Raw genomic sequence first — 72,089 nt, 5'->3', positions numbered from 1 at the left:
TGAAATAAAACTAAAAGCTAATTACGATATACAAAACTAGAACAACTCTGGTGCAGTGCCACACCTAGCTGGTAACAAGTCTAGGAGACATGTTAATAAAATACCAGAATTTTGCTAAAAAATGAAACACAAACGTCTTGGACACACTGCCAGAACATTTGACACAAATATAAATCCTCAAAAAATGCATCAACACCACAGAAGCAGTTGAGAAATTCAGTTCAGTGACTGAAATTACCAAAGGACAGCCCTATTGGACAGTTAACTAAAAGACAGGTGTGCTAACACAGGGAGCTGTAAAGCCTTAACTAAAGCCAAGCAGGTTAGTTAAACCCCTGTAGAGCTTTTTATGAAGGAGAACTATTTGTTTTAGTCTTGCAAAATTAAGCATTTAAATATAGGAGTCTATGAGGACTGAGCCTCGAATGGCCATTAGAGGAACTGCATTTCTTTTCACTTCATTTTTTTTCCTCCTCAAGAGATTGCTGCCTGAATAAGAAAGGACTCTTTTTAATTCTGCACAGTTGCAACACCTCACCAAATTGAAAGAGGAAAGACATTTGATCCACAGGTTATTTAACAGCTGAATTGCTTAATTATCAGTGTGAAGTTACACACATTAGGCATCGCAAGAGAGTCCCGCTGCCTTTGGAGTACAGCCGCCCTCCTCCCCTTTCCCTCACACACACACACACACACACACACACACACACACACACACACACACACACGCACAGAGATTACATTCCCTTACTTCACTAATGTCAGCAACATTGAACTTGCTTGCACCCAAACTGCTTCATAGCTAGAACTATAAAGAAAGAATCCACAAAGCTCATCTGTCTGCATTTCTGACATGCTGTCATCACTGTAACAAGGTCCCTTCAGAATACTGAGAATCGTTTTTTAAGGCTTTTTCAATTCATTTTAGCATCCCGGTAGTGACTTCTTGAATGGAGTGCGTTTAACATGCCAAATAAGCTGACTCCCCCTATGACTGTTGCCCTCACTTATCAAGAAATGTTTTTTGGAATGTTGCTCGATTTTATGTGACAGGTTTTCCCATTTTTGTCATTTTTGGTTAAGGGAGTTTAGCCTTTATCCTCTTATTTTTTCCAAACTCAGGAGTCATTCAGTCCCCATATTGCCCCATTTGTTTCAATCTTTAACTACAGGATAGCAGACAGGTACATGTGCCTGTAAAAGCTGTTTGTATATGTCAAGCCAAATTTGCAACTGCTGTTGTAGAGCTGAGAGACAGCTCTCACCTCTCACCCTGGAGGGTTGAGGCAGGATTGAAAGCTGATAATTAAAGCTGGCAGCTGTCTAACTTGTTTTTCAGAGGTCATTCAAAGGCCTGAGTTTGTGAAAAAAAGAAAAATCAGAATCTATCTTTTTTTTTTTTCTTTTTGAGAAAATTATTTTCATTATATAAGAAAATGTGAGGTTCAGCTTTTTAGTTGAAGCTAGAACACAGGCCAAGGTAATGCCATGACCATGTTTTCATGTTTTCTCACATTGCACGCGACCTTCACAGACATAGCCAAATTTAAGCTTTTTTGTTCCCTGTCATTCAGTGTGTAGTACAGGGGTTTGCTAGTACAGATAAAAAACAATAAAAGGTTAACTGTTAACAGTTCCATGTCGGGTGGCGGCCAGGAGCGGAGGCCCTGGCGGACTGACCCCCGGCTGCCAAGACTGGCAATAGGGACATGGAATGTCACCTCTCTGGTGGGGAAGGAGCCTGAGTTAGTGTGTGAGGTTGAGAGGTACCGGCTAGATATAGTCGGGCTCACCTCTACGCATGGCTTGGGCTCTGGAACCAGTGTCCTGGAGAGGGGCTGGACTCTGTCTCAGTCTGGAGTTGCCCCTGGTGAGAGGCGGCGGGCTGGGGTGGGTATTCTAATATCCCCTCGGCTTGCTGCCGGTACGTTGGGGTTTTTCCCGGTGGATGAGAGGGTTTGTTCCCTGCACCTTAGGGTCAGGGAATGGGTCCTGACTGTCATCTGCGCTTATGCGCCGAGTGGCAGTTCGGAGTACCCAGCCTTGTTAGAGTCCCTGGGGGGGGGTGCTGGAAGGTGCTCCACCTGGAGACTCTGTTGTCCTGCTGGGAGACTTCAATGCTCACGTGGGTAACGACAGCGAGACCTGGAGGGGCGTGATTGGGAGGAACGGCCTCCCTGATCTGAACCCGAGCGGTGCTTTGTTATTGGACTTCTGTGCTAATCACAGTTTGGCCATAATGAACACCTTGTTCGAACATAAGAGTGTCCATAAGTGCACGTGGCACCAGGACGCTCTAGGCCATAGGTCGATGATCGATTTTGTAATCGTATCACCAGACCTGCGACCATATGTTCTGGACACTTTGGTAAAGAGAGGGGCTGAGCTGTCAACTGATCACCACCTGGTGGTGAGTTGGATCAGGTGGCGGGGGAGGACGCTGGACAGACCTGGTGCACCTAAACGCATAGTGAGGGTGTGCTGGGAACGTCTAGCAGAGACCCCAGTCCGCGAGATCTTCAACGCACACCTCCGGCAGAGCTTCAACAGCATTCCGAGGGAGACTGGGGACATTGAGTCCGAATGGAGCATGTTCAGGGTCTCCATTGCCGAAGCTGCTGCATTGAGCTGCTGCCGCAAGGTGGTTGGTGCCTGCCGTGGTGGTAATCCCCAAACCAAATGGTGGACACCAGAGGTGAAGGGAGCCACCAGGCTGAAGAAGGAGTCCTATCGGGCTTGGTTAGCCTGTGGGACTCCGGAGGCAGCCGACAGGTATCGACAGGCCAAGCGGAATGCGGCTCGGGCAGTGGCTGAAGCAAAAACCCGGGTGTGGGAGGAGTTCGGAGAGGCCATGGAAAAAGACTTTCGGACTGCCCCGAAGAGATTCTGGCAAACCGTCAGGCGTCTCAGGATTCAAAAGCGGTGCTCTACCTGCACTGTGTATAGTGCTGGCGGAGCGTTGCTGACGTCGACTGAGAAAATTGTCAGGCGGTGGAAGGAATACTTCGAGGACCTCCTTAATCCCACTGACACGTCTTCCGAGGAGGAAGCAGAGTCTGGGGATGAGGGGAATGACCCGCCAATTTCCGGGGGCGAGGTCACTGAGGCAGTTAAACAACTCCTTGGTGGCAGAGCCCCTGGTGTTGATGAGGTCCGCCCCGAGTTCCTGAAGGCTCTGGACGATGTAGGGCTGTCCTGGTTGACACGCCTCTGCAGTGCTGTGTGGAGATCAGGGGCAGTACCCGTGGACTGGCAGACCGGGGTGGTGGTCCCCATCTTTAAGAAGGGGGACCGGAGGGTGTTTTCCAACTACAGGGGGATCACACTCCTCAGCCTCCCTGGGAAAGTCTATGCCAGGGTGCTGGAAAGGAGAGTTCGATACAGGAGGAACAATGCGGTTTTCGTCCTGGTTGCGGAACACTGGACCAGCTCTTTATCCTCCCGAGGATACTTGAGGGTGCATGGGAGTTTGCCCAACCAGTCTACATGTGTTTTGTGAACTTGGAGAAGGCATTCGACCGTGTCCCTCGGGGTGTCCTGTGGGAGGTGTTGCGGGAGTATGGGGTGTCTGGCCCATTGCTACGGGCCATTCGATCCCTATACAATCGTTGCAAGAGCTTGGTTCGCATTGCCGGCAATAAGTCGGACTCGTTCCCGGTGGGTGATGGGCTCCGCCAGGGCTGCCCTTTGTCTCTGGTTCTGTTCATAATTTTTATGGACAGGATTTCTAGGCGCGGCCAAGTGGCGGATGGCTTTCGCTTTGGTGGCCTCAGAATCTCATCTCTGATTTTTGCAGATGATGTGGTTCTCTTGGCTTCATCGGGTGAGGGCCTCCAGCTCGCACTGGAACGGTTCGCAGCCAAGTGTGAAGCAGCGGGAATGAGGATCAGCACGTCCAAATTTGAGGCCATGGTTCTCAGCCGGAAAAGGGTGGAGTGCCCACTCCGGGTCGGGGATGAGTTCCTGCCCCAAGTGGAGGAGTTCAAGTATCTCGGGGTCTTGTTCGCGAGTGATGGGAGAAGGGAGCCGGAGATCGACAGACGGATTGGGGCTGCAGCTGCAGTAATGCAGACGCTGCACCGGTCTGTCGTGGTGAAGAGGGAGCTGAGTGTAAAAGCGAAGCTCTCAATTTACTGGTCGATCTACGTCCCTACCCTCACCTATGGCCACGAGCTGTGGGTAGTGACCGAACGAACGAGATCGCGGATACAAGCGGCAGAAATGAGCTTCCTCCGAAGGGTGGCTGGCCTCTCCCTTAGAGATAGGGTGAGAAGTTTGGCCATCTGGGAGGGGCTCAGAGTAGAGCCGCTGCTGCTCCACATCGAAAGGAGCCAGCTGAGGTGGTTCGGGCATCTGACAAGGATGCCCCCTGGGCGCCTCCTGGGTGAGGTGTTCCGGGCATGTCCCACTGGGAGGAGGCCCCGGGGCAGACCCAGGACACGCTGGAGAGATTATATCTCTCGGCTGGCCTGGGAACGCCTTGGTGTTCCCCCGGATAAGCTGGAGGAGGTGGCTGGGGAGAGGGAGGTCTGGGCCTCTTTGCTTAGGCTGCTGCCCCCGCAACCTGGCCTCGGATAAAGCGGATGAAGATGGATGGATGGATGGATGGATGGATGGATGGAGGTTCTCACAGGTGCAAGGTTTGGATTTGACCTCTACAATCTCACAGCGAGATCTCTCTTCTTGTTCTCTGCAGTTTGCAAAATCTTCTTCCAGATGTTTTACAGTTTTAAGGAGCTGCTCGCAGAGCCATTTGATCTCCTCATCCTCCTCAACAGGAGGAGAGGAGGCCAAGGTAGCCAAATTTAAGGAGGAGGAGGAGATCGAACTGAGTTGGATCTCCAACTCAGCTTCTCTTGTTGTTTTCCGTTCTGCAGAGTTTCTGTGTGGAGCCTCTGTGGTTTGTGTTGAAGCCTCCACACATGCACTCAGCTCTGCAGCAGTGGTAATTGTATTGCTGTCTTCAACAGGAGCCTCACTCAACTGAAGGGTGAAGTTCTCCTCTGTGTTAAACTCAGGTCTGTTCTTGTGAGCCTCTTCCAGATGTTCTTGGAGCTCTTGAATCTAGATCATTTATACCAAACGAACAAACCACAACCAAACACTAAGGCTGAGAGGGACCTTCTCAGTGTTTAATGCTTTACCCCTTGAAAGCCCACTAGGAGCAACATTTGAAGCTTATTTCTGAACTGAGTGGTTTCTGTTATATTTCAGGCCTACTTATAGAACAAAATGACTGGGTTTGCATCAGAAGTTAGTGAGCGTGGTCTGTGCCATGCATCTATCCTTGGAAAAGCCCTGAGAGTAACAGTTAGTCAAACCATACATATTGAGGTATCAAAACTCATTATCAAGGGTACTGGTGAGGTCAGCAGATGTTGTCTTTATGGGGGAATCAGTTAAAGCCCATCATGCTCATATGGGGTTGAAACTCTCATTCCCTTTGCACAGCTGGTGAGGTTAGTGGGAATGGCAGAAGATCTCCAGCACTTTGGATTTAAAAGCTTTTGGACCTATTGTCACAATTCCAGCAAAGAAAAATGGATGAAATGTAGCACTACATATGCAGGAAGTCCTCTTTGAATGTTATCAGATTTAGACTGGGCAAACTGCATTTATTAGTAGACCAGCAGGTGCAAGTCATCTATTCACTCGTCCATTCAAGTTAGATTAAACCTGCAACCTCTTGGTTTTTGTGAATAAGTGTATGCGAAATCTTAATTGGTGTCTACCCAATATCACAACAAATAATTTAGTAGACCCATTAGTTGACTAAAATACCATGTAAATGTTTCCTCACCTAGGCTTTGTCTGGCATATTTAACCAGCAAGATTTTTATTTTACCAACAATGACTAAAAAAAAAAATCCACAAAAGCAGTTGTTAAATAAAAAATAAATAATAACATACCCACACTGGACACAAATTCCTTACCGCTGGGAGAAACTCTAGCAAATGACTAAAAAACATTATTATCTGCAAATTTTTTTCACTTTTCCAGCAAACATTAGCTCCCCACCGCTGGTCTCTGACACAGCCACCTTTAATAGGGTGTTAATGACCTGGTAAGCTAACTGGGAGTTGAAGGAGACCCCTTTAGCTTTATCATGTGACTGATAACAACTGATAACAGCCGTTTAATGGGCTGATAACATTCAAAGCAGGAAGCAGGAACCTTCCTTGGGGAAAAGGAACTCGGTTCTCCTATCTGCATTTCAACTAGAAAAGTTATCAGGATGCCTTTGAAAGGTTCATGATATCTTGCGGCGGGCTGGCAGTGCTGAAGATCACCTAACGAGTCAACTTTCCAGATTGAAATTCTACTTTCTGACTAGCACAAGTGTCGCACATTAAGAGCAACACATATAATCACAGTGTCTTTTGTTGTGATTAAAATTTTATTTATATTTCAAACGACAACAGAGGCCATATTCTAGCAAAAATATATTAGAAACCATACATACACAAAATCAAATCAAATCAAATCAAATCAAATCACTTTTATTGTCACATCACATGTGCAGGCACACTGGCACAGCACATGCGAGTGAAATTCTTGTGTGCGAGCCCCACAAGCAACAGAGATGTGCAAACACAACAACACAAACGAGCAAAATACAAGAATGGCCGACCTGAAACTAATAAATATATGTACAATATATAATAGTGTATGCATTTCTGGATGTGTATACTAAATATTTTCCTACGTGTGTGTGTGTGTGTGTGTGTGTGTGTGTATACACATTTTTACAAATTAAATAGTAATAAATAAATAAATAAATAAAAAAATAAATAAATAATAATAATAATAATAATAAAATATATAAAATATACAGAGTTGAATATGTGCAAAACAAGTGGCATTTATATACAGTGTGGAGTGCATAATGTTGAAGTTCCAGTAGTGAAGCTGAGGTGTCTATGATGTGTTCAGCAGTCTGATGGCCTGATGGAAGAAGCTGTCTCTCAGTCTGCTGGTACGGGACCGGATGCTGCAGAACCTCCTTCCTGATGGAAGCAGTCTGAACAGTTTATGGCTGGGGTGACTGGAGTCCTTGATGATCCTCCCTGCTTTCCTCAGGCAGCGCTTCCTGTAGATGTCTTGGAGGGAGGGAAGCTCACCTCCAATTATCCGTTCAGAGCACCGCACTACTCGCTGGAGAGCTTTGCAGTTGTAGGCGGTGCTGTTGCCATACCAGGTGGTGATGCATCCAGTGAGGATGCTCTCAATGGCACAGTGATAGAAGGTCCTGAGGATGCGGGGGCTCATGCCGAATCTTTTCAGTCTCCTGAGAAAGAAGAGGCGCTGCTGCGCCTTCTTCACTGTTTTGTTTGTGTGTACTGACCACGTAAGATCCTCAGCCAGATGTACACCAAGGAACCGGAAGCTGCTCACTCTCTCCACAGCAGCGCCGTTGATGGTGATGGGGGTGTGTACTTCTCTGCACCTCCGGAAGTCCACTATCAACTCCTTTGTCTTTGCGACGTTGAGGGTGAGATGGTTGTCTTGACACCAGTGGGTCAGGGCGCTGACCTCCTCCCTGTAAGCCGTCTCATCACCGTTGGTGATAAGACCCACCACTGTAGTGTCGTCCGCAAACTTCACAATGATGTTGGAGCTGTTAGTGGCTGTGCAGTCGTAGGTGTAGAGTGAGTACAGGAGAGGGCTCAGTACACACCCCTGTGGAGCACCAGTGTTCAGTGTGATGGGGGATGAGGTGATGCTGCCCAGTCTGACCACCTGGCGTCTGTCAGACAGGAAGCTAAGGATCCAGCTGCAGAGGGAGCTGCTCAGTCCTAGATCCTGCAGTTTCCTGTCCAGCTTCGAGGGAACGATGGTATTGAATGCTGAGCTGTAATCTACAAACAGCATCCTCACATACGTGTCTCTCTTCTCCAGGTGTGACAGGGCAGTGTGTAGTGTCAGGGCTATGGCATCATCAGTGGACCTGTTGTGGCGGTATGCAAACTGTAGAGGGTCCAGTGAGTCGGGTAGTGCAGAGCAGATGAAGTCCCTGACCAGCTTCTCGAAGCATTTGCTTACGATGGGGGTCAGGGCTACAGGTCGCCAGTCGTTCAATGAGGAGATGGTGGAGGATTTGGGTACAGGGACGATGGTGGCCATTTTGAAGCAGGCTGGGACTACAGACAGAGAGAGGGAAAGGTTGAAGATGTGCGTGAACACTCCAGCCAGCTGAGCCGCGCATGACTTGAGGACGCGGCCGGGAATCCCGTCCGGACCAGTAGCTTTGCGTGCGTTCACCTTCCTGAAGCACTTCCGCACATCCTCCTCAGACACAGTGTGCGCACTGACGTCATCCGCGGTGCGCACACTGTCCGGTCTCATGGTGTTCGCTGCGTCGAATCTAGCGTAGAATACGTTTAGATCCTCACACAGAGAGGCCGTGGTCTGCGGTGTGCTGGTTTTCCCTCTAAAGTCTGTGATCGTGTTTAGTCCCTGCCACATACTCCGAGGGTTGTCAAACTGTTGCTCCACCCTGTCCCTGTACTCACGTTTGGCTGCTTTGATCGTCTTCCGGAGTTGGTAATGTGCGTGTTTGTAGTCCGATGTGTTCGCGGAGGCAAAGGCGGTGTTCCGTGCCGCGCGAACATCTCCGTTAATCCAGGGTTTTTGATTTGGGAAGGATTTAACTGTTCTGGATGGGATGACATCTTCCACGCATTTCCTGATAAATCCACAGACTGAGTCTGTGTATTCATCAATGTCTCTGGCGGCCACGTGAAACATTTCCCAGTCCGCGTGATCAAAACAGTCCCGCAGCGCAGACTCCGATTGGTCCGTCCAACAGTGCACCGCCCTCCGGGTTGGAGCTTCCTGTTTCAGCTTCTGCCTGTAGGCGGGCAGGAGCAGGATGGAGCGGTGATCTGATTGGCCGAATGGGGCGCGGGGGAGGGCTTTGTACGCATCCCGGAAAGAGGTGTAACAGTGGTCGAGTAGCCGGTTTCCACGTGTGTTAAAAAGGATGTGTTGATGGAGTTTTGGTGAGACTTTCTTCAGGTTTCCCTTATTAAAGTCTCCGGCTGTGATAAACGCTGCCTCTGGGTGTGCGGTTTCCTCGCTGCTGATCGCGCTGTACAGTTCCCTGAGTGCTCGGTCAGTGTCGGCTTGTGGGGGAATGTAAACAGCTGTAAACACCCATAGACTATCCATCAGCCCCTTATAGTGCTAATCATTACTCAAACCACTGATGTCTGTTTATACAAAACAAGATTTCTCCACAAAATCAGGAGATTTTCCAGTCTGCTAAAGGTCTCATATGATGAGAAAGCTACTGAAAGGTCCCATATAATAGACCCATATAACCAAATATACCTTGGTCAAGGAAAATTACTAGTCCAACAAAGTGGGTTAAAGCGGTACTGACTGAAATTAAGTGTAAGATTTAGATGGAGCACAAAGTCAACTCTAAGCTCATTGGTGGTGTTTAGCTCATCTGTCCTTCTGCTTCTTTAAGCCACTTTGCAACCCACCTCCAGTCAGCTCCTGCTTTGCTTTGCTTGCTCACAATGTGTTTGACTTCGTGTGATATAATGTTTGTTGTCATTGATGCCTGCTCTGGTTTGTACCCGAGAGGGAGGCCTAGCTTGCTGCTGCTCTCCTTGCCTGAGGCTTCCCATGTAACTTCATTGAAGAGTCAGGAGGTGTGCTCTTTTCGCCTTAGGCTTTTTTAAGTATGTACGGTGAAGGGCAGGGGAGGCCACAGAAGAGAGTTAATTAAATGCACATGGAAATATGAATTTTTCTGTGACTGAAATGCTCCTCATTGAAATACAGTATATCATTTCAGTTTTATGACAGTATTCCAAAACAAATCTTTCTCTTTATTTTTTAAACTGACATTATCTACTTTATTCATTTGACATGCATTTGACCTTATTCATTTTCTTTAACAATTTCCTGACACTACTTTTTACTGAAACAATAACATCTTGTACTGTCTTTCCCTCTTCACACTGCACAGAAGAGGAACCGGCAGCAAGGTTCAACACTTTTCTTCCATTAATACTCTGAAGACCATTACTCTTTGTCCACAGGTTTAATGATGTAGAAGGTGTGAAACTGAAACAAACATAACACAATTACAATTACAGTATATTCTTTAAATCTTACATATACACTGTACCTACAAGTCTACAATAATCTAAATCAACATAGCGTAGCACTTTAGCTGCAACAATAAGCATAGCCATGCTCTAAACATGTGGCTTCAACAACGTATCAAAGTTACACATTAAACTTCCCTCATGTCACAAAATACAACCACAGAACTACAGATAAGTATCAAATAAACAATATACATACAGACGATGAAGATGAAGAAAAGATGAAGTATTGAGGGCAGATGCATGTGGATTCATGGCAGTCTCCTTGGTCATGTGCAAACTTCACTAAACCTTACTACCTCCTGCTTCCTGTGATGTCACCACGTATCAGAACTATTAAAGGGACAGCTGCACTAACACTATCAGCACACATCTATTCCTACAGTCTGCAGTACAGTCTTTTACCAGGACCTCTCTTAACAAGGTCTTGCCCTCCTCACAAATCAAAGTTAACCCCTGAGACTCACAAGGTGAAAACAATAAGCTCTCATGGCTGGTAATCAATGGAAAAACAGATTAAATCCTAGTGCTGACTCATGGAAATGGTTGACACACACCGTAAAAAAAAAAAAAAAAAAATCCAAAAAAACAGTAATATTCAGGCAGCTGGGGCGTCAAAATAATACCATAAAATAACAGAATATAACTTTCTCATGAAAATACAGTTATTTTCAGTAATGACAATACAGTTTGTTGCCCTAATTTTACATGGGATTTTGCCTTTTTCAAGTGCTTTTAAACATTAAATTAGGAACATTTTAATGTGATTAAACAATGAAATTACCTATAAACAAGGTCAATGAATGCGGCAATATGAATATGAATGAATAATAATAGTTAAATGTACAGAAATATACAGTTAACAGTTGGTTTAAATAATAATGGATTGCATTCATATAGCGCTCTTAGGCTACGTTCACACTGCAGGCGAAAGCGCATCAAATCCGATTTTTTTGACCCTATGCGACCCATATCCGATCATGGTATGACAGTGTGAACGGCACAAATCCGATATTTTCAAATCCGATCTGGGTCACTTTCGTATGTGGTACTGAATCCGATACATATCCAATGTTTCAGAAAGCGACTGCTGTGTGAATGGTCAAGTTGCATTAAATCCGTCTTTTACGTCACTGACACAAGACAGACGCTAATTGTCAGCGCCGGAGAAGCACCCGAGAAGACATCGCGAACGCTTCCTGGCCATCCAGTGTAGATGTCAGTGAAACTGTTGGGAAGACAACGTTGGAGAAACGTGAACATTTTATTTGTACTGTATAATCTGCAGATTCTGACAGAAATCTGCAACTATTCTTTGAAGCACCGCTCCTCTCTTAAACAGCAATAAGGATAATTATTAGGTTATTTACATTATTATGTAAATAACAAAATAACTTAAAGCAAAAATTGGGAAACGTAAAGTCCGAAGTCTTTATATTAACGGCCATCTGTCAAACAATACTGTTTGCTCTGGGTTTAAACAGAGCGCGTTGTGTGTGAGGTCTTCTTTTGCGCACGCGGGCCGCTTTGAGCGTTCACACTAGAGCGCGTTTGCTGTCGCATTTTATTTGTAGTGTGAACGAGCAGACAAAAAAAATCGGATTTGATCAAAAAATCGGAATTGAGCATTAAGACCTGCAGTGTGAACGTAGCCTTTGAGACCCTCAAAGCTCTTTACAATTCCACTTTATAATTCCCTTCTGGCCATCACCAGTAGGTGAAAATGTCTTGCCCAAGGACACAACAACCGAGAGTGTCCGAGCCGGGGCTTGAACCGGCTACCTTCTGATTACAAGGCGAACTGCCAACTCTTGAGCCACGGTCGCCCTAAATAACGATAATAATAATTATTATTTGATGTAAAAAAAAGTTTATAAGAATCATTTTATATATTTGTCCATAACATTACATTTGAATTTAACAGTTCGATCTTTCAAATAACGGACAAATATTTGTGAAATTATGAGACATTTGTGAATGTATTTTAACAATATAAATATGCATATGTACAGACAAATACATTTAACAAACAAGAAAATTATGTTTTATTACATTTACAGTGATTTTACGTTAATTTACATTTGAAATGTAAAATCACAGCCTATTTAATGTTATTGTAGAAGAACAGTACAAAACTGTAAAATACACAGTAAAATACTTTTATATTACATTTTTTTTACAGTGCATTTATCTGTTTGTTTTCTGCCTCTATTTTTTCTGTCCTCTGTTTACAGGACTAAATTAAGAAAGTGGTTTGAATTCTTTGAAAAAAACAAACAAACCGCTATTCAACCATCCCAAGAATCAAATGCATTATTTTCTGTGACATGTCACTGATTTGCCCCCTAATGTTTCACTGCTGTCACAACAATTAATCGGAAATGGTTAATCAAGATTTATGAAGGGTAATCCCCAACAGGATGTAGGACCTCTCCTCTGACTGGCGGCTGGCAAGTGGCAAATAGCTTTTGAAAAATCAATACTTTCCAATTAAGTGACAGTTACTCCCATGGGATGGTGAAATCCTATGATAGGTTCAATCGTGTTTTGTTTAAATCTGAGGTTAAAATCAACACAAAAAAAAAAAGACTTTTTTCACCCATCAACATCTCTCAGTTTGCAGAACAAATTTCACTAAGGGTAAAATACATCAACATCCAAATAATAAAAAAAGGCACTGTGAGGCATTCAAATGGCTGTAGACAGCATGCTAAAAGCATTAGTTTCCAAGGTCATTATCAACTCTAAAAAAAGCCAACATGCAAAACTCAGAGGAGTGTGATGAATTTAAGGGGAAATGAAAACAACCTCTAAAAGACTGTACAACTGCATGCCAAAAATGCCATCAGCAACAATATGAGGTCTGCAAAAAAGCAATGCTGTGAGAACACAATCTGTTTCAAGGGCCTGGTTCAATTGAAGTTGACAGTGCTGGTATTTCACTCAGCCAGTTGCATACACACATAACCACAAGCCCCCAACCACCGTCAACAGCGTCTCTATCTAGGAAATTGCTAGTAGCTAGCTCCACTCCCAGAAGCTCAGCAGGCCAACGTAGAGTCAATTACGTTACTGGGTTAGCAGCCATAATGGCCTCAGAAGAGCAATAGAAATTAGGCACCGCGCTTACACCAAGGTGGGCTCGGATGATCGGTATATGATTGCAGCATTAGCTTATCTGCCACCTTCATCCACCTTTGGCGCCGACTCATAAAATACTTGGAAAAATGCATTCCGATGTGTCAGGCTCCATTCTTGATCAGTAAAAGTAGGAATGAGCTGTGCACAAGTCTATTAATGCCATCCCTTGATATATGTGTCTGTAGCTCGTCTGTATGACTTGCACTGCAGAAGGACTATATAGCCTTATGTAGATGGCACATTACTTATAAAAGATCCTTTCTCCAGTCACCAAAATTCAATGATTTATTTTTAATCTACTTAAAACACTCAAAGTTTCTGCTTTTTTTTTTTTTATCACAACAATGTGTTCCAAGCACATGCTGGGAAATCACCCTTTTATTATCAGAAGATGTCAATTGAAAATGATTCTGAGTTGAGACTGAGGGGGTCGCTTCCCGCAGAGTGCATGGTAATATTGGATACCTGAATGTCTTCAAAACACAGATATTGTGAAAACAATGATTGTCCTCATCTCTGCCTTCAAGACTTTAGTAATTCAGAAAGGGCGGGCTGTAGTCTGCGAGTATGCTGATTTATTCTTAGTTTGTATGTTTTTAGATATCCCTGATCCTGATGAACAAACAAACAAATAAATAAATAAAATCTGCCCATCCTGCATGCCTGGGGACGTTTGACAATTGTAAAAGCCACATCCATCTTCGAGACAAAGTATTGAACCTCAATGCTAGGGGAAATCAGCAAACACATTCATTTCTGTCAAGGAAAACCGTTGTGGACAGGAGAGGTACATTGTTTCTATTTGCCAATGATCAATTTTTGATGAGAGCAAAAAGATCGTTTCTTGGGAATGAAAGCAAAATGAATCTTTTCTCAACTCAGTATGAGTCAGGACTGTTTATGCAAGTACGGCATTAAGCTACGTAACCAACTTTCCTCTGCGCTGATTGCTGTATGTTGAAAAATTGAGTTATGGTTGCCAGATAACTGGCCCTATACGCTTTCATTTTAAATGATATATTAAACCATTTCTGCTTTGTCTGAAGGGCATGCAGCAGACAGTGATAGGGAAGCGAGAGAAATCAACTTTAGAATCCAAATTAAAAATGAATACAGGGCATATGCACAGGCCTCAGATGTCCCTTTAACTTCAAATGAGCTCCAGTGCGAGCATATTAATTCCATTTACAACTTGCTCATTTTAGGTGATTATAAATTTTTATTAATAAAGGTTGAGTTTCTTTGTATTAAGGTCAGTCAGGTAGTTTTCTGAAGCATAGAAAGCTCAGACTATTCCCTTATCTCCTCTCTCAAGGATTTTATGAGATCATGACCTTGTGCGCTTACTTGATTAGCACTTGGTTTTTAACATCATACACATTCTAATTGTCCTTTGACAACATTAGTCCTCCTGCGTAAGTGTCACCTTCCATGGGTGATGCCACAGTGCACAACCAGCCCAGCATCAACTAATGCACTTGTTACTATGAAAAGAATAAAGGCTGTTTTCGAGCTGCAGCAGATCAGGCATGGTGACCTCATGCTGGTGAAGAGGTAATTTCATTGAGCGCAAGTGGATTCCTTCCCACCTTTCCTGGTAATTTCACAGCATGTCGTGACATCACTCATGTCAAAATCAGTGTGAAGCACCCTAGAATGGAGTGACGGCACTAAATCTGGGTTGCAGTGCAATTTTTGTTCCAAAAGTAAGCTTGAGTAGTTCCCTTTTCAGAAAACTTCTTAGCACTGGTGCAAATGTTCAGTACATTTTTCCTCTTTTTCTTTTCCAAATGTCTTTATTTTTAATTGACTCCCATTTAAAGAAGCCCCCAGTCAATGGAGAACAGTGTACAGTGTTTAGACAATTTAGGTGTTATGAGTGACGGTATTAATAAACAATTCTGCTTTTAAAAACTGTTAAACCTTCTGAAACTAACGAATTAATGTAAATGAATGTAAAGAATCAAAAGCTATGACATTAGGACCAAAGTATCTATGAACTGTGTTGAACAGCGATCAGCTAAAGTTGAACTAGGCCCAGGCTGCTCTGTCATGCATTACCATTTTGTACCACAAGGTTGTATAGTGAGTTGATATAATCTTCATTTACATGTTAAGACATTAACAACACATTTTCATTTACTAATTTATTTGTTGCTTAGCAAAAGGTAAGCCCTGTTTAGAAATGTCAATAGTTAAAAGAACAGCAGCGCCCACTGAAAAAACATCTGGACAGTCATAAAAAAAGAACTGGTGAATATTTTACTCAATTTTGGAAAGGGATATTCGAAAACATACTTTTAACCAAAATTTCTAACCCAATCTCAGAATGCCGTTTTGCTCAGGGTTCATTACAAATATCTATATGGCATTGTGTCCTATTTACACAACATTTAAAAATATTAATCTTTCTGAAGTCTGAAGAAGCTGCCGAAGCACAGAGTTAATAATATATACATTGGGTTGATTTGACAGCACAAGGTAAATGTAAAAAAGGCCAGATCACAAAATCAAATTAAAGAAAGAACATTGCAATTTAAATGCTTCTAAGTGTTAAAAACAAATTAAATATAAGGGATCGCTATAACAGAGTTAAAAAAAAACAAAAAAAAACCATCAAGAATTGCACTCCTTCAAAAGTATGTCTTAAAGATGGGGTCACAGACTTTGCTAATCTCATTTCTTCAGGCAGTCCATTCCACAGCTTTGGGCTTTCAAAGAATAATCTCGGTCAGTTTTACTTTTTGGCTGCACCTCAGGAACAGATCTAAAACATCTGCCTCAGGAACTCGGGGTTCATGCAGGCTAAATTGGAACTAAGAGGTCAACTACACAGAGGCTACAAAAAACCCTTAAAAGTCAACAGCAAGCCCTAAAATCTGTTCTAATATTCAATGGGAGCCAGTACAAGAACAGCCAAAGTTGCAATAAAAAAATATCCCAACCAAAATGAACTAATGAAGTTACAACAACAACAACCTATAACTATAAAACATATATAGAAAATCACTCGTGACTTTGTAGCTGACCGTGAACATCTGGTTTCATAGGCAAATCCCTATTGTATTTATCACATTGAGGTGCGTGATTAAAGTGGCTACCCATCAGAGCAAAGACTACAGCTGATATAAACGTTGAAATAAAAATAACTCATAATGCAGCCATTGTGTCTCTTTAAAACAAGCATCCACACTGCCATGGATGGCATTGCCCGTGCACTGAAACAATCTTGTGCATGTCTCTCCTACACCAGCAGCATCAGACAGAAAAGAAGCATCCTGAATGAGAATGAGAATTTGATGCATATCCTGTACTTTCTCCAGTTGTCCATCAGAGGAGAAAGTACAGGATATGCATGAACAACTCTCTTTCAAAGAGTTGTTCATCTAAAATGCATATTCTATTTGTTTTATATCCTTGTAAAGCACAGTGAAACCAATGCAATGATTAAATTTATCATAAAACTCAGATTAATGACAAGATTGAAATCATTACATTCTAAAAATGTTACATGTTTTGCATCAATATACTTTACACACAGTTACTGATATCATTCACATAGGTTTACAGACTTCTTTAAAATATAATTTTGCTGTTGAATTGTATTTAAATTTATAAAATTCAAATTATGAAATTCTGGAATTTGTATTATTTTACTACACAAACTTGTAAACTCTTCAAAATATCCACCCTTTGCTTTAATTACTGCTTTGCACACTCTTGGCTTTCTCTCGATGAGCTTCATGAGGTAGTCACCTAACATGGTTTTCCAACGGTGTTGAAGGAGTTCCCAGAGATGTTGAGCACTTGTTGGCCCTTTTGCCTTCACTCTGGTCCATCTCACTTCCACTGTAATAAAGGAGTTAGAAAAGCAATTTATAAAATAACATCAATACATCACTCTATAAAGGCAGAACTGATCAATATCCACCTGACCCTTTTCCCCTGGACACATGACATCTAGAGTTGCAGAGGCACTCAACGTGAAAAGGATGACACACTATATTAACTAAATGATATCAGTGTTAATCTCTGCCAGAGAATTACTGACAATGAGACTATTATTTATGCTTAACAAGTAGACTGAAATTTTGTTGAAAAAAATAAAACAGAGGTGTTATCTTTCTCAAAATGTATGTACAAATATGAAAGAGAACATTTTAACAGGACTCTGTGCAGTCCTTTTAAAAACGAAGTATACCACTACTGCTTCCATAAAATTTAAGAGGGTAAGTAGCAGCCAGGTCATGCTAATCAAATGTACTTGATCAACTGATCATCAGCAAGTGTCACCACCTCTATCAAAGGAGAATTCTGGCAGTTTACTGGAGCATTCAGGTGTATATCAACACAATACCACAGGAAAGGACATCCCAGCAAACTGACCCCAAGGTCAGGCTATGCTTACAAAATTTACAAAGACCCCCCCCCCCAAAAAAAAAAAAAACAAAAAAAAAAAAAAAAAAAAAAAACCCCAAGAGCTACATTTCAGACTCTCTGGGCCTCAGTTAGCATGTTAAATATTACATTTCATGACAGTACAATTAGGAGTAAGATTTAACAAATGTGCCTTATTTGGAAGGGTTGCCAGGAGAAAGCCTCTCCTCTCTAAGAAGAACATGGAAAAACAACTTAGGTTTGCCAAGTTGCATCCAAACAAACCACAAGACTTATTAGAAAGTATTTGGAGAAAATTAACTTTAAAGAAATGCAGCATAATGGCCTAAAGGTTAACACCATCACCTCATAGCAAGAGGGCTTTGTATTAAGACTCGTTAGCTGTTCCCCCCAAACCACCACTCCAAATCTAACCACTCAAGCAATAACTTCAAATTAGGTGTCTTTCCCTCATGATGAAAAATCCATGTTTGATTCCCTGTTAGAAGCGCAGTGTTCCTGGGCCACTGATCACTCCTTGTATCAGAGGTGATACTTAGAAAGTCAGTGTGCTGAAATGCTTAGTTTGCCATTGTGGGATCTTTATAGTTTAAATTGCCTCACTTCAGCTCTAAGTTTGTGGGTTATGAACTCAATGCATGAAATAAAACATCAATCTGTGTTGGGGAAGTTTCATTAGAAGACGTGTGCCATCTGAAATGGAATGCCACCTCTGAGGAAATGATCGCTTTACAAGTCAATATTAAATATGACTGAAATTTAGCCTTGCTCACAAACGAGAGTACATTGCTTGGGAACTAATCAATCGTACTTTGTAAATAATAAGTATTTCACATTTTTTATTTGTGTAAGCCACTGCAGTACACACCAAGGTCCCTCTTTTCATAAGCTGGTACACACAGGCAGAGACAGAAGGGTGAAACTGCTCACTGGCCAGACCTTTAGGGTGATTTTGTGACTAGAGAGTCTGGCCCTGCTGGGAACAATGGTGTCACAGATATGACATGGTTTGGATTAGGTGGAAAACACTATAAATAGATTCTGTATGGCTTGGCATTAATCAAAACTGAGGAGATTAACCACTCTCATCCCAAAAAGCTGTGCACTTCATCCGGTGAAGCACAACCTTGCAACCAAATATTTGTAATGCAAATTCCAGTGAACTTAACAGCATGCAAATAGTTTAAACATGAGAGTTTGAGAAGAAGATCGAAGGCATAGCACAGACTTTTCAATTCTAGTAAGGTCAGTGAAGGTTTTTATCTGCATTTTCTTCATGTAAAAGCAATGTGGAGTATCCTTCTTGCTCTTCTTCTTCTATATTCCAAAAAAGAAGAAGAGTAGGATCAGGAAAGATATTCTAGAAGATAAAATAACAGTACTGTAGGACACATCCTGCCTGATTCTTGTCACAAAGAAGTCATTACCATCGGGCCTCAATGACTATCCCTCAGATGGAGTTGGCAGACACTCAATCAGCTTACTGTCATGGGCTGGTCGTGGGTTTCAGTCTCTGTTTTTTTTTTTTTTTTTTTGCTTCATTTGCTTCATCCAGAGCTACAGCCAAGTATTACCTCCCCCCCCCCCCCACCCCACCACGCAATTAAATGTAGAGGTTGATGCCTTTGACTCTAGGGTGGGAGCAGTGCTGTCACAAGTGCCCAGAAGGTAAGCAACACCCCTGTGCATTCTTTTCCTGATTTCATCCTACCATTGAGTGGAACTATGACCTTAGGAACCACCAGCCGCTAGCTTTGGAGGAATGGTGACATTGGTTGGAGGGCACTAAGCATAATCATGGCTAATCAAAGCAAACTAACTATTCCATCAATTTTTTAAAAGGTTAAATTAAAAACGAAACAATCTTTTTTTTTAATAAAATGCAAGATTTGAATTAAAATTGCCTTAGTTGTTAAATCAAAAGTCACTGTGAGCGCTACATAGTACAATAGATGTCCACATGACCTAGGCTACAAAAGAAAAGACTCATGCTTTGTGCCGTTTCTGTGGAAGGGCTGATTCTTTTACAGCCATGTAAGCAATGAGTCTCTAATTGTCTTACACACAAAAAACACACACAAATTACTTTGGACACCTGCTCATGATTGATTTTCCCAAAGAGACTGCCAAAGCAGCTGATCCAGAAACACACAGGGGTGGAGGGGTTAATGACGTGGCCCAACATGACCTCATCCTCTTGGGTGTTTAGGGCAGTTAAAACTAGCTGTGTCAGGCTCACATACTTATGTGTGTTTTTATCTGCTTGTTTTGTCTTCCCCCCCCCTTTGCCTGCATAATTATGCATTTCTAATACGTGAGTGAACTTACTCAATTCAACAAAGCAGAAACAATTAAGAAAGAGAATAAGTAAAATTACCTTGGATTATTCATTTAGAGACAAATGAAGTCACAGATTTTGCTCATTTTGACTTGTGCATGAATATGAACTAAAAAAAAAAAAAATTAAATCCTGAAGCGCAAACTTACATCAGCAAGTGTTGTGTATGTGCATGCGTATGTATCTTTGTTTACTGCTACATAGCTTTGGCAGAAAGGCCTGATGCGTCATTCTCACTCTTTCTTTTGGATGAGGAAGCGTGTAAAATTTGCATGAACTCTCGGTCACTAGAGGCGTAAGCACTGAGCATTGCACGCCATTGGTATTAAGAGCTGAATTGAAATGTCCATTTTCATTTCAGCTGTCAACGGTCACAGAAAATGTGTGGACAATAAACCACACTGGTGTCTTGAAATCAGCTTGCTGTTTGCAGTCTCAGCAAGTGTCACTTTTCATAATTTCGTACAACCATAATATTTTCTCAATTACAAGTACTTTTCTTTGCTGTCACCATGAATAAAATTGTGTATTCTCCGTTAAAAAATACATTTGAGGCTGATACCATTTACTTGGACTGACAAAAATGAATATAGGCAACAACAACAACAATGTATATGTTCTTTAGGATGTGAGCTTCTAAACTTTGATTGACTAAATCCTTACTTACAGTATACTTAGTTACTCAGCAACAGTAACAAGCTAAACAATCTGCTGTTTTTTTATTTTTATTTATATATGTTGACTTCACCATTACCCTGTACCCTGGTGTAATATTATTACCCAATTTCACACCAAAACAAAAGAAAAGATATAGTTTCGAGAGGTTATGTCACTATTCATGACAACTGTACAGAGTATTCTTTTTTTAAACTTGTCTCTTTCAGTTTTGATTACATCACGTTGCTGTTTCAGTTATGCACAATTGAGGCCACAAGCACTCTAAAAGATACTGACTGTTTGCCAGCATTCTTCTTAGCCGGAGGTGTCAAACACAAGGCCTGCGGGCGAAAACTGGCCCCCCAAAGAGTCTCAGCAGGCCCACTGGATGATATTGGGAAATGTGAAGGACTTTTAAACTTTTAACTCTATGTTTATAGGTTTTACAACCTTTCATACTGATGAAGGACTTCCATGGCTGTTCATAGTACATCAAAGTAATGAAGTGATAAACAATTAGATTACAGTAAATCTCCTGTTTATTTTCACTAGATACAAGATAAATTTGTGTAAACTTCCTTAGACTTCTTTGGTGCGGCCATACTTGAGATCAAAGTGGGTTGTATGTGGCCCAACCAGTTTATTAATTTTTTACTTTCAGAACTCATAACTATCGGTACTGGGGCAGAGAAGTGCACAGAGGTAAATTGGAAATTTACTTATCACATGTATAGTTTCACCTATAAAACAAAAATCAAAAAGAATGCAATGGTGAGTCAGCAACATTTCTAATAAAAATATAGAGATACATAGTGCACTGAATACAGACTCTACATACTTGGAATGAACTTCAAACTAATTTGCCAATATCTGTTTATGTCCATTGCACTCATACTGTCTAATCAAACTTGCTTTCATTAGCAGTCCTCCCTCTCATTCAATTATTGTGATATTAGTCTTCAGACTAACCAACATAGTAACTAAAATTTGGACTTTCAGGAGTTTAGAAAACAGTGGATGACACTGTATAAAACTGTACACTTGAAGATGAACATAACCACCAGGGCTGTGTTCATCCAAAATACAGTTTTATGTTAAAAACACAATATGTGGGATAACTGATTGGCCTGTCAGCTTAAACTGTATTGGGTTAAATCTTGATAAAAAGAAGGTGAATACTGTTTAGTGTATATGCTCTATCTAGACACATGAAGGTTCTAAAGACTGCTTGTTCAGCTGCATGCTATTTCATATTCAGTCACATACAGCTGAAAGCTACCTGATACAAACAGCAGTCCTCTACTGTTGCTCACTGAGTAGCTCCAGCGGAGTAATTGAGGATTGAGAGCTTTGCCCAAGGGCATCTCAACTGGAGTTGTTGATGGAAGGCAGTGTTAGTCACTTCCCCTGACATTCCCAACTACTGTGAGGATTCACTGAAATTGATCAAAGTCAGTATAAGCGTGTTCCTTTATGAGAAATATGTAATAACAAATGATACTTGGTTGGACTCTTGTTCAATAAAAAGATGTATAAAAATGAACACACTATAAAGGACATTAGCTTAACAACTTACTTTTACCACTTACTCATGAACTGAAATGATCAGCCCCATAGAGATGTATTGAGGCGTGGGTCCATTCACTCTTAAATTAGATCATGCATTATTCCTTTTTAGTGGTAATCTGTAAAATGGTCTAGCATAGTGGATTTTGCACAGTGGGCCAAAAATTATATTTGAAATTAGACATTAATTATCAGCTTTTTTGGAACAGAACTATGCACTGCAGATTCTTTTTCTAATACATCAGAGGAGGAAAGAAGGTACTGAGCTGTACCCAAAGAACAAATGCAATAGTTAAACTAGCAGTTTGTGGTGTATTCTTTATTTTCACAGGATTATCAAAAATGTGTCCTCCTTGAAAACTTGCTACAGCAGTTGGTATTGTATGCACCGATATTAGAAAAGAATATATTGCACACATCTGCCAGTTACTTATTCTTAGTGTGAAAGTTGGAAAAGAATATATCATAGATGGACAAATGCCACACAATAGAGGCCATATAAATCTGCAAAAAGCTCAGCTAGTGTTAAACCACATGAAATGGCACAGAAATGAAAATCTTCTTTGTTGTTTTCTTTATTCCTTTTTTGCTGTGCCAAGTTATATTTAGCAGCTTTGTGAAAGCAACCATCTCCCCTGGACTCCGCAGAAAATATTAGTTTTGTTCAATACCTTGTGGATACATGTCTGTTGTCGCTCAAAGATAAACCTGTTTTATTTATATTTATTATCAAATATGATTTATAATAAACATATTTTAAAAGTATTTTGCTTATCAATGGGAGAATGCAGAGATGGTTTCAGCCTTGGTGGTATGTAAAACATTCGATGCTGTGCTGGGCAAAATGAGTCTAGTTTGTAGAAGAGTAAGAATAGCAGGAACGTGAGAATGGGTGTTATGTTGACACTTCACTTGAGGCAAGTCATCAAACAACCTTTTAAAATACACACACACACACACACACACACACACACACATATATATACATATATACATATATATATATATATATATATATATATATATATACACATATATATATATATATATATATATATATATATATATGTGTATATATATATATATATATATATATATATACACATATATATATATATATATATATATATGTGTATATATATATATATATACATATATATATATATATATATATATATATATATATATATTAGAGATGGCACGATGCCACTTATGTCCGATACCGATATCATAAATTTGGATATCTGCCGATACCAATATGAATCCGATATAGTGTGTTTTTTAATCAATAAAACTTTTTTTTTTATCTTGCTGCATTTTGTATAAGTTCATACTCAAGTTTAAATAAACAACAACACTAAAGCTATTCTGTTATACTTGTATGTAAAAAATACACTACACCCAAAATATTTCAAAGTTCAGCAACACTGATCAATCTAATAAAGTTAAACCTACACCATCCTTCCTATTCTGGTATTTTAAAGAGTACTTAGCGGAAATATTAAGCAACCTAACTAATAGGGTTGCAAACTCCCAGCAAAAAAATAAAAAATAAAATAGGGAACCACCACCCACCTCATGATGCTTAATTGACATAATCAATTTTAATTTGATGCAGTGTGGAAAAAATGCACAGAAATCAATTATTTTTCAAGAATAATTAAATCGATTCAACATCTTTCTTCAACAGAATTGCAGACTGCACAGATGGTATCTTCCCAAAGGAAAAAGTAGTATAGGTTACTAGGGTATATTACACTTAATAGTTACTATATACAGTAATGGACTTCTACACATTTTACATTAGATTAAAACTTTGGGTGTAAGATTTGGATAATTATTTATTAAAAGCTACACATTTTAAATGAGAATAAGAAAGAAAAGTATGTCTTTGTGCCCCCCTTTTCCCTGTTCATGCCCCCTGGCTAAACTTTGCTAGATCCGCCCCTGCACAGTTACCAGCCGTCAGCTGCGTAGAAAAGGATCCTGGTGTAGAAAGTAATATTAAATAAATTCTAACAACAGATTATCAAGGTTAAACGTGCTGCTGTTGTTCAGCCGCTGGTTTCCTCTTTCTGGCGCGAAGTGGGCCAAAAACAAACAAGAGAGACGAACTCGGGACAGAAGAGCGGATCAGCTGATCATTGATCAGTTTCACGATTGAAGTAGCAGCAGGAAGAGGCACTCGCTCCATATATCCGGTTGTTAAGCTTAACGTGGGAATGCTTTACAAACATTCAGAGATAAACTTACACACTTGCTTTACTTCTCTCTGGGATAACTTCCTCGGAGGCTACAAATACACACAGCCGCTCTATCACGTGATGCATACTGCTCCGACGTGCTACGGTTATGAGCCGAGTTACGCCGTGTCGCAAGTTTTGTGAGGTGCTTTTTTGATATTTAATGGATCGGATTACATTTTTTATTTCTCTCTGATATCCGATCCAGTAATTTACGTCAGTATCGAACGATACAGATACGTAATATCGGATGTTTTGTCACGAGCTAGCATCATTTTGTAGTAACATTTCTGGATGAACTGCAGTTTTTTCATCCACCTTTATTTATTTTTTTGGCATTTAATGCCATTATTAGACCATACCCTGTTCTTTATAATGAAATACTGCAAGCTTTACAGAAGCATTAGTGTCAATATTTATGGTCATCTGTTTTCCGTCAAGAAAAAACTCCTTGGAGTTCAATGTGAAGACTCACGGCATTAATAAAACATAACTGTAACATGGGATTAAAAAACGGAAGCAATAAAAATGTATTAAATAAACGAAGCAAGTGCACTATTTGTTTATAGAGTACATACCTTCACTTAAGTTCATCAAAGAGTGAGTTGTCCAAAAACAAACATACAATTTGTCTCTTACACATTGTCTATATCTATCTCCAGCACACTCATGCACCCTGCCTTTTGCTTTTTCTCCTGAGAAGACCACTTTTTTGCTCTGATTGGTGTGCTGCAGCAGAAACTTGAAGCAGGGTGTCAGGTACTACGAGCTCTTCATTAGACACAGCACTTTCACAGCCATACCCAGCACCATGTAATAGAATTTATAGAGTGCTAGTTGAATTACGCTTTCCTCTCCAAAAGGTCCCAGCTGAATGAGTGGGGCGAGAGATACTGAGACTATCCAAAGCCATCAACTGTGTGCTGTAAATTGATTTCAGGTTTCTAAATTAGCAGACGCCAAGCCGAGGTGCTGCTATTTCGTTTGGAATCTTAAGTTGGGAAACTCATTGAGATTGTCATATGCTATTAGTGAATGCCTAGCTGAATGCACGAAAACCACTCTTGACAGGCAGTGTCTAAGCTGACATCATGTTCGAGCCAATTGGATTTAGGCAAATAATAGACCTATTTTTAATCTGCACAATCACATAATTTGCTAGCTTTGAGTAACGAAAAATACTTGAGTGAGATTTCTGCCCAAGAGGCAAAACTACTTTATATGTATACATATGTTTATATTAAAAAAAATGTAACTATATTCTACTCTATTAACTCTTTTCAGAATTCTTTATCATTCTTAAAGGTGCAACCTTTCAGAGGAAATGCAAGCATACTGCTAGTAGCACTAGCAGTGTTGGGTGTGTGGATGGCTTGTCATGCTAATGCCATCATTGTTGAACACATTTAACCACATGTGGCAAAAGTCTACAGAAGAAGATGAATACACATACATATTTTTGATAACTGACTGTCCTTGAACTGATTCTGATATGACTATTAACTTAACCTTTTTAATTCTAGGCTGGCTCATCATCTTCAATGCTATTGGGTAGTAGTAGTAGCAGCGCAACACTTCTCAGGCTTAAATACGGCCAAAAAGGCCAACAAGTCAGTGTTCTGGTGTTTCAACCATGTAGTCTCTTATGGCTACCAAACACTGCCTTCAGTGACGGATAGCTTCCAAAAGAGCTCATGGAAAAACAAATGTTTTACCGGAAGAAGTTTTGACTTAGATAGCCCTAGTCTGTACATTGTAGTTTGGTTCTGTTTCTCTACTATCACCTCTTTATTTTCCAATTGCTTGTACCTGAGAAATTGTTTAGGCAACTTTAGGCAATATCAGAAAATATTAACACAGGAATGTGAGCAGAATTTCACCTACTTGCAAAAACTACTTGGTAAATTCAATTGAAAGTATAATCTTTGATTGTTAAGGCAAATTTGTACGTAAGCCTTGGAGTGAGTACTATAGGGAGATTAGTAGAACGTATTATTTATATTAGGCAGCTGCTCTGTGCCTATCTAACATTAACATGAATTTTATTATATACCCCTTCCTCTGTGAAGGTGGGACATCCCTGGCTGATGAAGATTTATCTTCACACATCTCTTAGAAATGTAAAAATCTAATAGATATTTATGGTTGGTCTCTTTTTAATCTAAGAGGAGTAGAAACATCTGCGACAAATTATGGTTGAATAAGAATTTCAATTTGTCATACACATGAGCACAGGCAGTAAAAAAGATCTGTTGCTTGGAATAAGGTAGGATGTAAAGCCATTTGGCAGTGTTCACGTAATACTCTATGGTATGTGACCATTGAAAGAATAACGATTGTATTTCATTACATATCACAAATTGGCTTCATTTATTAAAGGAGTAAATGCAACTTCTTATAAACACTGATAACTAAGACTTCCAGCTAGCAGGATTTGGTTCATAGCCACTGCTTTTCATTTGACATCCTGAGCATATATCTTTCATGCTAATGGATGTGATGCTGCTAAGCAGCTACATCCAATCTTTCATCCCATGATCTGAGAAAAAGCTCATATGCAAGGTTGATGATAATTCTCAGTTAAAAAAATCATCTCACCACATTATACTATCATTAGTTCCACTATGATAGCTATTTCAGTGTAATAAGCATGTGGCTGCTTTCAAAACAAGACAAATAAACAGCAAGTGCTGCTTCAAATAATGCCTGAGAACATATCAAACCTTTTAATTCAACATGAAGTTACATAAGGTGCATCCAACCTCTCAAGAATAGGAAGGCCAAGGTCTGCCAGCCCCATTATTAAAACACAGATTGCTTCCTTTCCGTAATAGGAATCTCACACATCATTCACTAGCGAAGCATATAAATGTGTGTTAGGCTTGGCACTAGGTCAGAAAGAATTAGTTTCATTTGCATTATTCATCGACCTAGGAGGATGCATCTATCAAGGCTTGGGTGACTTGCTGTTGCAGAATTTATAAATATTACCTGTTAAGATATACACACGGTATTTATTGAGGCAATTTGCTCTTGGAGCAGTTTGATTATTCACAACAGTACATACACACCCCAGAATCTTGGCTTACTGACAGCAGCCAGATGAACTAATAATTGGTTGATTTCTGAACGGTTGGTGAAGTTTGTTGGAGGGAAAGAGCTGACTCAATTAAGAGACAGCCACCTCAGTCTTACTAGGACAACAACTAAACAGTGCTACGATGAATGGCACTCTGCCATTGAATAGACTGGTATGCTGTATCAAATGCAGCATAGATGGTTAATCAATACAGTGCAGTTTACTTTCCAATAACCCCATCATTTAGGGTTGATTACTGTGATCAGGACTAATGAAGCAAACTAGAGTAACTCCATCCATATGAGGACAAAATGGATGGGTTATCAGCTGTGCAGTGCGACTCTTATTGTGGCTCTGAGGTTTACTGGTCTTTGTAGAGTTGGCCTAATGAATCAATACTACAGTATATAAAAAGATATTATATGGCTTCATCATTATTGGCATCATTACTGCAAAATGTACAGCATCAGAAAATCAGCCACTGCACGTGTTTAAACTATACAGTATTCTCCCACAGACTTTGAATATTTTTTTAAAATCAAGTGCATATAGTCTATTTAAATGTTCCAGAGCGGTGTTCCAGATATAAAAAGGACACGTATGCAATTGATATCTCACTTTAAAAAGTTTCTAGACAAAGTAGCTGTAACTTTAATCTTTGCAGAGGCCAACCTCAAAACCTATGGTTTTATATTTGAAGACCTCCCCTCTACCCTTAATTACGTACAGGTGTCAGTATATAATAAGTGGTCTGACAGTGTTAGAATAGTTTTTGGATTTCTCCAATGGTAGCTGCATAGACAGAGAGCACCCTCACTAATTTCTAATAAACACACAGTCAATTTGTTCTATAAGCAGACCTGATATATGACCGCTCACTCAAGAAAATAGTTTAAGGGTTAATCCAAGCAGGCTTTCAACGGGTAAAGAGTTGTAGTAAAATGTGATTTCTGCTGTAATCAACTGAAATGGAAAGGTACCTATATGTTGTTTTCCTTGTCTTACGGCCAACTCAAAGTGTTTCAGACAGTAAGCAACAGCAATTTATTCTATGGATTATCAGTACACCTACTGAAAAACTGAGTTCACATGCATGTGTTTGGACTGTGGGAAGAAAGCCACACAGGAACAACATCAACCTCCACACACAAATGAAGGCCCCAGCCAATGGGGATTCAAACTAGGGACATGATTGTTATGAGGAGACAGTACTAATCACTGCTCCACCATGCTGCTCAATTAATCTTTCCAAAGCCTTCAACCACCAAACAGTGTTTACATATTCAAATACGGTTGTATTAGATGTGGATTACCTACATTTCTACCATCTGTCCTCAAGTTTCTCTAAAATTAAGCAAAGCAAGAAAAATAAATACTGATGAACATCACTGAGGTGATAGCATGATGCCGACTAAGAGAGAATGCCGCATAAACATATTTATTCATTAAATCTGCCATATTTTTGTAACCATGACAATAATAGAATAATGGAAGGAACATTATGTACTAATAATTTGAGAAATATGTCTGACCATCCACTTCTTGTCTTACCTCATGTATTGCTGGGGATCCAAGTATATCCAGTGCCAACTGAGGTCATCTAGATATGCACTTATCATATTCTGGCTAAAAGTTATCTGTTAATTGTATTTCCCCTACAGTAAGTGCTGCCTGTGTACTCTGTGTGTAAGGCCTTGATTTTATAATAGAGAGGGACATGACCAGCTGGAGACACCATGGCTGACTGGTCATTCCTTTTATACTTTTAAAAAGTCTAGTTGAAGTCTGCCATGTGGACGCATGCAGAGTTGTGATTCGTGCCGTGTTGTGTAATTGTGCAGTTAAAAAAAACTGATAGGAATGCAGATGTCTGCAGGAATCATCAAGCTCACTTTCTGATGATGACATTTAGCAAACTTGCAAATGCATAGTTTAAGGGGGAGGGGTATGCACACACCATTTGATTGACTACTTTTGCTAACACATTAACAGTATCACATTTGGAAGACTTATGCTTATGTTTCTTTTTAGTCACCATGTATTTATACACCACTTTGCAGTTAATAATAATTATTAATCTCTGGCTCGCTTCCACACCATGTCTTTTGCTATGTCTTCCTCCCCTCACCCCCAGCCAGTCATGGCAGATGGCTGTCTTTACCTGAGCGTGGCTCTGCCAGAGGTTTCTTCCTGTTAAAAGGGAGTTTTTCCTTCCCACTGTTGCCAAGTGCTTGTTCAAAGGGGGCTGTTTGATTGTTGGGGTTTCTCTCTGTACTTGTAGGGTTTTACCTTACAATATAAAGCACCCTGAATCTTTGATTTGGCGCTATATAAATAAAATTGTATTGAACTGAAATGAAATGAATTGGATGTTTAACTATGATCTAAATGCCAGCCCTTACTACGAACTAAGCCTAAGCCGTATTCTAACTTTAACCCTAAGACAATGTCTTAAAATCGGAATGTGTTTGTGAAGGGATGTTAAAAAAGTGCTTTTTCAAGCGGAGATTCCTCTGTGTGGCTGGTAAATAACCAGAGAACCTTTTTCTATATAGCTGACTGAACACATCTATTATTATACCAATTAAACACCTTTGTTTTGCTGTCTGAAATGGTGTATGAAATGTTTCTTCTAAACCAGCAGTACATGCCAGAAAAAGTTTGAGAACCTTTGGATTAAAGTGACTTCTCAGCTATAAAGTTTGGCTGTTGCCTCTTTCAAGGACATTACACTCAAAATCCAACTTCTCTGTGGGGCTTTTAATTGTTTCCTCCTCAAACAGGTCTCAGCATCTGGAATGTTTGTTTCTTTTATCCTTTCAAACAGTCAGCTCCATACTGTACCGCAAGACAGATTGCATCAGAGTCTCCATATTAGCAGGAAGAACAATAGTGTATAGGGGAAGGTGGGATGGTAATGAGTTCCGGATCACCAACCACATAAACAATACCCTTAACAGATGGGCGCCAACAAGTACCAGCTGCAGAGGCAGTGGAGTGAGGAAGAGACTTGTCGTTTGAGAGGACTAAATAAAACCCACTTCTGCTGGGTTTGGTCTTGCAAGGGACAGTTTCAGCAGTGACATCCTTTGAGGGAAGCCAACCTGTGGCCGCTGACGCAGAGAGCCAGGTGGAAAGAGAGCGACTGCAGACAGTGTTGTGCCCCCGCGAGGATGGCAGCTCCACTTTGATCCAATGCATGATTCATCACGGTCTGACTTGACCAAGGACGGCCAAGGAGCTTCCATAGAAAAACTTTTCATCACATTTCAAAAAGTACAGACTCAGTATATAAATATATATATATTTATATATAAATGCTAAAGCTGGAGGGCTTATCAGGGATTTCTCAGGGAGGTTGGTTTGAATATGTTAAAGAGGGTAATAAGGCATCACTGATACAGTTTTGTCAACATTATGAACCCCAGTATTGGCATCATTTTAAAAAGGAGTGGCACAGTATACAAGTGAGTGAGAAAAAAACCCCATAATGCATTATTAAAGTGTGGTACCACAACCCCAAGTCTCATTTTTCTTCAAAGATTTTCCTTCGTTTCGTGTTTCCGTAATGTCCGTTAGTGGAGCCTCTTGACCTCTTAAACAAGTTCTGAATGTCCTGTTTAGGGTGAGGTTCACATTTATGGTTGTTACATATTTGGGAAAGCCTATAAAAGAAAAACTTTAAGGCAAAGTCCATGTAGGCATAATTTGAAAGGCGACATAGTTCCTAGCTTCTCATAATATGACTATTTAGCATGTGGCTAAAATGCAACCTAACCCCAAGTTATGAATATACCTTAACTCTAGTAATGTTGGCCATCACACAGAAAGAAATTAGTTTTGGTTGCATCATAAGGGACTGTGGAATATCAGTGACATTTAGTGACTTACAGTGATGACAAGCAAAACAACCATTACTGAGGCAACTTGGTTGAGTACCAATTAAAATGCTACTGGATTATTGGATGCCCAGTATAATGGCCAACAGTCAGCCATAAAGGAATGAAAAATGAGGGAATAACTTGGAGGAGGCTTGACACATGAGCTCAGTATGTCTCATAGGTGTTAAGCCATGGATGGGTGGCATGTTTATCTTAGACAGAATCTCACTCACATCTCATCACATACTGAAACTTGTTCACAACCCCCTGCCGTCACTTTTTCAAGCTGTGGGTACAGACGAAGGAGAAGCAGGGTTCTGCAGTGGATGCCATGCCACTGTGGCAAAATATTTTTTGGTGGTCTTGTCGCTGTTATGGGAAAGAAAGTACAGGAGAAGAATTGCATGTTGACCTCTATGGGGCAGCTGACATTGTGAAAAACATGTTTTACCACAAAGTATATCTTTTATAAGCTTAACTAAGAAGTTCTGAAATGGAAAAGTGAAAAATAAAAATTCAAAAGGCAAGTTTTACCATTTGGTTTAAAGTCTGGAGACATGTGCCTCTGCCACTCTTCCTGTTTCATTATGTGAAGAGTTCAAGTTGTTTTCTTTCCATTTGTCTCTAGTTGCCCATTATGCTGGAATCAGTAAATGTCTAGTGTCAACATTTTCAGCCAACAACAAACTCAAAGAGTTTTTGATTTATTTGACAATTTCAAGAGATAAACAACAAACACAGGGTGGAAAAAAGTCTACAATCAGTGACGGAACTATGTATTTGTGTGCAAGTGTTTGTGAGTTACCCTAAAGATTACAAAATTGATTCACTTGTTTGCTCAAAGCAAAAGAAATGCCTTTTCAGATGAATCCAAGTGAAAAACCTGCTCTGTCAAATCTTTTGTCACCGCTATGAGTCATTTAGTATCATTGGATGTAGTCTCTGCTGTATCTGCTTCATTGTGTTCCATTATCTCAACCCTCCTGGTGACCTTCAGACAAGGTGAGTGCAACATTTGGACTTGATCGTGAGGCTTTACGTAATTATTCCTATCCATTTTGTGAGTGATTGAAAATGCATTTGGCTGATATATACTTTTTAGGTATGACATAAACAGCCAGCAGCATAAACAGAAAAAAGTGCCAGACACACAGATTGCAAAAGTCCCTCTGATTAGGGTGGCAGATTAGTTTCAATAAACCATCATTAAAAATAATACCCACTGGCTTTCAAACGCCTCGAAGAAAAAGCCTGTGCAGCAAACATAAACGGCAGGGGTATAGCCTTGTTTTGATACGTTGCCCGTTTTTAATCTGTGCCTATGCCCACCTGCACGATGAAGCATTTGGACAGAGACAAACACACACTATTAAATACTTAAGTGTGTCTTTGCGTTATATTTGTGTTTTTGTGTGCATATGTGTGTGCTTGGAGCACTGTGGAGTATTGTTGCTAGGTGTGACTTGGCAGTTTTCAGCCTCAGCCCCCTGGATATGAAGCACACAACTCTTGTCACTTGGGTGAGGTTATTATATGCACAAACTGAGTTTGTAAGAAAAGCTTTTTATACATAAATAATGCCACAGTTGTGTATGGACATACTGTATTAGATATGACCCATTTGTCTACTCCTTGATCTGTTTGACGTCAGAGAGAAGACGCTGTTCCCAAAAAAACACGACATTTGATGCAGTGTTTAAAGAGGTGAACCACAAGTTCAAAGTAACACATCGGTTGTCGTGTCCTGATCATTGAACTTGAATGGCTCACCTATGATTTCAAAGGCAATGGGCATATTTTCATTTTAACAGTGTCTTCTAAAACATGCAACTTAAGAAAACACCAGCAAATAGAAAAATGCTGCAAAAGCACACAAAAGACAACAGAAATAGAGAAATCCTTATTGTCTCAGTTGTGTTTTATTCAACTTCTGTTGTGATTTGTGTGCTTTTGCAGAGTTTTTCTAGTTCCTGGTATTTTCTTAATTTGCGGCGCATTTAACCTCTCAGGCACACCGTACATTTCCATCTGAGAATTAAAAAAAACAAACATTAGGGGGTGTCTTCAGAAGCTTTGCACATTTAAAGGCAGTTCCAACTAGAACCAATTTCTGTTTGGAGAAGTAAAGACAATCAAATACAATCAAATGAAAGTTGGGTTAAAGGCCTTAAAGGGAAGGGAGCTAAAACAGCTTGTTTAGGACACAGAACTGACTGCTGGATAAAAGGTCCAGTAATTGGTTTTATTTTGTTATTTTTTTTGAAAAGAGACAAGCAAATGTTCTCTATTAGAGTTGAAGAATCACTGTATTATTACCGCTTTACTTGAATTCTAGTTTTAGAGTGCTACATTTTCCTTATATAAGCTGTAACAGACAAAAATAGCATTGGTGCTGCCATTAATATCTCAGCTATAAAAAAATGTGTATTTACACATTTATATATATTTCACTTTTACATGCAATATATTTTCCCTATAACATAAGCATATTCAGAAATGAAGAGCATAGCTTAATTTCAGAACAACGTTAGTTGTGCATACATTTAAAACAAGTACACTCCTACAACTGTTTGTGATTTTTTTGTTCCCCCATCACTGTACATTTTAATAACCATGGTTCTTTGGTAAAGATCAAGCTGAGCTGGGAAAATAAAAATAAATATGTAATTAGGATTGAATTAAGCCAAAACACATGCTTGTTCCCAGCAGGAAGCGAATGCTGGACACATTCACAATCTCGCACCTGCAAGTCAAAGAACACCTACGGACTTTGGCTGGTGTATAGCATAAATGTAGAAGTAGGTGTGCATTTGTGTGCGAGGATGTGAGAGCGTGTTGTTAGTGCCAGCATGGATTCAAACTGCCACAGCTCCAACATGCTGGAACAGATCACTGCCTAATGTTAATAATTCAAAGTAGAATTTAATTAAAGTTAATTATTTAAGGTGGTAAGAAATGTGTACCAGTATACGTTGTAGATCCTATATTTAAGTCATCTGTCAGTGCTTTGCTTTTTCTATGAAAACCTAGTATAGATCAAGCGGAAATAGAATGCTCAGTTTTCCCGTGAAGCATCATACATACGCACACAGGGGGTGAAACACCAATGTAAGCTTGAAAGTGAATGTGTTGCCGTTATGCGTTACAGCCGTCTTGTGCTGATGGCCACAGAGCTCCTACAATGGAATCCTGCCAACTACCTCTCAATGTCAAACTCGCTTTACAGCTACAACATGGCATGAATATTTTAAGATTAGCGATGAATATTTTTTCCGGGGAAAAATATATGCCAATTTTGACATACCGTATTTTCACGACCATAAGGCGCACTGTGCTAAAAGGCGCAGTCTCAGTTATGTGTGCCCTTACTGTATTTAACACACACATAAGGCGCACTGGACCATAGGGCGCATACAAGTACCGTATGCGTATTTAAAAATAAAGCGGGAGCAAAACTGAGTTTGGTACTCACATTTTTATTACCAATAATCGTCATCATCAACAACACACAAGCATACAAGTGTGCGTATTTAAAAATAAAGCAGGAGCAAAACAAAGTTTGGTACTCACATTTTTATCATCAATCAAACCCATCGAAGTCCTCATCCTCTGTGTCTGAATTGAACAGCTGCGCTAAATCTCCATCAAACATGCCAGGTTCACTGTCTTCACCGTCAGAGTCACTTTCCGTGCCGTGCGGCTCCTCGGAAACGATGCCGGCTTTTGCGAAAGCTCGAACAACAGTGCCAGCAGACATGTTAGCCCAAGCATCTACAATCCATTGGCAAATTGTGGCGTAACTCGCCCGGCGCTGCCTTCCACTCTTAGTGAAACTGTGGTCTCCATCGGTCATCCATCGCTCCCAGGCCGCTCGCAGCCTTACTTTGAACGGGCGGTTCACACCGATGTCCAGCGGTTGGAGTTCCTTTGTCAGGCCTCCCGGAATGACAGCAAGCTCACAGTTCATTTGCTTCACAAGTTTTTTCACATCGGCTGTGAGATGGGCACGCATAGAGTCACAGATCAACAGCGATGGTGATGCGTGGAAAAAACCACCTGGTCTCCTTACATACACCTCCCTCAGCCAGTCTTTCATCATTTCCTCATCCATCCAGCCCTTTTCATTTGCCTTAATGATGATTTCTGCTGGAAACTTCTCTTTAGGCAAAGTCTTTCGCTTAAAAATCACCATAGGCGTCAGTTTCTGTCCATTAGCATGGCAGCCAAGCACAACAGTAAAAGAAGACTTTTCATACCCCGTTGTGCGTATCGCTACCGTGCTGGTCCCCTTCTTCTCCACAGTGTGACTCACCGGGATGTCAAAAGTGAGCGGGACCTTGTCCATGTTTGTGATGTGGCTGAGCTGGATGTTTTTGTCGCCGATGTGTTTGCTGCAATAGGAGCGGAAGATGGCCAGCTTTTCCTTATAATCCGCTGGAAGTTGCTGCGCTACTGTAGTCCTGGTCCGGATGGAAAAATGGCACCGTTTCATAAAACGAAAGCACCAAGACGGACCTCCTTGGAAATGTTCAATGTTCATCTCTTCAGCTAGTGAAACTGCTTTTAGCCGAATGGTGACCGTCGAAACGCTTCTCCCGCTCGCTCTTTGCTCGATGATCCACCGCTCGAGTCTTTCCTCCAACTCGAGCCACCTCGCCTTATGTCCGCGGAAACTCAGCTGCGTTTTCTTGACCTGCCAGAGCTTGTTTTCCAGCTTCCTCCATTTGCGAACCATCGATTCGTTAATCTTAAATTCTCTCGCCGCTGCTCGATTTCCATGTTCCTCCGCGTAGCTGATGGCCTTCAGTTTAAACTGTGCTTCGTAAGCGTGTCTCTTTGCCATTTTCAGGGTTGTTAAAACAACGATGTCCTGCATAACGCACATACCTGTTCTTACAGGTATGTGCGATTGTCCCGGTATATACGATCAACGCCCACACTTCACCCTTTAACGTTCTCATGGTGTTCTCTACTACGTCCTCCTTACAACACATAGGGCGCACCGCGCTATAGGGCGCGCCGCACTTTTTGAAGAAAATCTAAGACTTTTAAGTGCGCCTTATGGTCGTGAAAATACGGTAGTTCAACATTTCTGTCACCTCTCCATTGCTGTTCCATTATGAACTCTGTCTGTGGAGATTTGCGCCACACACAAGTGTGGGCTTACCTTTGATTTAGCGGTCAGGGCAGCCTGGTCGTTTCACCTGAGCCAAGGTTATAATCCGGCTTTGAGTGAATTAAGGTGTGGACAAGACGCACAAATTGAGCTTACCTGTGTACGCTTGGTGTGCTTGGTAAAGAGTTTCTGCCAATCTCTGTGATGCAATGCTGTCGGAGTACAACAAACTGGTGACTGGTGGGTGATGGTTCAGTGTTACGAACATGAAATTCTTTTACCCGAATAATAAGCACAAAAGTAGGACATCCAGAGTTTTCAAAGTGAGATCTGTAGGCACAGCTGCTCAAGAAAGTTAAAGCAGCCATATTTCATTTCTTACAATATAAAACAGGACAGAACAAGACCAGAGAAGCACTTCTCCTCAGTTATAATTCTTCTGCTTTACTTTCCCAACAACAAGTACAGCCACTGTCAAGAAATTCCACCTTTAAAACTGCTGTAAGCTTCTTTACCATTCTCTGAAAAGACACAATGTACGCACTAACAAAAAGTGTGCACATTTTTGTTGTGTGGACCTCAGACACCCAGGCCTAAATTGGCACTCAAAAACTTGACAGCCCTTGATATAAATGTTCCTCACATTAAGAAACCTGCAAACATCGGAAGAAATGGTAAATTATGTATTAGTGGCAACTTGTGTCCGGAGTGCTTGTTAGCTTCAGATGACACTTGATTTTTAAATCGCTGGAAGCTTGTGTCCAAGCAGATTATTTTCCAAACCCAGAACAGTGAATAATGCCCTCGCCAGAGTCTACATGAAACTCACTACATTATCCATGTGTCTCCTAGAGAGCAGTTATGTTTAATTATTACCATTTAATTGACTATTTTCTCAATACACTTCTACATCCAATTTCAGCTTCAATAACAGTAATTTACTTTATTTTGTTACTGTGTTTTTAAAGCGCAAAAAGAAACTGTTAATGTAAAAAGTTGTAACAACCTATATAAAGTTTATTTTGTGTTTTACTTTGAAAGGGGATAGCTAGAAGAACACTTATCAACCCTTATATGAATACAGACTTAAAACCTGTTATCTATCTATCTATCTATCTATCTATCTATCTATCTATCTATCTACCCCCCCCGTGTCTCTCTCGCTTATGGACAATAAGACTGAGGTGATTTCAATTAGAAAATATCTAGGGTGGGAAAAGAACAAAGGCAACTGACGTGTGTGAGGGCTTGTTAACCTAAACTGACACTTGATTTGGCTTAGCTTCATGGTTAACCTTCTAGGAGCTATGACTTGTCTTCTGATGCATTATAGCCTATTTTCCACATTTCTATATCTTTACAACAGCAATTAAATGCCACTCTGTAGTATGTGTTTACAGCACCCCTGCACAGCCATTTAAAATGGACTATGTATTGATTTTTATTTTTGTTTTTTACCCAGCTATTGTGTATCATGGAACAATCAGCTTTATTTAACCGAGGGGAAAAATGGGTAAATTGTTGGCAAAGCAATAAAGGAAGCCTAAAGAAAGGGATGCTAATGCACTGCATTGTGTGAGACATGGGCAGACTGTTCTAAAAGTGATTATTATGCTTCTTGCCTTAGATGAGTGCTATGAGTGCTATTCACTTCAAACCCATGGCGCTGTTTTAAAATGCTCCTACTGTTACTTACTTTCAGCTGAGCTCTGAATGTTCCCACACCTCTGAATACACAAGTCTTGTCATCCCAAAGGGACCACTGAATAGCTTTTGAATAGCTGCAGCTATTCCATTTTTTTAAATCCTCAGCTCATCATTGGGGGATATTTATAGACAGACCAAATTGTATGTGCTAGAGTACAAGGCATTCACAAGCAGGGCTTAATTTCAGCAGTAGTTGCATTCAAATGATCAAAACTCTGACGTCCTGGTAATGCTACATTTATAGTACATAGACATATAAATATATAATATAAACAAACAGATGCAACTAATTCATTTCACTGATGAGCAGCATTTACCAAGACTGGTGCAATTTTTTTCAGGGAGGCTGAAAAAGAGTGAATATGTTTGTGATATAAGGGTAAATGCCTCTTTTTGGAACTGTGTGTGGTCCTGAGGACTGAAACTCAGGTGGAGTGAAGGGTATATCCAAAGTAGCTTTATTGTGAACTGTTCTTCCATATAAACCTGCAATCTGTGTATAACCGCTGACATCCGTGTTGTGCAGAAGTACAGAAAATGTTATTGACTGTCAGATAATAAACTGTCTGTATTAATGAAGATACTGTTAGTGTGTCATGCGCTGACATGCCCACATCACTCGTGTTCTTCCTGCAGTGTATGAAAGTGAACTGGAGATATGCACCTGGTGTTTCTGAATTTATGGACATATGAACTAAAATTTTGTTTATTTTAATTTTGCCAAAATTTTTGGCACTGTACTGTATACTGTAGCTTTGAGCTATCCAACTGTGTCAGTTATGTGCTTGTTTTGCTAACAACTAACCTCTCATTCCTTTCCAATAAACACAATCTAGTAGAGATGGAGAGACTAGCTAACAATAATTTGCAGTAAATTGCCTGCCCCATACCTTCTGTGCATTATCATTTGATGGAGCAGACCGCTTGCACCCATTGCCACAGACTCACTTAGACTTATTGCAACATATTGGCAATCTGTCTGCCGTTTATAAAGTAGATAGTGATTAATTGAAGAGATTTGCCAACCTGTTTGAGAGTGACTGCAGTCGATGTGAATCAGACTTAGATTAACTCCCACCAGCTGACTTGGCCAGTATTGTTATTAAGGCAGCTTTATGTATCCTTGAAGCCAGATGACACACAGCAATTAGAGGTCATCCAGGTAGTTCTGTCTTTAAGACATTCCTCTAATTATCTAACTACCTGCTTATAACTTCAAACAAAACTGGGGTTATTTTATTTAGCCCTAAAAATCTTAAATTATGTCTAACTAGATACTAACTCTGGATGGCACTACCTTGTCCTCCATTAATACTGTAGGCCTTCCTGGAAAGACTTGTTTCCAAATCCTGCATCGAGAGTACTGACATGGAATAGAAAGAGAATGTGTAGTTCTCCCATATTGGCTCCTCTTTACTGTCTCCCTGTTAAATCTAGAATCTAATTTAAAATCCTTCTCTTCACATACAAGGTCTTGAATAATCAGCCCCCATGTTATCTTACACAGACATAACAGTACCATATCACTCCAATAGAGCACTTTGCTCTCAGACTGATGGCTTATTTGTGGTTCCTTGGATATTAAGAGTAGAATGGGAGGCAGAGCTTTCAGCTTTTAGGCCCCTCTTCTGTGGAACCACTTAGGGTGTCTGTCTCCTTTGAGATTAAGCTTAAAACCTTCCTTCGGTAAAGGTTATAGTTAGGGCTGGATCAGGTGACCCTGAACCCATCCCTTAGTTATGCTACAATTGGCCTAGGCTGCTGGGAGTGTCCAATTAATGGACTAAGTGTTTCTTTTACACTTATCTTTTTTTCATCCTCTATGTAATGATACACCACTTTGCATTTAATCGTTAGTAATGCCATCCATCATCCATCCATCCATTTTCTTCCGCTTATCCAGGGCGGCAGCACCAGCCTAAGCAGAGAAGCCCAGACCTACCTTTCCCCGGCCACCTCCTCCAACTTGTGAACAACAGCCGAGAGCCTCCTCTCAGTGGGACATACCCGGAACACCTCACACAGGAGGCATCCTGGTCAGATGTGAAGGAGTGGTGGGTCTACTCTGAGCCCCCTCCTAAACGCCTCACCCAATCTCTAAGGGAGAGGCCACTGACCTTTTGGATAAAGCTCATCAGTAATATTTTTACTGATATTAGTAATCTCTGACTCTCTTCCATAGTGTGTCCTTTGTCCCGTTGTCCTCCTTTCATCCCCAACTGGTTGCAACAGATGGGTGCCCCTTCCTGAGCCTGATTCTGCCAGAGATTTCTTCCAGTTAAAAGTGAGTTTTTCCTTCATACTTTAGCTAAGTGCTTACTCATGATTGTTGGGGTTTTCTTTGCATTATTGTAGGCTGTTTACCTTACGATATAACTTAAGGTCGCCGTTGTTGTGATTTGGTGGTATATAAACAAAAATGAATTGAATTGAACTCTGTAGTTGCTTTGCAGCCAATAGTGGTAACCCATGTTCAACCTTTGAGTGACCAGATGTTTACTGCAATGACTTGCAATTGGTCCGAGACTGCAAAAGTTCCGTAAAATCATTTATTAACCAGCACTTTTTCTTTTTTCCTGGTTGCACGGAGGTTGCTGTGTACACCTTGAAGGAGGTTACCTTTTGGTCCTCTAGTAGTGTGCCTGAAGTTGGAGCTCTTTCTAATAACTGCTTAGCTGAACCACCAACATGAAGGACAGGATCTTTGATTGTTTATAACACTTTTGCTAGTCTTCATCAGTTGTCAGTGTTGGGGTCAGATAACGTCACTTGTCTCCTTTTAAGGACAGGACAGTGTTCACTTCAGGGAGTGATACTTGCAGTGGTGTGAAATTGGTACGCAGTATCAAAACCATTCAGGGATTTTCCCCGGACAATTTGATGAATACTAATTTGGACAACATACTGTAGATGATACTACAGTGATGGCATGCTTGAATTGTAGCTGCAGGCAATGCCACTTCTTATTTATTTTTCAATTAAAAATGACATTCAGAATGACGTCCTCGCTTGTACTCTGATATACTTTGGCTTCGTGACAGATTCAACAAGGTACGGTACCCCTGACAATAACAACAACCTTCCCCCTGTGTCTCCTCAATTCCAAATTTGGGAAAGCTGCCAAAGCACAACAGTCACAACCCTAGTAGATCAGATAATTCTGGGCTCACTCGCTTAAGTCCTGCCATCAAAAGTGCATCACTATCACCTTTACACATCAACTCATGATACAATGCAATGCTTACACACGTTGTCTGATATCTAGTTAAGTCATGAAAGATGCATATCAACTCAATTTGGTATAGACTCTTCTTGTAATTAGGCATAATTTAATTGTGCCCACAATCCCCACTTCCCTTGCTTCCTCCGTACTCTCATTTTTTCAAAACCCAGTGGAAATCAAGTGGGCGTCGCCTGCGGAATGTGTAATTTCTCTGAATATGTATTCCCCAGATGAGCTTCATTTTTTGGGAGGATTGCAGAGAAGACATAAAGCTTCATAAATGAGGAGCACATGCTGTGAGTGAGAGCGTGTTGCAAGTTTGTTGGCTGCAGGCGTGTGTCTGACCTGCAAATGAACCTGTACAACAACTTGCCAATATCATGCCATTAATTTGATACCTTGACTAATTGCTGCATCTAGCTGCTATATTAAGTAATCTCCATTTTACCTTAAATTAAATTGAACAAAAAGTTGTATTATAAAAAATTCAAATAGCTTAAAGGAATGTGAGATTTCCTCAGAGCAGGTTTGCCTTTAACTCAGCTCCTGCAAAATTTCTACTTTTAAATACTATGTGTTAAGATTTTCATGCAATAAAATCTTTTTTGGGGGGGCTTTTTTAAAGCTTTATATGCTATAAAGTTGAAATGATAAACTATGATAGTCATCATTAACAGTGACAATAATAAAAAATAACAATAATAACAATATTAATAATAATAACAACACAATTGGGGTTCTTGTCTCTTCTTTTCACATTCCACACATATCTGTACCCTGCAAAACCCATTGTCTACAGTACTGTGCAGACGTTTTGAGCCACCCCTTTCTTTATATTTTGCTTCTAAAGAACCAGTGGTCTGAACAATAGTTCTCAAATCTCTCTGAATGTCTTTCAAAGTTTTTCTTTGGACATTGGCTGTGTTTCCCTCCCAGTCTTTGTACCTGATCATTTGATGTGTTTTTTTCCTCCAAAATATTCAAGCAGTGTTGTGTCTACATGTTATATATGTCTTGACTGTAGTTAAGGAGGTAGAGAGCATCTACTCATTGGAGGGTTGAAGGTTTGATTCCTGGTTGCTCCATTCTACAGCCCCCAAGTTGCTCTGTGATGCAACCGTCTGAGTGAGTGTTGGGTAGAAAGCACTCAGGTAGGAAAAGCATAGAAAAAAGTGCTTGTATAACTGGGTGTAAATTGGTGAATGAGGTTATATAAGTACCACTCTATATAAAAAACAACTTGGCAAAGAACCTAAGCACTTTGTCAAACTTGGCAGTTTTTTTGTAGATTTAACTAAAGAAATGAGAAATTAAGTGTTTTGGAACAGACTCCTAGTAATAAATATGAAATAGTACCTTTTGCACCAACAAGGGGACTCACCAAAGACCTATAGCCAACACAGAGGTTACTTACACTAGACAATGTCACAGAGAAAAAAAGGCAAGGGGTACTTGGTTTAACACATGAGGAAAATAGCCTTCAAAATAAAACAGGAAGTAACAAACTCAAACAGATAAATACAGTTTGTATATATGGAAAATCCTGATATGGGAGCATCCAGTTTTAAATACATGCTGAATAAGCATCTTTATTTACTGCTGCAGTATTGAAATTTTCAAAGGCAATATATCCTCCCATGAGATCCACATACAGTGGGGCAAAAAAGTATTTAGTCAGCCACCGATTGTGCAAGTTCCCCCACTTAAAATGATGACAGAGGTCAGTAATTTGCACCAGAGGTACACTTCAACTGTGAGAGACAGAATGTGAAAAAAAAATCCATGAATTCACATGGTAGGATTTGTAGAGAATTTATTCGTAAATTAGGGTGGAAAATAAGTATTTGGTCACCTCAAACAAGGAAAATCTCTGGCTCTCACAGACCTGTAACGTCTTCTGTAAGAAGCTTTTCTGTCCCCCACTCGTTACCTGTATGAATGGCACCTGTTTGAACTCATCATCTGTATAAAAGACACCTGTCCACAGCCTCAAACAGTCAGACTCCAAACTCCGCCATGGCCAAGACCAAAGAGCTTTCGAAGGACACCAGGAAAAGTATTGTAGACCTGCACCAGACTGGGAAGAGTGAATCTACAATAGGCAAGCAGCTTGGTGTGAAAAAAATCAACTGTGGGAGCAATCATCAGAAAATGGAAGACATACAAGACCACTGATAATCTCCCTCGATCTGGGGCTCCACGCAAGATCTCATCCCGTGGGGTCAAAATGATCATGAGAACGGTGAGCAAAGATCCCAGAACCACACGGGGGGACCTGGTGAATGACCTGCAGAGAGCTGGAACCAAAGTAACAAAGGTCACCATCAGTAACACACTACAACGGCAGGGAATCAAATCCCGCAGTGCCAGACGTGTTCCGCTGCTGAAGCCAGTGCATGTCCAGGCCCGTCTGAAGTTTGCCAGAGAGCACATGGATGATACAGCAGAGGATTGGGAGAATGTCATGTGGTCAGATGAAACCAAAGTAGAACTTTTTGGTATAAACTCAACTCGTCGTGTTTGGAGGAAGAAGAATACTGAGTTGCATCCCAAGAACACCATACCTACTGTGAAGCATGGGGGTGGAAACATCATGCTATGGGGCTGTTTTTCTGCCAAGGGGACAGGACGACTGATCCGTGTTAAGGACAGAATGAATGGGGCCATGTATCGTGAGATTTTGAGCCAAAACCTCCTTCCATCAGTGAGAACTTTGAAGATGAAACGAGGCTGGGTCTTCCAACATGACAATGATCCAAAACACACCGCCCGGGCAACAAAGGAGTGGCTCCGTAAGAAGCATTTGAAAGTCCTGGAGTGGCCTAGCCAGTCTCCAGACCTCAACCCCATAGAAAATCTGTGGCGGGAGTTGAAAGTCCATGTTGCTCGGCGACAGCCCCAAAACATCACTGCTCTCGAGAAGATCTGCATGGAGAAATGGGCCAAAATACCAGCTACTGTGTGTGCAAACCTGGTAAAGACCTATAGTAAACGTTTGACCTCTGTTATTGCCAACAAAGGTTATGTTACAAAGTATTGAGTTGTATTTTTGTTATTGACCAAATACTTATTTTCCACCCTGATTTACGAATAAATTCTTTACAAATCCTACCATGTGGATTCATGGATTTTTTTTTTTCACATTCTGTCTTTCACAGTTGAAGTGTACCTCTGGTGCAAATTACTGACCTCTGTCATCATTTTAAGTGGGGGAACTTGCACAATCGGTGGCTGACTAAATACTTTTTTGCCCCACTGTATAGCAATTTTCAAATGCCCCATTATTTAGCTTTCATCCCTTAAAAATCCCATGGATTTATGTGCAAACAGCATTTCTATTTTAAGTGGCCATGGCCTGCAAAACATTTGTGAAACATATTGTGAGTGGGAGGACTGGTCTGAGATCAGTGCCCAGTTCCTCAACACCATATGAGAAAATTCCACACCACACAACTATCAATCATCTTGTGGGATTGAGACTTTAGTGTTTTCATCTCTCTTTTTTTCCTGGATTGTGCAGATTTTAAAAATGACTTCAGAAAAGCAGCCACAGCAAAATAAACAAGCAAAATCTGGGGATTTACATTTACCAAAATGCCTCAGAGCTCTCTCTCTGCTTTGTTAGCTTTTATACATCAGCTCAAACTGATAACAATGTCTGCATCATGACTGGAAGAAAGAATGATGCAAATAAGGAACAACATTTGCATACCCTTTCAATCTAATTTTCAAGCACACAATATCAGTCTGGATCTCTGACAGAGACCCAAATGTTGTCAGTATGTGGTGTATTCATAAAGTTCTCAGTGTTCAGGCTTTCCTTCTTCTCTACCCAGACTTTTTGAAACACATTTTCAGTTGCTCCTGGTGGTGGTTTCAAAACTGATGAGCTTCATACTGTTGTGCTTTTGTTTAGGTGAGGTAAGCCTTCTTCAGAAAGGATTGTTGTTGTAAAAGAAGATGATCAAAATGCAGAGTTTCAGAGACATTTAGTAATATCAGGAAAGCAACATGAATGCTTTGTCAATGAATACTTTCTCCATATTTTTTCCCTCAAAGTAGCAAGTTCAAGCACATAAAGTGGACCATATTTTAATGCTTGCCCTGTGATAGACTGGCAAACTGTCTAAGGTGATTCTCCCATCCAGCCCTAAATAGGATAAATTTAAAAAGACAGATGGATAATTCATCATTATTGGTTGTCTCAGGAAAGGTGTCCTGTCTAAAATCATTCCAAATCCTCAAACTCTTTCCAAATCTAGTGCTGTTGCAGGTTGTGTGGCAGTAAGAACTTTTACGATGTATGGTTTGGGGAAGGTGGCACTCACAAAAAGATGGGAGGTTGAGCTGGAGGTGGCAGAGCTGAAGATGCTTAAATGTTAATTGGAAGTGACCAGAATGGATATCAGTAGAAATGAGTTTGTAACAGGGATAGCTGAGGTTAAACAGAGAGATAAGGTTGAGATGGTTTGAACACGTGTAAAGCAGGGACAGTTGATATATTGGGCAAAGGTTGTTGAGATTGATGGATGTAGTGAACGGCAACATAGAGAATGTTGGTATGATCCACTGTGGCAACCCCTTAAGAGAGCAGCAGAAAAAAGAAGACAAATATGTGGCCCTTTAGTTCCTTAGCTGTGTGAGACTAGTCATTTTTGGCTCCTTTCTCTGTTTAAGCCAGTTTTCTTCCCATTGACTGGGACCAGTGTTGGGAAGGTTACTTTTAAAGTGTATTCCACTACAGATTAAGAAATACATGCTCCAAAATGTATTTTGTAACGTATTCCGTTACGTTACTCAATGACAGTAACATATTCTGAAAACTTTGGATTACTTAATATATTATCATGCTTTTTACAACTACATGAATGTACTATTGCTGTGTGATTTATTACTATTACTGAAGGCTACTCGCCATACCAATACCAACTAGATTTTTAAATCTTAATATAAAATGAGTAACAGTGGGGTGGACATTAGGTAAGGCTGCACTTTTTGCAGCAATCTCGTATAGAAAACTATTCTGCACGTATATAAAAAAGGTCCGCGGCTCCTAACCATAGTAAAGTTGGGTTCCGTGTCGGGTTTGTAGCGGAAAACTAGCTTTACTTTGTTGTCTGGGTCAACTTTGCTAGTGAGAGACAGAGAGAGGCGTTGAAAGGCTGCTCCAACGGAACTTATTGTTTCGGAGGAAAACACGAACACAGTGTACAGTCGAGTCTTAATAGCTTACTTACAACTGGGCTCATCAGGCACTCTTCTTGGTTATTATTATATTTACATGCTTCCATCTCCCGTTTCTGCTCGGTGACAACTCATACTTTTCTATTCTCCTTTTTCTCCCTCCCTCGCGATCACAGACACATAACGGGTATGGCAGTCCATTCTCCCTGCAGCACGGACTACACTGGCCATGAGGCTACATTCCTTAGGGTTATGCCTGTAACACTCTGCCTATTGCCTTCATATTAAATCATTTTATGAATAATAATTTTTAAAAAAAATTCTTCATGTCATTATGGCCACAAGTAGAGGTGACATGGGCCGTGAGATTGACACACAGGCATTAAAGCATCTTAATGTGTGTTTTGTTTGGGTTTCCACCGGTGTGGAATTACCAAAAATAGAGAGACCATAGCCTAACATATGAAACAGGAAAAGACCGCCATCTAATCCATTTATTTCAACAAAGTAACTGTATTCTGAATATCACCTTTTGAAATGGAAACTAACGGAATACAGATACTCATATTTTGTATTTTAAATATGTAACACCCGTACATGTATTCCGTTACTCCCCAACACTGTTATGTGAGCGTTGAAATAGTCCCAGTCAGTCGACATCTGCTCTCAATTACATCATAAAGAGGCAAGAGGAAAAAAACACTGTCTAAAACCAAACATTTAGAGCAGCCTGAACCACAAAGCATTATAACGCTCCTCTAGGTTGCTAGGTCTGGAAGGAAATAGTAGATTTAGAAGATCTCAAAAATAATAAATATGCAAAAATTTAGCAAAATTAATTTCACAGTAGTGGCAATTAGACTACAACTTGTCATATTTGCTCAATCAGGCATGACATTTGGACATTAATGGCATTGTCTTCAGTTTCATGACTAAGAATTTCATTTTTCAAAGTCTTCTATGTTTTATTATACAGGGTGGGCCATTTATATGGATAAGTATATATTGTTTTTCTTGTGACATTACCAGTATGTTTGATGTGTCACATGGCCCTCTTCCTATTGAAAAAAACAAAAGTTGTATCCAAGATGGCCGACTTCTAAATGGCCACCATGGTCACCACCCATCTTGAGGAGTTTGCCCCCTCACATATACTAATGTGCCACAAACAGGACTTTAATATCACCAACCATTCCCGTGTTATTACGGTGTATCCATATAAATGGCCCACCCTGTAGATTATTGTGAAAATTCAACTATGGAGCATTCCGAAATTATCACTAACTGTGAAACATTTTTAATAGGGTGTGTGTCAGTTAAAATATTTTTCTGAAAATCTCACAACTACTTAATGCTCTGAGGTTTTATTGGGTTTTTTTTTTTTTTTGTCTTTTATAATGTATCTCTTGTTTGATATTCTAGATCATGGACCATGATTAATTGAGATAGAAATAACCAATAGTTTATATATGATGTAAAATAAGGAAAATCATAACTGCTCAACTGTCAAACTAGGCCCAAAAATGTATAGCAACAACCATTTTATTTTTTTTTTTCATTATTGCGAGCATTGCCACGTTTCAGGAATGCATCATTTGCAGTATTTCAACAATTTTACTCACTTATTTTAATCCTATGCACAAAATGCATTATTATAAAGTATCTAAAAATATTTTTCAGTACTTCAGCTATGTTTTGGTGTCCTTTTTTCTTAAGCAGATAACCACAAATGACACTCAGACCAAAGACAGATGAATCCAGTAATTCAAAATTATTCAAATTACAAAATGAGTCAACTTAAAAAAAGAAGGAGCCACAGTGAAAATGTCTTTCCTTGCCCAGCAGAATGACGATACAGTAATTTGTCATGCTTGCATCAGATATGCAACTGCCTTTCTTTCCTTAAGCGCAGCCCGAAGCCAATTTTCGTCACAACCTTCATGTTCTGGCAGCCATTGTTTTCTGCTCTGTTCTTACCACATTGCTGACATTTTTGAATATGTGAGTCAAGAAGCCTGTAGTCAGCTCTCACAGTCAGAAGTCATGAAAATAATGTCAAGCCTGAATCAGATATAATGTACAAGTCGATCCAGGCTCAGCTGGCAAGGATGAATCCCAGAGTGGCTTTGAACCATTGGATGCTGAGGAAATTGTGTTAAACCTCAAAAAGTTTACAGCGACATTCACATTCAGAGCTCAGAGTTGTAAGGAGGGCAAGAACAGTGGCTGCGGTTATACGAGCCAATTATTACCTTTTTCTCACTCCAACTAGTATCAGTCTGCTTCTCAATTCTGACTGAAGTTCTGCATGAGCACCAAATAAAAAAAAAACTTCATTCTTGATCTTAGGATAAGGGTTCCATAGTTTTCGCTTTTTGTAACTTTTTCTTGTAACTTAAAGCGCAATGTCACTAAATTTGCCCACCCACAGTTAACCTTAGAGACAATTCTTCTTCACTGATATATTAGAGGAATTAATAATAATCTTTTTTTTTTTTTGAGTGTCTAGGAAAATCACTTGGAAATGGAAAATGCTACAACAAATTTAAGAATTTAAGTTGCATAGATATTAATTTACACCAGTTTCTTATGCAAGCAGCAAAACAGTGCTATTTTTGTCTCGCATGTCCATTGTCAGAGGTTTGTGGTTATTGAAACATATTTTGTTTGTATCAGTTTAAGCTGCTGGTCACACTATTTGTTGAACTTGCCACCTGTTCCGATCATCTTTAACAATCTGTCTTATATTCTTAAAAGCCATTGTGTTCAACCTGATGAGTCAGTTACCCAAGTGTGCAAATCTTGTCCTTTAGCCAAAGCCTTTGCAAAAGATGCCCCCTGGCTACAGTTTATAAAAGGACACAATACAAAGAATAGTTTAATGTAGTTGTGTAATCTAGTTGGGTTAATCCTCGATGTGAAGACTGAGAGGACATTTCAGTATATTCCTGTTTTGTTTTCTCTGCAATGTCTGTTAAGTAACAGTGACATTTTAGGACATGTAATCCATACTCACCATGGTCTCATTTGGTTCATTCTTTTATCTACTCGGTTTAATTATGCAAGACTACTAAGACTGTAAAAGTCTTTGGGTATACAAAATTCTCTGAACCTCTTTTAGAAGATTTGGTTATTTTTGTAGAATAATTTTGTTTGTTTGTTTTTGTCTTTTTTATATACCATGTCCTTCAGTGGTTGTGAGAGTTCGCCCATTCCATCGTTACTGACAATTTAGGAGCCAAATGCCTAAAAGCCCAATACTGAGTATTTAGTAATGCAGGCTTATGAAGATTTGAACCTTGATATGACTTGTTATGACTTTTATAGACAGGCAACAATACAACAATACATGGTTCTTTATTGTCTGGTTGCAGTTCAGCTGTCGAATGGTGTTTTAAAAGATGACACCCAAGTGTTGAGTGTTGTTTTATATTCTCTGTGTGTTTGAAATGATTCCTTTTAAAGCAAACATTCATTGTTATTATCATTACACATCACTAATACATCATGATTTGTTTATTATTTATGCAATAAATATCTATATTCTTTCATTGTTTATCCCTCACAGATGCATGCAGAACTGGAGCATATAATAACTGTACCACTCCAAGCTAAGCTTGAAGAGAACTTGACAAGTACACATCTAACTTGATGAAGGACTTCAGCAATAGAGAAGCTGTCAAGTTCATTGTATCTTAGTCTGTTTCTCTGTGTTGTTACTTCCTCTTTTATTTTGATAGTCTCTTGTCCTGTGTGTCTTGTGTTCTGTTTTGCTTCCTCTTTTCCTTTAGTCTGTATTAGTTCCAGCTGTGTTCCCACTTGTTACCTATCCTCTCATTATCCTGTGTGAATTTAAGCCCTCAGTCCCTCTCTGCTGTTTGTTGCATCGCCCCAGTTTGCTGTGTGTTTCTTTGTGTTCCATGCTTCTTTGTTAATTCCTAGCTGTAAAGTCATAGTTGCTAAGTCTTTTAAGGTTTTTTTCTTTTGAGTTCAAGTACTGAGACCAATGAAGCTGCCTCTTTTAGTTGATTCCTTGGTTTCCAAGTCCTGCATTTTGGTCCTACCTCTGCATGCCACACTACATTGAATTTATAGCAAATATTTGACGTATACTTTTAAAAACCAGCATATTTTTGAAGATAAAACCAGTGGGTGTCATCCAATCAAAAGGTGTGTGTAGTCAGCATCACATCACACATATGAGACTTTCAGATGGTATGGTCAAAAGTTGGTGTAAAGAACATGAAAGCATCTATCCATCCTGCCTTGTATCAGTTGTTCAGGCTGCTGGAGGTGATGCAGTAGTGTGGGTGATTTTTTTTCTTGGCACCATCTTAATACCAGTGGAGCATCATTTAAATGCCAGACCCTACCCGAGTTTGTTGCTACCCCTTAACAACTACAGTGTACTAATGGCTGCACAATGTCAGATGTTCTCAGACTGGTTTCTTGAACATGAAAATGTGTTCACTGTACTGAAATGTCCCCCACAGTCAACAAATTTTAATCCAACAGAACACCTTTGGGGTGTGATGGAGTAGAAGATTAGCATGGATGGGCAGCTAACAAATGTGCAACAACTATGTGATGCTATCATGTCAATTTTGATCAAAATTACTGAGTAATATTTCAATAACTTTACATTTACACACTTACTAAATAACATTTTACATGCTCTAGTTAACATCCCCATCTATGAACAGTTTAGACTGGCCAGTTAACCCAATATGCATGTCTCTTGAAACTGAGGAGAGTCTTCTTGGATAAGGGAAGCTATCTAGCTAAAAGAAAAAATAAATAAAAAATAGCAAGCTAAAACAGCAATTAAAAGACAGAAGGGTTGCTCCCCTGACATGGGTCCAACAGCTAATAATTGCCAAATAAATGTTCTTAACAAGGCTCCCCTGTTTTAATAGCTCTACCACTGTTCTGTTGGCTCATTTTCTAAATTTTATAGCAGACTACATAAGTACGCAAAATATAATCAGTCTTATTTGGGATTTGTAGAAGGATGATTTCCAGATTCTATGTGGATTTAAGTTATTAAACAAAAAATGTCCTGCTTTGTGCTTTTTAGCAATGCCTTATTATTATTATTACTATTATTATTATTATTATTATTATTATTATTACTTACATCAAATGTGCAAGAGCAGTTTGCAGTAAAAAGGAAGAGTTAAAGCTTTTTTTTTATCTACACATTTATAGATTGTAAACAAAAGCAAAAGACTTTTTGAAGGTCACTGGGGTTTTTGAACAAAGGTGCACATGAATCTTATATGAATGATGACAATATTGCAGCATCAAGGTGTTTGGTTACTTCTGGTTGATGCAGCACACGTCGTGCCAGTTAAAATTTGTGAGTAAAGAAAAAAAACAAGAGATGTGGTTGAAAGTCAAGAAAAGTCTATTCAATGAAACTTGGATTTTGCACAGTATACAGTGTCCATAATGGCCACCAGTCTGCTCCGAACACAATGAGTTCTTCATTTTCACTTGTAGGAGCATCGATAAATGACACAAAAGGAGAGAGAGAACAAAAGTACTGACATTATTTCAGCTCTCAGCACCTTCAGAGAAATACTTGTTTGAAATCCCACTCTGTAGTATATTCAGCAGTCAGTACATGTGTGCTGTGAAGCGATGTGGCAGTCACTGACCTCCTGTCATTCCTGCCCTCCCTCCCTCCCTTTATTCCTTGATAGTACTCTACGTTTTCCTGCAGGAGTACAACTCGGAGAGATGATTGCCTTGGCATCACCAGCCCCTCACTGCCACTTTAGCCCATAAGCCTTCAAAGAGCAGCTAGCCATGGAAAGAGGCCTTCTAAGTGTACAAAGCACTCTAAACCCTGCTTTTCCTAGCACTTAACCACATCGTTATTAGCATGGCTGTATCTGTGAGACCCACTCATGCCATGTCAGACTTCCTTAACAGGGACAGGGAGGAATGCCAGTGATGTGTGACTGGCCTTGTGGAGACCTGCCAGAATACGGAAGTGGAGAAAATCAGAAGTTGTGCTTTTTCTTATCTGTTTTTGTCAGCCTTTGTTTAACTCATACAGTATGAGTGTAATGATGTACATGTTAAATTGTAACTTGTGCAGTCAGACTGTGCATCAGATCTCGTGGTCTCGCGGAATTTTTGCCAATACACAACTTCAGTTAAAGCTGTATAAGAAATGTCTAGCTTTTTGTTTAAATAAAGGAGCTTTGTATATATATATATAAAAAAACAACATATTTCTGTGATATAAAGTATAGCCCGCCCCCCCACACACCCAAAAGAAAAAAAAAGTGTGTTGTTAGTGATTAAGATCTACTGATATGTTCAAAGAGTTTCATCTCTCTGAACTCCTGAGCAACACTGAGCTTACATTATACAGCTAGTTTGACGTGACAGACTTTTCCCCTCCTCCTTTGCCAGCTTTGATGTTGATGGCAGTTAATTACTGTGACATCTTGGGGGAAAGAAAAGTTATTAGACAAGAAGCTCCTGAATTGCTTTGTTTTGTTGTTGTTTTTAAAGTATTTTGGAAAAAAATATTTGTCTTAATGCTGGCCATTTACTTATTTTTTGTCTACAATGTGAAATATAGATCTCATTAGTTCTTTCTTGCCTTTCAGCATCTTTTGAAACATTGTATTGTATTTATCTTATATATACATCTCTATATATCTATCTATATCTATCAATATAAATCTATATCTATCTATCTATATCTATATCTATATCTCTATATAGATATAGATATATATCTATATAGATATATAGATATATATTCCATCTGTTTGCATTTGTGGTCATTAATTTTTCATTCACAGACAGTAATGATTTTAACAAGAACAACAGACATGAGTGGAGCCAAAAAGACTATTTCATTTTACAAGCTGCAAGTGTGGAAAAACAGAAACAATTCAGAACTGGGCCTATCAATACAAGATCATGTTCCACAAAAGAAAATGCCAGCTCTTTCACACTGTACTGGTAAATACATGTCCCAATATATTTAATCTTTTTTCTTTTTTTCTTTTTTTTTGATTAAAGGACATCTACTAAAAATCTAAAGACATGTATCTGTTCTAGCTGTGTTACAATCACTTACAGATGTAGTGCAGAAGCATTTTAAAAGTAGAATGGGAGGGAGAGCCTTCAGTTTTCAGGCCCCTCTTCTGTGGAACCAGCTTCCAGTTTGGATTCAGGAGACAGACACTATCTCTACTTTCAAGATTAGGCTTAAAACTTTCCTTTTTGCTAAAGCATATAGTTAGGGCTGGACCAGGTGACCCTGAATCCTCCCTTAGTTATGCTGCAATAGACGTAGGCTGCCGGGGGATTCCCATGATGCATTGAGTTTTTCCTTTCCAGTCACCTTTCTCGCTCACTATGTATTAACAGACCTCTCTGCATTGAATCATATCTGTTATTAACCTCTGTCTCTCTTCCACAGCATGTCTTTTATCCTGTCTTCCTTCTCTCACCCCAACCGGTCGCAGCAGATGGCCGCCCCTCCCTGAGCCTGGTTCTGCCGGAGGTTTCTTCCTGTTAAAAGGGAGTTTTTCCTTCCCACTGTTGCCAAAGTGCTTGCTCATAGGGGGTCATATGATTGTTGGGTTTTTCTCTGTATCTATGAAGCGCCTTGAGGCGACTTATGTTGTGATTTGGCGCTATATAAATAAAATTGAATTGAATTGAATTGAATTAACAAAAATATGTAAGTTACTGCTAGGACAGAAACGAATCTCATTGTTGGAGTCCTCATTCCTAAAACATTTCCTAAGCTCATATTTATTTAATTACCATTTCAAAGCCAGCAGTGTTTACATCATGGCTCATTGTAGCTGCAAATATCCTTCTGGTCTTTGTTGGCACATTGCACTTTTTGCTATCATGTTACAACCACAACCTGTAAATGTACTACAGAAGCAATGATGCAAATCTGTATTATATGCATTGCTCTATATACTGTACACTGAAAATAAGAAATCATTCATCAAGCGCAGGATATAAAATCATTATTGAACAATACTGTGCAAAATTCTCAAACTACCCTTCATTTCTTTACATTTTGGAAGGTCTTTCAAAGTTTTTCTTTAGCAGCTTTTTTACTCATTTTCAGTTCTTGTACTTGACCATTTTCAGACATTCAACTTTTTTTATTTGTTTGTTTGTCAAGGCACTGGCCATTCAAAAATAAAGGGGCAACTAACTCAACCAGTGTTATGGCTACACAAAACTTGGCGTATCTTGTGATGGTGAGCAGCATGTCCTTAAAAAAGGGGAAGCTGGACAAGTGGACAACTCTGACAAGTGTCAGACCTAAAAAGAAATGTCTACAGCAGGTACCTGGACCTCAAGATTACTGAAGCAGTGTGGGATCATCTTGACAGTGAACAGAACAAAAGGCAGCCAACATTAATAGAAGAGCTTTGCATGTCCTTCAAGATGCCTGGAGACTACTGAAAGACATGACAAGTAAGCTGACTAAGAGAGTACATGCTGTGTTGAAGAATAAAGGTGGTCATACCAAATACTGACTTTGAAGGTTGTGCACAAAACCATTCTTACCTTGTAGATTGTACTGTATTTCCGGACATATTTGCACATTTCATTGAATTGCACATTTTTGCCATTTTCCTAGCAAAATATAAAGAATTGAGGGTTAGCTCAATACTTTGCACAGAACTGTACATTTAAAGACAAAGTGCTTGAAAACATTAGCTATGCCAACAACAATCACCACAAAGTACAAGTGGCAAACCCTTCACATCATCTAAACTTATTTAGCAGTGTTACGCTTTGGGCAGAAGTCCACAAAGGTACACTGCACCTCCATGCTGATGGTAGTAACTCATTACACGCTTACCAGAGAGAGTGAGCGATATATCATTGAGGATTTCTCACCACTTCCCCACAATTTGGGAATCTTATTGAGTTTGTTCTTATTAACTACAGACAGTGAAAAATACCAGGCAACAAAGCACAAAGTTAAACTGGTTCTTTTCTATTGTTCATTTGAAGAGTTTTCTAAGGCCTGTGACATTGTCTGACATGGTTATAATGAGTAATCAAATTCAATAGATATCACAGTCAAAATCATCCTTTGCTATACTTATTTTATTTACTCAACTTAATCAGTGATTTTTGTAATTAAAGGTGAGCAGTGTCAACATTAAATGCAATACTTAATTTGTGCACAGAGTATGTACACATACTGCCTGATGGTATCCTAACAGGGAAGCTAATGTTAGCTAAAATGCTTGGAAAGCAGAGAAAATGGAAAGCGAAGTAGCTAGAGAAGACAAAAAAACAAAAGAAATCTGTAATTAAAATAAGAATTGTCCTTAACAGTCTCACAAAGTAACTCAAGGTAACAACAGCTTTATTAGCAGTACTCAACTGACTTTAGTCATCTATACTGTGTGTAGTCAAGTGTAATAATACATACAAATAGAGGCATTATATTTTAAAAAGCATAAGAATAAATAAGTTGCTATCTCTGCATTTAAGTGGTTATTACTTGAGTTTTCACATTGTGTAGACACCTACAACATTAAACAGAAAACTCTGACAGTTTCAAAGTAGCAATAAATAACAGAGGAGTGTGCTCTAAAGCCTGCCATAGATCATGTTACTGCATATTCTGCTCTCATAAACAATATGGATGCATTTACTGGCCTGCCACATGTCCAATCTCCCACATCAGTGTATCAACACTAATCCAGTTAACGCTGCTCATTATCCCCCGTCTGCCGATACACGTTGATTGAAATATGATAGTCATCTGAGATTGAATTAGAAGCAAGGTCACAGCGGTAACCTTCCAACAAATTAGTACAGGAATGCTTTAAATATCACAGGCACAGCTTAGAAGTAAGCCCGGTTAGTCGTGTAATTGCACGTGTGTCGTTTGGAAATAAATTGTGCCCAAAGGCCCTTGTGTTTGTTTCCAGCTTTAAATATTGATCTATAGATGAATCACATGTATTTATGGGTAATTGGATAGGTTGATTTGAAATCCTAGACACGGACAATGTTATCAAGTGTTTCTGGTATGTGTGTTTGCGTCCTTTTTTCACCCGGTTAAAGTGTATTCAACCACTGTATGTATACAGCAGTGTAAGTTTGATCAGCCCCTAAACTATAGAGGGCAATGAGCAAAGTTTGCAGTGACAGTTGGATACCTGACCTCCCTAAGGGGCCCTACTTCACCCCACTTACTCCCATTTCAAGTGGTATTTATGATTCTGTTTAAGCAAACCTGAAGAATAAAGGAGAAGATGAAAAAAAAGCAAGCCAATGGTGAGGGGAGCAGATAAAACAGTTAAATGTAATGCTAAATAAATAAAATACTGTTTGTTTCCAATGTAACTTATTAGCTTATTATTTATTTTGAAATAACGTGACACTGGATTTCAAAGAACATAGAATTTAGTAATTACATTAGTAACACTTTATAACCAGTCACCTTTGCCTTGGGCATTGTTACAGAGATGAACACGTTTTCTGCCATTTCTACAGTAATGTTTTACCTGTTTTTTTGTAGGACACAAGTAATCAATATCCTGGACAACACTTTTTTTGTAGTAAATTGATGAAAGCTATGTCTGAGAGAGCTAAGTGTCAAGATTTGAATGCTGAGTTATGAAATAAAGATGCAAACAAACATGGATGTGTAAATTGCCATATGTGCACTGTGTTGCACATATTCTGTTATTATATGCAACACTTTGATCCAGGGCGTATTAGCAAATCCACAATGGAATGGCTGAAAAAGAAAAGAATCAATGTACAAAGTGCAGACCTGAACCCAGCTGAGTGCTGGCAGAACATAAAAAGTTAAATGCCCTCCAACGTCAATGAAATTAAGCAATGCTGTAAAGATGATTGGGCAAATTTCTCAACAGCTAATTTTACCCACTTATCTTTGGAGAGTTGTTGAAGTTTGTTGAGGTTTGTGGATGGCCTGCTCTTAAAGATGGACACACGATCAGGATCCTAACGTTGGCACTCCTCTCTTGTCTGCTACTGACAGGCTCAGTTTTTTGGGGGTGTGACAGCTAATAAAGATATTAATTGGAAACAGGTTCATTAGTAGTAGTCCGTTCCCTCTAAGCATACATCTCTAGTTCTTATTGTTATTGCCCATGTGAGCACTGAAGTCTTCCAGTTGAACAAAAGAGGTACAGTGGGGCACCCTCTAGGTTACTGGTTGCTGGGTACTCTGGACTGTCATTTGATGCATAAGCACAAACAACAGTCAGGACCTGATTCCAAAGGCACAGGGAAGCAACCCTTTTGTCCCCCTGGGAAAAAAACCCACTTTACAAGCTGTGAGCCTGTGAGAAGACTACCCACCTCCACCAGGCACCTCTTGCAAAGAGCAACTCCAGACTGAAAAAGAGTCCAACCCCTCTCCACGAGACTGGTTCTCTAGACTGAACATATCATATCTAAACCTTGAACTAGCCACTCTCAAGAACAGGGGATTGGACCACCAGGGGCTCAACCCTTGACCACACACATTGCCCCTAACCCCCACGGTACCTCCTATGGGTGTTGACCCCACAGGAAGCCAGATCAGTCCTATGGGTTAAGACTCTTGCCATTGATACGGTGTCCCAAGACAAATGGTCCAAAGCCCTCAGCAACATAGGCCGTGGGATCACTAAGACATACTACCCTCTCCACTACGATCATGTGATGAGTAATATAGAGGGCCATAGCTGTCTTTTGAAGAAAATTATATCTGAAAAGTTGGCTTATATCAAGTTTTGGGACAACAAAATGACAAGAAGTACTACATTTGAAAGGAGAAAACACACGGCCCCAGTTATCCCTGCGACACACTGGCTGTCCAGGGTGTACCCTGCCCCTTGCCCTATGATAGCAGGGATAGGCTCTGATAAGGTTAAGTGGAAGACAATGGATGGATGGACAGATGGATGGACGGCATTTTTGATTGCTAGTAAACAATCCCCTATTGACTGAAAACCTTTAAGATATAACTGAGTCAGGCTGTCAGTCAGCTTAACAATTACAACCTCCACAGAAAGTCTGTCTGTAAAATGCTCTCTGCCAAAGATAATTATTCTAACTACTTAGATTCCCAAACCTAAAGACACCAAGAGAATAAAATCTACATTTAGAATTCTTTTAACCCCCATTGCTTTCGATAAAGTGACACTGTGCTGCGACATTTTTTTTGGTCTCTAATAAGCTGGCTAATGTTTTTCTTTTTTCCCCCTCTCTCTTGGTAAGAGAGAAGCCGAGGTCTAGTCTATAATGTAACATTATACAGAGTGCAGTAAAACAGAGGAGCGTCTTTGGTGCTGTCTTGGCAGCAGAACAACAAAAGGCAAATTAAAGCTAATTAACATCTGTTTCAGGCTCTTCAGTGTGATTTAGGCTGTCAGGTTTCCTTCAGACCAACCACACTTGCAGACACCCAGAGGAGGCAGGAAGGAAGCTGTCGTATATGCATTACACACACACACACACATGCACGCATCTAAATCAACATTCCATGCTTGTGCATACGCAGGCCGAGCCACACAAAACCAATTCCTATTAGAACAGGCGCAAAGACGCACACAAGAAGTGCCACATGAACAGGCACACATACTAATAAAGGAGGTATTCATTTCCCCATGTTTGACTGTTACGGTGTGTGCTCTGTGCGTGCATAAAGACAGCAGCTCCTGCTCTCACATCAGTACATCTTTTTCAGCCAAAAAGAAAGGCTTGCAAAAGTCACAATCTAATTTAAACTTATAAGGACACAAATAAGGACTGTTCTATGGATGTTTACGAATTGTAAATGGACTGAAAGAAATTATTCAACTATAGAAACAAAGACGTGAACCAAGAGGAGGAAACGTAATCAGAGTACAAAGAAATTATTAAGGTGATGTTTTCTCCAGTAGATGAAATCATGTAATAGTAATAACTTATAGAAATTATAGAAATCTTACATCTGCTGATATAAATATCCGTGACAACACAATAGCGTAAAACAGCCATGGGTTTTGAACTACAGAGTATAATATCTATAATATCCTGTGTGTCGGTCACTTTAAAAAAAAAAAACAAATAAAAAAAAACACATTAATTTTGCCTCAAACAATTGCATTTTAAATCTGTTTTCATTGATTTTGACTTGTTAGGTGTTCATTTGAAACTGTGATATGCTGCCTCTTCTGGTTCAAAAACTTCATTACATACAGATTATTCCTATACTATGTGTAAATCCCCTGTCTAAGGCTCCAACTCATGATCTGGCTCTTTAATTCTCCTGTCGTATTCCTCCTTGAGTGTTTACATCAAATGTCTTGTCTGTTGACCTTTCTTAGTTCTTCCAGGGGAAAAAAATGGTGGCAGGTTATATTTCCATGGCAATGTGTCAATGTAAGGTAATACAGGATGCATCTGTTAGGAGACAGATGGGGACGGTGTATAAGATTAAGAAATCCAAAAATACCCCCAAATTTTAAGAAACGAAAGCATTTTCTTTTCTTTTTTTAACCTTTATTTGTGCAAAAAAATACGTGCAAAAAAGAAAAGATAAACATGTACCACATTTGCATGCACTGTTGACTTAAGCGGATATTTTAGTAAATTCCTCTTGAGTCATGATCCTCTTAAAGAAACATCCAACATTTTTTTGTTTAGAAATTCAGACCCAGGTCTCCATGTGGAGTGACTCACCTCCTGAATAACATCAAACCCTCTTAGAGAAGCGTGCAGCACAAAACAAGGAGGCACACTTTGGGGTTTCAAGCAGGTGGGTGGGGGAGGTTAGGGGTAGGGGAGAAAGAGAGATTTCATGCTTGCATTCGCATGCAAAAACACACACTGATGCTAATGCAACTGCACAAGCCTGCGTAAACACACACGCACACACACACACACACACATTCATTGTGCACAAACGCACTCCAACTCTACTACCTTATCAGCGAGTAAGACAATATCGTCCCACATGTAGTGCGATCTATCATTGTGGGCCAGGGACTGCATTACAAGGCCTTAGATTGTGGAGTAGATGGGCTTCTCAAGGGGAAGAAGTGGAGTTTGCCAGAACTGTGGAAGCAAGGCAAAGCTGCATAGCCAAACAGCGGAAATGAAAGATGACTGGGCCTCTTGGATGTTTTTTTCTTCCTTTTTTTTTTCTGTGCACCGCTCTCTTTCTCCATCTGCCATATAGGGACAATCATGCTTGACTGTAGAGACAGTGTTGGATGGGAAAGTGGATGGACAGTGCGGATGGAATAATTGGAGGGTTCTGATAACAATAAAGAGATGTGAGAAATAGAATGGAAGCCAGTGTGTACAGCCCTCTAAGAAACCCTTTGTGCCTTCAGGGATACAACAGCTTCTCAACTGGGAGGTACCCTCCAAGGTATTGCTGCTGTACCCCTGTGATTTGTACCTTATTAAGACTAATCTTGAACCTCTAACAGATGAATATCTTAATGTGTTTAAAAATACATGTAACCCAGGTCCTAAAATCATCTCAAACAAAAGAGAAGAAAAAGTAGAACATTTCATGTTCATTGTTTCGGTTCTTACTGTCCTTGTTTAACGAAAGTGAAACGAGATTAAAATATCTATTTAAACAAAAAAGGGACACAGATTTATATATTTGTTTTGGTTGAACAAGGGTTAAGTTCGTCGAGGGTTGATGAGCTCTGATGAGCTCTGATGAGAGCCTATTGTTTTACTCCACTCCTCACGTCAGCCAATCGGTGAAGCTCTAGGCAGCTCTTGTCCCTCCTTAGTACCAGCTCCCAAGTTTTCAGTCTCTTGCTTCTGCAGCCGAAAAGAGCAGGCGGGCTAAAACTTTGTTATCGGTAAGCTGGAGAAATTAATCTCTAAAGAGTTAAAAGGCCATCTAAACTGATATTGTATGGTTTTTCACTTGTTGTCGTAAAGGACAGATTGAAAACGGAGAGTTTACCAAGCTGTGGCGTCACGTAAACGCTGAGCATCCACTCGACAGCGGTAAGCTAAATGTGGCTAATTAGACACGTGATGTGCGGAGTGTGAGTACAGTTGTTGGGTGTCTCTGAAACGCACTGTTGTTATGCTAGTTATATTGTTAACCAAGGCATTAACTTGTGAAAAGCTGTAAATGTTTAAAGCGGCTGAAAATAAGTTAATGACAGATAATTGTAAGCAGACTTTATGCTCTTTCTGCTGAATTTTTTTGATGTCAATCGGTTATTTTACAATGCTCAGTATTGAATACTTGGAGGTAATTTTTAGTGTATTTCCACTTGTACTAGTAGGCCTATGGTACAAGCGGGATTAAGCACATCCATTTTAATACTCCTATTCGTGGTCCTTTTGTTTATGTGTTATTGAACCTGATTGTTTACACTTTGTTCAGTTTCTGATAAGCATTTGCATATTATTCCATTTCTTAGAAGGGGATGATCCACTTATTTATTTGTGATTATATATATATGTACAGTGAGTTTATTTTGATGGATGTAATTAATGTTTACCATGAAAGTGAATTATATGGTAACTATAATTCCTGAATGTTTGAAGCCTTGTAGATAATCTTTAACATTGCTGCAGGTTACAGCTGTGAATTTTGAACACTGATACTTTGAACTCTGAACCTTGATATTTTAATGTTGTGCAACATCACTGAACTGATGATGACTGAGTTGATGACAGCTGATCTGAATAGTAGTTACTGCAGTGTGACACTACTTTAGTTTAATTCGTGAGAGTTATTCTTAAATTGTTCGTGACATATATTTGACCATTGTTTATAGGTCAGGTTTTTATATGGGACGAATCCAAACACCAGGTCAGCGATTCCATAACCCAGAGTGTTCCAGTGTTCACTGGATGGCGAGCCAACCCAAGATCCTAGGAGACGATATACATACACACGCACACTCATTTGCACATTGATGGACCACAATCATCTACTGTATAAGTAGTGCGGTAGGACAGACAATCACACACACACACTCCTCATTGGACAGACTCTATTGCAATACACCCATTTGTCATGGGCCCCACCGGTACCATTTGGACTTAAAGAAGACTAATTCTTTTACTTGTGCACAATTTTATTTTATTCTATTTTTTGCCACTTTGGTGGAAATTTTTATACTTGAACTTCTGTTAAAACCTATTGTAATCCTGTATTGTTTACAAAATTCTTTTAAAAGGCTTAACATCACTCAAGTACTTTTAAGCCACACAACGGTGTTTTGTCTGATTTCTCTGTACCAGAGTTCTAAGAGTCGTTCTTAATCTTCTGATACTAGCCCAAATTACTCATTGCCTTGGTAATTATCCATCGGTACTATATAAGACTTCACGTAAGTGCTACATACACATTTTCTATAGTGCTTTTCTTGTATTCTAAGTAAGGTTTGGAGTAGAACCTATTTTTGACTTGAACTTTGGTGGTTCCTGGGTTGTGCCTGGAAATCCTAACCCAGGGGTTCGGCAACCTGCAGCTCCGGAGCCGCATGCGGCTCTTTAGTCCTTATAGTGCGGCTCCGTGTGGTTTGGGGAAATAAATCTTGAACCTCTAACAGAGGTTTATCTGAAGTGTATTTTATTTATGTTAGTTCTTTTTTTTTTTAACTTGTACTTCTAAATTGGAAGATTATTGTGATATTGAAATATAAAAATAAAATTATATTTTATTATTTTCTCAAACTGCAGACAACGCCCCGCCACACACATTAACCTGGTAAAATTCATATTTAGGCAGAATTTTGCAAATATCTATTTTTCATTTTTTAGCAGCATAGTGCTTTTTTTCCCAATTATTTTTTAAAAGTCAGGTCAAGGCTCCAAAAGCACAAAGGCGATATGAGGGTGGCGGCTCACAACAGTTTTTTGTTTGCTACATGGATCATTTTAGCTCAGCTGTGTGTCTTTGCTTTTGTTATATTTCTTTAAGAGTTCAAAATGTGTTAATTACATAAATAAAATGTAGCTTTCTCTGTAGCACTTCATGGATTTCATAAGAAACACACCTTAGTTGTTCACACAAAGCATAAAGGTAAAAAACAATATATACAGTGTTATCTTCATTTTAGATGTCAAAAAGTATTTGCAGCTCCCAGTGTTTTCTTTTGCGTGGAAACCAGGTCCAAATGGCTCTTTGGGTCTTAAAGGTTGCTGACCCCTGCCCTAACCAATTTCCTCTTATCTGAAGGTGACAGTCTGGGTCTTCTTCCTGACCTTGGCAAAGTGGTAACATATCTAAATAACTTGTACCTATCTATAGTTGTTTGAATGGATGATGTTGAAACTTGCAGTTGTTTGGATATGAGTCCAGGATAAATTCCCAACTTCCACAACTAAATACTCATCAATCACCAAAATGCAGATAACAAGTTCCTGTTTTCTCCACAGAAAGGAGCAGAATTTGAGCCTTGGGGTTGAATAATTTATGTACATTGTTCCAGTAAAGACAGACAGACTGTCGCTATATCCTTCTTCTTTTTTTTTTTAAGTAGACACAAGCCCATCAACAACACCATTAACCCTTTAAGACCTACCATAGAACCAAGTCCGCCAGAGCTTATATTATATTTTTACATGCTGTGGTGCCATTTTTGGGAGCATTTCAAGTTGCTATACATCAATACAAACATTATAGCCCAGATTTTAATAATATGTATTCATTAAGTGCATAGTAATTACATAAATTGCAAAAAAGTGCAATAAACTACAAAAAAATTGAAAATCGTTTTTGATTTTTTGATTGGCTTATCCTTCAAAACTGTAAATACAAAAAAGTTGCACAAAATAGTTTCCCACCACAGGAAATTTATTTTGAGTGTCTTCATAGTTTTATTTTTGAAATACACCAATTTTTATACACTGCAGGAGAAACGAAAATAAATATTATAGTGCAAATTTGCAAAAAAGCAGCATATGCATCAAAATAAACTATTTCCAGCAGTGCAATATGAGTCCTAAGCATCCCAGAAACGACACAGAAAGTCATAAAGTCAAAGATAACTTTTAAAAAGAGCAGTATAGGCCCTGAGGCCCTGATCGCAAAAAAGACTACATTTCCGCGAAAATGACGTCACTTCCGGTTTCGGGCAGGTAATGGCGGAAATGCAAAAGTTCGCGCTGACGTCTATTCCAACGTAGGAAGTGTTATGAACAGCTGATCGGATTGGTAAAGCGTGTTTCTGGAATATTATGTTTTTGTTCCTGCAAGCGCTTTTTATGCAGTTTTTGCAAAGCTATATGTGGAAGGAAACCGTGACCTAGGACAAGCTGATGGCATAAGATGTAAGTACAACTCCTCCGGTTTCATATGCAAAAAAAAAATTTGCGCTAGCTTACGTGGTTGCAGTGCTACTGGGATTTAAAAATAGTTATGCAAAACAGAGCGTTCCCGCTCCGATCGGCTCTAAAGGGTTAAAAGGCAAAAGTTAAACTTCAAAATCTGCTAAAATTAGATTTTAAAGGATAGCATCTGAAGCACTGCACCATGGACAAAAAAACAGTAGAATGCTGCTATAGTTTAGATGAAGCAGTGTGTGCTCTATGCTGCAATATAGATAGATATGTTAAAGGGACTCAACTCTACAGATGATTAAATGCTCCAAAAAATGCAATTCCATCTTTTAATTAAATGTATAAGAGAAAATGTGTAGACACTGTTGGGCAACTAGGAAAAATCTGACAGCAATTTTCACCAAAATTATGATACTCACTGACTTTGGCAGCCCCCATTCAGAGAGCTGAAACATATTTGCATCGAATTGTTCCAATGGCCTTTTTCTTATAACTTTAACCCTTAAATGTTTCATCCAACACATACTGATAACTTTAATGTGAAATAACAGCGAGACTCTGTACGTTACCACCGTTTTCTCTTTGGCAACCAAAGATCATCCAGAAGTCTAATTTAAAAGGGACCACATCTATTTATTTCACAAGGAGTATACTTTGATGGTTTAATTGAAAAAACAAAACAAAACAAAGATCTGTATATCTTTTTAACGCTTACCAACTTCCAGATGCTGAGTAATGCAGCAAAGCTTCAGCTTTAAAGCTTCAGAGCTTTAATGACATGAATAAGCAATATCTGCTTGTGAATAATTGAAGATTGCCTGACAGTTGAAACAATATTACCCCACTTAGGAGGCAAGCTTACCTGGTATTATTACAGAAAACATATTGGATCAGGGCAGGAAAAAGGCCTATACAGAATCGATCGGCACTGCTCTTTGTGGTAAGGCAGTGTAGTGATGGAAAATTGACTGAGTGGCTCAGAGTGAAGGGATAAGAGCAGGTAGAAAGTTTGTATGACTGTGATTTTGAGTGTTTGATCTACTTAGGTGAGATTTTTTTTTTCTTTCTTCTTAGTGAGTTTAACATCTCAGAAGGCGACAGCTTGAGGTCTTAGAACGTCCAATTATTCCTTGAGATTGATGATGTAATGAAAATAATTGCACATTTCATTTACAATATCGTTCTCTAATCCATACGTATTGGCTGAAGGTTTGTTATGTTTATACTCAAAAACTTAACTTCATGAAAGTTTGACATCAAAAATTGGGACACTTCGTGACAGCTTGGGCAAACAAGAACTTTTACCTTTAGTATTTATATTTAGCCTGCCAATTAGGGATGGGTACCGGTATCCGGTGCCATGATGGCACCGGTTCTGACATAAACGGTAGTAACCAGACCGAAAAGCAGCGCACATTTCGGTGCTTTATTTCGGTGCTTTTTTTTCCTGAGCTGTGATACACTTTAGATTCTAGCCAATCATTTTACGTTTCCGAGGATAGTAGGCGGGGCCAGGTACGTACGTTCTTTTAGAGCAGAGCTACAGATTAAAAATGCCCAAGGCGAAGCGGTCAAAAGTCTGGCTGTACTTCACAGCAAAAGATGCAAACTCAGCAGCAACAAGTGCTTTAAGCTGATACTGTGATACTGTCAAAGGAGGTAAGCCGAGAAATGCGCCGTATTTGATAGCTTGCTGCGAGACCTCACACCGTGCACATCTACTGCGGGTGGGTTGCCAGTTATCGGACCCGGAGCAACATCCCCCAAAAACCCGAAGAGGAGAGTCCTGGCCTCTAGCCCTGCCAGTGTAGCAGAAATGATGACGGATGATGATGGCAGCAGCAGCCGTTCTTCTCTGCGTGAGTAGCTTAATGTTGTTCGTGTGTAATTTACGTTGAGTAGGCTAACCACGTTATTACATTAATGCATGTAAGGTGAACTAGCAAACATCATCATAGCTACATGCGGCTGTCTTCTTGTTTGATGGCAGATACTCCCTTCACCCTGGCCAAAAAGGCTAAAATGACCAAAGAAGAAGTGGAAAACAGTTAAACATGAAAGGTTTTTGGACAAAGTTTGTGTTTTTTCCATTGTTTAAGCACTGCTTCCAGCCAAGAGTGATACCATATATGCCCCATAGCTGCAGAAAAGGCTAACATTGTTATCTTTTTACAAAAAAACAGCTGAACATGAGAGGTTTTTGGACCAATTTTGTGTTCTCCATTCTTTAAGCACCGGTTTGAGCACCGTTTAAGCACCGGCACCGTTTCAAAAGTACCGGTTTGGCACCGGTATCGGATAAAACCTAAACGATACCCATCCCTACTGCCAATACAGATACTAAAGTAAAGCCAACTTATAATAACTTGCCTTTACTTGATAAACTATGCAAAGCCATTGCAAAACTTGAGATGGTGAGGCAGAATAAAATGTTTATTTTTGGTGTAATACCGAAATTATTTAGTTTAGAAAAAAGGGCAAGAAAGCAGGTCAAAAGGCTTGGTGTCTGGCTACACAGATTTGGGCAGGTGTTATACATACACTAGGGTGTGTGAGTAACAGTCAATATCCTGCTCTCCTTGTGTGTGTACGCTACACAATTCAGCAGTAGCCTAACTCCACTTGAAATAACATGCGAAGTCAGGATGTAGCGTCCAACTCCTTTTAATTAGTAAGTATTTCCTCATGGAGTAAAACTGAAATACAAATAACATAGCTAAAATTAACTTAGCATCATTAGCACAACAAAATTAGATTCCAATACACATCCATTAGCTTTAGCACACAACTACTAAAGTATTCATCTACAGCAAATATTTCCACAAAATATACATAAAATACAATCCTACAATTCAATACAAATGAAAACTTACAGACGGTGGCGTCGATGGCACAAACAAAAGGCAGATGTCACTGGATCAAATGTCCCCACATGTGATCTGCTACCAACTAAACAAACATGGCTGACTTCCTGTCACTTCCCAAAACTGGTTTTCAAAATAAAACGAATTTCAAAATAAAATTAGCTCACTGCAAAGAGCGCCTATATTGCAATAAAATTAAGAGCGGAACAGTCAAAGACGGAAAGTAATAAGAACGCAATAAAAAGAAGAAGCCCAAACAATGACATTAAGCCATATGTGAGCTCAGCTTTATTTCCAGTAAAATGTTAAAAGCCCTGTGATATATTGGTGACCTGTACAGGGTGTACCCTGCATCTTGTTCTATGACAGCTGGCATAGGCTTCAGTGACCCTGGATAAGAAAGAGATGATGGATAATCCACTATTAGGTACTACATTTTTTATTGTAATAACCCTTTTAGAGAAAATAAGAGCTTCATAGGTTTGGTCACATTTCCCTGCATAGCCAAGGAGTACATGTATTACTGAAAGTTCTTAAATTATTGAAAGATCAAAATATTAAAACAGCATAGAGATGATCATATATCGTGCATATACGGAATAGAAGTCATACTGAGGTCAGAGAGTGCGTTGAGAGAGGATGCCTTGACACAGACACATAATCTACACCCAAAGGTTCAAACACTTGCAATGTAACTAGATTTTCTAAAAGTAAAGAAAACTGAAATGTTTTGTTTTGAGCTAACCCCATGCAAACAGCTCCAGGCCTGATGGTGAAATTAAACTCAGGACCTTCTTGTGGTGAGGCAACAGTACTAACCACTGCCCCGCTGTGCCACATATCCTATGAACTATTAAGCAACATCCACAACTTTTGCCTTTTTAATTATAATACTTATAGGCAAGGAGCCAGACAGACAGTATGGCTATGTAAAATAACACCACCTGCCAATTAAAAGTGTCGTAAACAATGTCTGTTAAAGAGTTTGGCAGACTGGACGAAAGAGCACCTGTAATAGGCATCAACAGATATTTTGTGTTATTCATGTAAACATACAAGAGTTTAAAAAATTTTAATTCAAAGAAGAATTTACAGATAGTACGTTTTTTTAATTGCAGAATTCTAATTTTTTTTCCTACTAACTTTTCAAACAGGTCACAGATTTTAAAAAAAAATGGATCTAGGATTGTTAACAGGTGCTCTGGAGGAGTGATGTTCTATTCCGTCCAATGTAAGTATATCAATGTGCGTACTTTTTCTCGGTTTAAGCTCTCTCTTTGAAGATGTTACACTCCTTTTTTTTCCCGATTCGGCTCGACTGTACTGCAGCCTGCCCTTTTGCCCTTCCCATGTTACAGTTCCTACTGTCAAGTCTTAAAATAGAAAAGAAGGAAGTCTTCAAATAACTGTGGCTCACAGGGGGTTTTCAAACCCACATCTTCCTGTTCTCACAAGTACAGACTGATTTATCAAAGTCCTATGCTAATTAATACAGTAATTTGAGGCTTGCATTATAAAACTGTATTTAATGTTAATCTTAAAAATATTCTAATCTGAGGACAGCACGGGTGTGAGTAAGAGAAAGTAAGAAAGAGAGGAAAGAAAGGTGCATTTCACACATGAATGTTATTTCAGAGAAGTCACATTACATTTGTAGTATTTTTTTTTATTATTCTTGTAATCTGAAATAACTGCAACTGTTGTAGAAATGGCTCACTGCAGATGAAAATGGCATGTTTCTTTTAAAACTCATTTAATGAATTTAAAACTAAAACTGCTGATAAGCTCAGTCAGGCAGAATCCTTAACACATTTTGTTAAATCCTGTTAAGCATTTTTGTATGTTGTAATACATGAAAAAAGAAAATAATCCATCCATTAGTCTCTTCTATTCCCTCCCTGGAAAAGAATTCCATCACCCCTGCAGGGATGGGGTGATGGAATTTATCGCAGTTGACATCGGGCTCCAGACAGGGCCCACGAGGGGTGCTAACACAATGAGATGGACAGGTATTTACACGTACACCTACAGCCAATTTAGAATGGACAGTTCTCCTACTATGGATGTCTTTGGACGCTGGGTGGAAACCAGAACAGCTGAAGGGAACTCAAGCATGTAAGGCAAAAGCAATATTGTATTTGTATGCTTTGTACCTCTAATTAGCTGGTATCTGTATTTGTGCCATGCAGTGATACTTGAACTGTACATAGGTAGTCCATTATTTGATCATTCCTTCAGCGGGTAGGTATTCGACTTTCAATTTTGCGATTCTTGAGATTTTCCTGAACCATCTCAGCATGAATGCCTGATATCCTTTTTACTCCCAGCAGTGATTATCAAGGAACCGGTCACTGTTGCTAACTTTGCCATTTGCTTAAGCTACTTTTTTGTATTTATTTTCAATGGACTTGCAAAAAAACTATGGATCTGAAAAGAAAGGCAGAATGATTTATGAGTGAGCTGATCCTAGCTATTTGCCAATTTATCAGAATACACATTTAGAAGAGGCAACATGAAAAAATTAAAGAAAAAACAGAACAACATAATTTAGCCATGCTGTTAGTGTTAATGTTACATATTTCGTCCACCAGAGGGCATTTTTCAACTTCCCCGGTGGCAACACGTGTTTCTTGTGTCTGAAGCAGAAAATAATATTGGCCAATACATTGTAATATAAATGTTGTTGTTTTTTAATCATCAAATATTGGCATCAACATCAGTCTTAAAAATCCTATATCTGTCAGTCTCTAATAAGTACTGATAAACTCAAAGCAACAGAGGAAAACTGAACATGAATTACAGGTATATGAAAAGAGAAAATTCAATTTTGCATGTGCTGTTAGAAGTGATTTGAAGGATGTCATTCATTCTGGGTGCTTTATCTTCTGTGGGAGGTTCTTACAAAGCTGAGGGGCCAAACCCAAAAGCATTACCACCTTTGTCTTTGAGCTTCAACTTTGAAATATCCTGAAGTGCCCCACCTGATGAATTGAGAATGCAGGCTAGCTCACATGGGGCTACTATTTCTGATATGTATGATCAGTAAAGTCTATCCATCCAGCCATCTTCTTCTGCTTATCTGGGGCTGGATTGCGAGGGCAGCAGCCTAAGCAAAGAAGCCCAGATCTCCCTCTCCCCAGCCACCTTCTCCAGCTTTTCTGGGGGAACATCAAGGCGTTCCCAGGCCAGCGGGGAGATCTAATCTCTCCAGCATGTCCTAGGTCTGCCCCGGGCCTCCTCCAAATGGGACATGCCCAGAACAAGTCACCCAGGGGGCATCCTTGTCAGATGCCCGAACCATCTCAACTGGCTACTTTCGATGTGGAGAAGCAGCGGCTCTACTCTGAGTCCCTCCCAGATGGCCGAATTCCTTACCCTATCTCTAAGGGAGAGGCCAGCTACCCTTAGGAGAAAGCTCATTTCCACTGCTTGTATCAGTGATCTCATTCTTTCTGTCTCTACCCACAGCTCGTGACCATAGTTGAGGGTAGGGATGTAGATCAATTGGTAAACTGAGAGCTTCACTTTTACACTCAAATTCATCACGATGGACTGGTACAGCATCTGCATCACTGCAGCCGCAGCACCAATTCATCTGCCGATCTCCAGCTCCCTTCTTCTTTCACTCGTGAGCAAGACCCTGAGATACTTAAACTCCTCCACTGGAGACAGGAACTCGTCCCTGACCTGGGCAATCCACCCTTTTCCAGCAGAGGACCATGGCCTCAGATTTGGAGGTGCTGATTCTCAATTCCATCGCTTCACACTTGGTTGTGAACCATTCCATTGTGAGTTGGAGGCCATCACCCAATGTAGCCAATAGAACTACATCATCTGCAAAAAGCAGAGATGACATTCTGAGACCAACCAAGTAAAAGCCTTTACTTAAGACCTTAAAAAATTGACTTTATTAAAGTCTTATGTAAAGTCAGTCAAGTCTTAATTTTTTTTAAATTGCACATCAAAGGATTATCAGTGATTATCAGTGCTGATTAGAAATGACGTTCCAAATCCAGCTAAAACTGGTATTCTGGACAGCCCTACACAGGCAATCAATCAAGCTATCTCTTGTTAGCTGATTTCTTCATGTGGTGCTAACAAAAACCCCAGAAAAACAAGATGGCGGCAAATGCAATTTTAAAAATAGGAGTCATCACACTAGTGGATGATGTTACAGTGCATACATCCACATTCTGTAATAACTCAGGAGGCACAAAGGGAACAAGAAAATTCAAACTCAGAACATTACTGCTGTAAGAATCAC

The 72,089-nt window shown here is 39.7% G+C and overlaps 1 long non-coding RNA gene across 1 annotated transcript; it reads left to right on the top strand.

Moving 5' to 3' along the window:
• The first annotated feature begins 29,170 nt into the window (after positions 1-29,170).
• LOC120734762 lies at positions 29,171-46,668 on the top strand. Its single transcript, XR_005696106.1, has 3 exons — positions 29,171-29,182; positions 35,345-35,346; positions 46,546-46,668. It is a non-coding gene; the product is annotated as an uncharacterized LOC120734762 (long non-coding RNA).
• Positions 46,669-72,089: the final 25,421 nt, after the last annotated feature.

The sequence above is a fragment of the Simochromis diagramma genome, unplaced genomic scaffold (genome assembly GCF_900408965.1).
Source record: "Simochromis diagramma unplaced genomic scaffold, fSimDia1.1 OVJJ01000176.1, whole genome shotgun sequence".
Lineage (NCBI taxonomy): Eukaryota > Metazoa > Chordata > Actinopteri > Cichliformes > Cichlidae > Simochromis > Simochromis diagramma.
The sequence above is the reverse complement of the archived record's forward strand: the minus strand, read 5'-3'. Positions and strand labels throughout refer to the sequence as shown.